This window comes from Andrographis paniculata, unplaced genomic scaffold, assembly GCF_009805555.1.
Source record: "Andrographis paniculata isolate CXL003 unplaced genomic scaffold, ASM980555v1 Contig60END, whole genome shotgun sequence".
NCBI classification, from domain to species: Eukaryota; Viridiplantae; Streptophyta; class Magnoliopsida; order Lamiales; family Acanthaceae; genus Andrographis; species Andrographis paniculata.
The window spans coordinates 7081414-7153502 of record NW_026137596.1 but is presented as its reverse complement, the minus strand read 5'-3'; the positions used below and the strand labels follow the sequence as shown (position 1 = coordinate 7153502).

The 72089-nt window shown below is 35.2% G+C and overlaps 3 protein-coding genes, 2 long non-coding RNA genes and 1 other non-coding gene across 8 annotated transcripts; 3 read left to right on the top strand and 3 right to left on the bottom strand.

Moving 5' to 3' along the window:
- The first annotated feature begins 10434 nt into the window (after window positions 1-10434).
- LOC127259497 (uncharacterized) lies at window positions 10435-19112 on the top strand. 2 transcript variants are annotated; one of them, XM_051286864.1, is made up of 4 exons: window positions 10435-10538; window positions 12127-13319; window positions 17665-17721; window positions 18841-19112. In XM_051286864.1, exons 2-3 carry the CDS (start codon window positions 12524-12526, stop codon window positions 17688-17690), a joined length of 822 nt encoding a protein of 273 aa, XP_051142821.1. In that variant the 5' UTR covers window positions 10435-10538; window positions 12127-12523; the 3' UTR covers window positions 17691-17721; window positions 18841-19112. The 2 variants fall into 2 exon arrangements, with proteins under 2 accessions (XP_051142821.1, XP_051142820.1); XM_051286863.1 differs by lacking the exon at window positions 17665-17721.
- A 6411-nt stretch (window positions 19113-25523) lies between these two features.
- LOC127260204 (small nucleolar RNA R71) lies at window positions 25524-25630 on the top strand. The gene has a single exon (XR_007840645.1). It is a non-coding gene; the product is annotated as a small nucleolar RNA R71 (small nucleolar RNA).
- Window positions 25631-29001: 3371 nt separating this feature from the next.
- Window positions 29002-29883, top strand: LOC127259836 (uncharacterized mitochondrial protein AtMg00860-like). The gene is made up of 2 exons (XM_051287450.1): window positions 29002-29093; window positions 29355-29883. Exons 1-2 carry the CDS (start codon window positions 29002-29004, stop codon window positions 29881-29883), a joined length of 621 nt encoding a protein of 206 aa, XP_051143407.1.
- A 7072-nt stretch (window positions 29884-36955) lies between these two features.
- Window positions 36956-38011, bottom strand: LOC127259499 (uncharacterized). The gene is made up of 2 exons (XR_007840506.1): window positions 37614-38011; window positions 36956-37270 (listed from the first exon to the last, which is right to left on the bottom strand). It is a non-coding gene; the product is annotated as an uncharacterized LOC127259499 (long non-coding RNA).
- A 2830-nt stretch (window positions 38012-40841) lies between these two features.
- Window positions 40842-41297, bottom strand: LOC127259835 (oleosin-B6-like). The gene has a single exon (XM_051287449.1). It carries the CDS (start codon window positions 41295-41297, stop codon window positions 40842-40844), a length of 456 nt encoding a protein of 151 aa, XP_051143406.1.
- Window positions 41298-60723: 19426 nt separating this feature from the next.
- On the bottom strand, window positions 60724-68152 carry LOC127260010 (uncharacterized). 2 transcript variants are annotated; one of them, XR_007840615.1, is made up of 6 exons: window positions 67928-68152; window positions 63283-63351; window positions 62291-62353; window positions 62096-62180; window positions 61099-61238; window positions 60724-61017 (listed from the first exon to the last, which is right to left on the bottom strand). It is a non-coding gene; the product is annotated as an uncharacterized LOC127260010 (long non-coding RNA). The 2 variants fall into 2 exon arrangements; XR_007840616.1 differs by having other exon boundaries at window positions 60724-61008.
- Between the last annotated feature and the right edge of the window lie 3937 nt (window positions 68153-72089).

Here is a 72089-nt window from a genome sequence, read left to right as displayed (position 1 = left end):
AAAGATGTTTGGACCATTAAAAAGAATCGATCCTATCGTAAATCTTCTCATTCTCGGGCCGGTATTCGGCCTTAGATCGAACTTCAAAGCCTCTTGTCGTCAAGTTGCACTCATCCCACAATTCAGCTCGTTGTAACATCATAGATTAAAGAAATACTTCTGAAGAGAAGAAAATTGCTTCCAACGCGTGTATTTCTATCAATGGATCAGATTCTTCTTCAATGACCTCGACGCGATCGGGTTTCCAAAACATTACGCACTGGTTCAAAGTTGACGGAACTAATTGAGAAGTATGAATCCAATCTAGTCCAAGGATCGCTGAGTAAGTAGGCATTCCTTCAATAACAAAGAAATCCATCGACGCCGGCGGCTTTGTGTGCGTTTCCGGTTAATTCGGTGGTGCGCATTCCAGTTGGTACCAAGCCGTTGTGATTCTTCCCAATCTTCTGCAATGTTGATAACGTCGTTATATTAACTGATGTCCCACCATCTACCAGTACCTTGCTGATCCAACGTCCATCAAGCATTACGGTGAGGTATAATGGTTTTAAATGGCGTGTTTTACTTTCCGTCGGTTTCCGAAAAATTATGGACTCTGAATGAGAAGCTTCGTCTGCATTTTCTTCCATTATCCACCTAACAGGGCTGTCATTTTCCAACCAAATATCTCCTTCTAAAGATTGGGGTTGATAATGAGGAGCGGCAAATTCGCCGGGTAAAAATCCGATAGCATTTATCACAAAATTTCTTTGCAATCAAAGTGCACGGTTAAAATCTTTACCTGAAACAATGACATCAAAAATTGCTTCAGAAAAGTTGTCCTCGTGAGAAATGCTGCTCCTCAACTCCTCTGAGCTGAACACAATCATTGGTGCTTTTTCTTTATCCTTATTCGTCGTCGTTTACGAGGTGTTAGCTTCGGCCTGGTGGGTTGGCCTTATGGGTCGGGCTCCACTCTTTGTGCCCGACTGGTGGTAACTTCAGATTAGTAAAAATCATCTTCTACTGGACGTCAAGTTGAGGGTCGATGTCATTTGCAGCAGCTGGCACGCTGCTGCCTTGCTGCGTCTGCCTCCACTCTTTTTGGTTATTTTGTTGTCGTAGAAAAACTTTGGGCTTAGCAGGCTGCTCGGTGGCCGTCTTGTTTGAATATTCAATTTTTTTCTTACTTAAATATTGTCCATACACTTCATGGATTACGTTTTCAGGTGCAATGGCTGTTGTTGATGTTCTAAAATTTTGGTTGAGAGTTTGGATTTTGAATTTAAATTTCAATAGTAAATTTTTAAATTTTAATAGTTATTTGAGAGTTTAATATAAATAAATATTGATGTTTTTGAATGTATGATTAATTTAGAATATAAAAAATAAAAAATTGATTTGATATTGTTAAGAGAAAAAATCGATAAATAGTAAAATTTTTGTAAAAGAATCTAACCAAATACAAAAATAATTATTTTATATTTTAAATAAATACGATAATAATTTATTACAAATAATTTAAAATTATATCTATAGTTGTAAATTTTAGTATTATTACAAATACTTACACAAATAATTTGTCTAAATACAAAATTATTAAGTTCAAATTAATTTGCATCTATTTTATCCATAAAATATTAAATAAATAATAATATACAACTCTATTACAACTATCATATCAACTAAACTCAAATCAAATCAAATAAAAAATTTTTACTTGTGTGATTTGATTTTATGTTTTACTATTCCAATATTCCACTCATATCAAATCAAACACCTATTTTTTATTTATTATATTACAATAAAATTAAATTTGATATTCAAAATATCACATCAATACATATTTATATCACACTAAAACAATTATTTCAATTCAAAATTTTAGTATTCAAAACCAAAACCAAAATTCAAATCTCACAAGTAAACATTACTAGACTTTTCCTTAATAAACATGCATAAAAAATGTGGCGTAAATCAACAGCTATGGAGGAAGTAACTAGTATTAGAAAATACAAAATATTTTAATCGTGATTTCTTTTTCTAAGAAAAATGGTTTTCTTTATCTATTTTTCTAAATTCAAATATAAATAGTTACAATATATAACTATTGATACTATTGTAGTTCCCTGATATGTAACGTTTTTAAAATATGACAATTAGAATGATAAATTATATATATATATAAAAAAACCATATGTTCTTTTATATGTATAAATATGTTGTATTATTTTTTGTAAATTTAAAAAATTAGCCCCCCTCTAGTTCTGCCACTGCCCCCAACTATTTTAACTTTTATTATTTTTTAATAAAATGTTTATTTTCCATAATTTTTGTATCGAGCCCAAATTAATTATTTTAACCGGATAGAAAGACTACTTAATTTCAATTTATTGCTCTAATCCCATCATTGTATATATATATATATAAATATATATTTATATATATTGAGAATGTATATGTAAGTGTGCAAAATATTATTCATTCAAACATCATACATGTTATTGTATTATACATACATGCAAAATATTATTCATTCAAGTTTACATTTCGAAAATGATATTATATTTAATATTTACATTTGAAATTTAAAATATTACATTAAAAAGGAAAAAAAACTATTTTCTATGCAGGGGCTCCACTATTTACCTAGTAACTGATCTTAATTGCAAGTGATTAAAGCTTTAGAACCACTACCAAAAATACCCTAGGAATTGCATCACATATAACCTCCAAGTATATTGTAAACAAAATTGTTTATACTACAATTTTTGACACTTTGGTACTCTTCAACTTTTCAAAACAATCACATCAGCAAAATTCTAAAATTTTGAAACTCCAAAATTCTCTTTAAACAGGCGGAAAACTATTTGTTCCAAGTCTTCCGACTAAATTGGGTCTGGTTTAGAGTAACTTCCCTAGACTGGTCCAATTGGATCCTTCACACACCACAATTTTGTGTCTCCTTGAACTCTTTTTCTATGACATATTTATTCCTGCATAAACAATGTAATCCTCAAATTTTGAAAATATTACTTTAAAATAAAAGTTACAAATATAAACTTACAGACATTTTACGTTTACAAATACAAATTTCTAATTAAAAAAGAAGTACAATTGTTTTAAAATAGTGTCATTGTTAAAACACAACATTACTTATACTTTAAGGTATCTATATCAAGTGTATAGTAATACTACCCAAAAATAAATCACTTTTTAAACAATTGATTAAATAATTTTTCTCAATTAAAATAAAAAATATCTGTTTGTATTCAATTGACATATAAACTCATAAAAGATAGTATTAAGTAAGGAAAGTAAGTGCAAAATTAACCTGTAAATGACAAATTTGTATGATTGTCTTTGCAACATTCTTGATAGGATTGCACCTTTGTATATAACAATTTCTATTACACTCCAATACTAGCATTTTTTTTCCTTATGTAATATTTTCTTTTGTTTTCACAACTTTTTGAATCTTCTTCTTTATTTATAGACAATCATAACTAATTTATTTAGTTTTTCAAGAAAAATATTTAATTCATCTAATACTTCCGATATATTACCTACCAAACATACTTTAATTCACCAATTTACTTGCCAACTGTACTCATTAATTGATTTCCTACCAACTACACACATTAATTTACCAACCATATAATGTCTTTAATTTTTAAAATACTTAGTAATTATTAGAAATATAATAATCACAAAAATAAATTTCATTTAAAAAACAACAAATATGAAATTTCTTTCATACTATACATAGATAAACAAATAAATTGCAATCATGCATAAAATGACACATCCCTTTAAATGATCTAAGGAATAACTTTAACAATACATGTGACGACTTATGTTCAAGAGAAAAATAACAAAAACATTAAATAATGAAATTAGATACAAAACCTACAAATGACATGTATATAGACCGGATGCTAATCCCCTGCCATTTGAGTCTGATTTGACATATGCTTCTACATACTAAGATATATGTTATGTATAACTATACTACATTGACTATAATATATGTTGTTTACCTTTATTATATATCTTAATTGAGTCAAATGAGCAATGGATGTGCGTGTAGAACATACTCAAAAACATCATATTGGTATAATAGCACACCTGTTTCACATTTCTATATATAGGATGATTAATGTCAAGAGTTGTTTGAGAATCAGTTCCGCACACATCATCGGCATTAGAAATTTAAGATGTTTTGAACGTTTTGTGTGTTTCTAAAGAAGATTTAATATTTTTTAAAAAATGACATGGAGATAAATGTATGTATAGAATATCTCATGTTCGTGCGAAAAAACGAGATAAAAGCAAAGAGAAATAAAAGAAACATTGAGCTTTAGAAGAATAACAGTTAAACCAATAGGTCAATAATACAATTACTACTAATTGTGATGTCATACCACCTACAACTATTTAGTTATGTGGCAAACATGCGGAAACATGAGGCATTGAAATCTTTGATCAACCAAGGACTAGGTTTTTCACAAATAGAAGATATATTAGTGCAAAGATACACTATATATAAAATATTAAGTATATAATTAAACCACATAGAACCATAACTCTCTTTTTATAGAAGCTATAAATCTATAATACTTCAAAATTTCTGTGATTAAGGCTTGAAACAATGTAAAGCAATGGACAATTGGCCTCAAAACTTAAATCTCAATCCTAGAATCACATAACTCATAAACCAAACTAACACAAAATTTATTCTACTAATAACAAGCGCAAAAGCCCTTACAAATAGTATCCCGGGAACATTGGAAAAATATAAAGAAAATCAACACAGAGGGATGAATATAGGCGGAGTAGGATGGGATAGAAAAAATGATTTAGAGAGAAAATCGGCGTATCGGGGAGAAGACTAGGGTTAGGTTTAAAAGACAAGGTTGGAAAGTAGAGCATTTATACCTATGGTAGGTCATTATTTAATGTCTAGATCCAACAACGGACATCAAATCCGAATCTAGTGGGTTTTGATGAATTGGGCCGGCTTTAGCATAAAAGACTTATCTTAGCCTAAAAGTAATTCATGTGACAAATTCCTAAACAATATACAATAGAAATAAAAGGTTTGTTTGGCAATAAAAAAAAATACTTGCATTATTAGTAGGGAACTAAAACCAACACGATTGTTAAATAGTGCATATATAACCTATTCACACATGAAAGATTGTTAAGACCAAAATATAATTTGCTACAAGAAATACTAACAGTTGGTAATTCGAATATTTAACATGTCTCCTAACTACAAAATATGTATGCCATTTGTGATTTTGTAAAAAAAAAAAAATCAATACTAAATCAAGACATCTATTATTATAATAGAGAAAATGGTTATGGTTTTAAATGAAGCTAATCAACACAACACATTAAAATACACCAGAAAACATATGTTTTATTGATTTCTAGCATGTATTATTCATTGTAGTTTATATGTGTGCTATGTTAATATACGTTGTGTGCTGAAATCATTTATATTATGTATGTGGTGATCATTGTTATGTGTTGACTTATAACGTACTAACATATATCTTATGTTGTCAATTTATATCTCACGTGTTGTCTATATATATTTTGTGTTCTATCAACACTGTACTGAGTAATTAGAGTCAGCATATTAACAACAACCTATTATAGTGTTGGTTTCTTTGTCTGTGAAAATTATGTAATTATTCATTTTTAGTGGTTCTCTAAACTTATGCACATTCCATTTGTAGTAACCACTTTTATCTCGCCACAATTTTATTACCCTTACTTTAAAAAAGAATAACTAACTTATCATTATGTTTTCTACTTATCTTACCACTTCTCTGTCAATCCCTTAATAATTTTTCAATAATACCGCTAGTTTACTTTTTATCTATTCTACTTTAACATTAAAATAATGCCCAACCAAACTTACAGGTAATTTTATCGCATGGATGCAGTATTATTTAAGATGACCTTAAACACAAAGATAAAAATGCAACAAAAAATACAGTTTTCAAGCAAAGTCTCGTTTGTTTTCCTGACACCGAAAGTAGTCTATCAAGCAACCAAACACTCTTTGCTACAGATATCAAAATGCTTAGATGTTTACGTAGGTAGTTAAAATGGTGTAATTAAGGGATAAATTGGTGCCTGGTATGTGTTGGTATTTTTAAAGAAAATAAAATGGTATGTTGCTTTAAAAAAAAAAAAAGGGTTATAGATTCCCAAAAATTGGTACCATATTTCATCCCTTAGATTGCATGGATAAGAAGAAAAGTTAGTATGATGATAAGAAGTGATGTGCAAGTATAATGTAAGTCCAGAAGCACAAGTCATTGTGAACAATTGTATAGAGCCAAGGTCCATATTTTGTAGTACTTTTCTTATATATATATATAGTTTTTTTCTGTATATATGTATATATATTTCCCTTAATTTTTTTTTTTTTTTTTTTTTTACTACGATACTGCTGTTTCAAATAATAAAATATTTATATTTGGATACAAATCACTAAGATCATAGCACTGTAGAGGTGAATTTCATTAATAAGAGGAGGATTCCTTAATTTCATTGCAGTTATTGTTTGATCTTGTTATTTTGTGCTTTTCTTTTGGTTTTTTTTTTTTAATTATTATTCCTCCATATTTGCAATACTTTCAGATATTTCATTTAGTAATAATTTTTTCATAAAAAGTATCATTACATTCAATAAATATTTTACTTTAAAAAATATTAAAAGACAAAATACAAAATTTAAAACAACACACACAAAAATAAAATTAATGAACATTCAAAAATAAAAATTATATGAGTTCATACATTCGCTAAACTAATAAAAAATTAAAATTAAAACTATTTCTTGAAAAAATTAAATTTTTGCATGCACATATTAATCATAGAAGTACCCCTTAAATATATATTTCGAGATATGAAGTTAATAAGGGAATAATAAAAAACAAATTAAAAATGTGAAATTTGATTATTAGCCCGTGCAGGAGCAAGAATTGTCTAAAGGTTTTATTGACGTTCAAAAATAAGATATTTTTATTATTTTGAGCAAATTTAATGGTTAAAATTATATGTATTTCAACGTATTCAATTAATATAAAAATATTAATTTGATAAAATATGATCGAATCTGAATAGACAATTGGTCTATATAATCAACAATATAGTCGATGTAACGGTGGGGGCCATCGGTCGGGGGGCTCGGGATCTCCCGGGCCCCTATGTGGATCTGCCACTGGACCTCTTTGAAAAAAAAAAAAAAAAAAAGAGAGAAAAAGGATTAAGCTTTTTATTTCATAAACAATTACCTTTTTTATAGTTACCTTTCTTATTTGTTCGATTAGATTTGTATACAATTAAGTAATCAGATTTTAATAAGCCTAAGTTTATAATTTTAAATACATGCAATATATGATGTTTGTAATTACTAAGCAAATAATGACAATTGTGTTGTTTGTGTATTGAAAGTACTAATTGAAATAAGTGTTGTCAGTCAAAATATTTTTCGACGGCTTAACGGAGCGAGCCTGCCGAAAATTGGGTAGATTATCCGGCTTTCTCCAAAAAGGATCTGGAATTGTGTTTGACGAAAGTAATAAATCAACATAAGAGAAAAAGCGACAAAGATAGAAGGATAAGAAAGTAACAAAGTTAAAGGAAGGTGGACAAAAATTAAAGAAGTCAAAGAAAAAAGAAAAAAAAAAAGAAGAAAAGAACCCAGAAGCAAGACGATCAAGAAAGAACAGAAAAAAGAAAGCAAGGAAAGAAGCAAGGCAGGAAAGGAAAAAATAAAACTTGCATGAAAATTGAAAGTAAAATTATAATGTATGTGTACGTGTTTTTTGACTACATAATACATATATATATATATGCTAAATCTCACCAAATCTAACATAATTAGGATTCTATGTTATCCAAATCTTATCATTATCCAAAGATTATTTCACTACATATATTATTTCGCCCGGGCTCGCCAACTTGGATTTGGGCCTTCGTTTGAGTTGAACAATTGAGTTATCTTCTCTTCCATTAAACGCATAATTAGCCCAAATAATATATGTTTCTTTTGGGATAATAAATTGCCCCCCACAAAATTGTCGATCTTATAAAAATGAAAATATATCTTCTATGAACTTATATCTGATCGATACTTTTGTACAATATTTGATTATTTGTCTTCATCGTCATTTAACTCTATGGGTGGTGACGTCCTCCATTCATCGTCTCATATTGATGGATAATATATTTTTAAAATATTTGCCATTAATAGCCACTTTCAGCTCGTCACCTTGAGGGTTCATTAGCCTATATGCTCCTCGAGATGATTTAGCTATGACGATAGAGGGACCTTCCCAATTAGCCGACCATTTTCTCCATTCTTAGTGCTACAGTGCTTCGGGAAAATTGCTTTCCAAACAAGATCACCTTCCTGTTAAGTAATTGGTCGAGCCAATTTATTGTATGCTCTCTCAGCTTTCCTTTTCTTTATACGAATATGATCCAATGCGCACAAACGTTCTTCAGGGGCTGTTTCTAATTGCTGTAGTAATAATCAGTCATTTTCAATCATGGGAAGCTCAGCTTGTTGTACGGTTCATAATGATGGGACTGTAATTTCTGAATGTAGTACTACGTTATGCCCATTAGTCAGTCGAAAAGGTGTACTTCCTATAACCGATGATTTTGAATTCCGATACGCCCATAACACCTCACCTCTTCAAGCGTGTGGTGCCAACCCCTTGGGTTTTCCTCCAAATATTTTTAATCAAAATAAAAGAATGTCCTTTGGTTGAAAGGAGATATATTTTACCAATAATGTCCATTGCCCATCCTCGGATGACCATGGTTTAATAATTGAATGCAACACCTCGGATGGTGCTCGTCTCATGGGGCCATGTCGCTGGCATGCCTCACATTCCCTAGCATACAAAACGCAATCACATGATATAGTAGGCAAAAGATATCCATACCTGAAAATACTCCAATGCATAGCAGCACCGGACTGATGTGCGCCTGCAATGGCTTCATGAACCTTGGCCATAACCTGTTTTTCTTCATCACTGCCCAAACAGCGAGCTAATGTTTCGTCGGGGTGCCGAGAATATAGATCTTGATTGACCATGGTATACCTCAGAAGCTTCTCTCCAATCTTCTTTGAATTAATCTGATTTGGATCCATCAATTCATCAATATAGGGCTTCCGGCAATCAGCCTGCCCATCTGTTTGGATGCAATTAATACCAACAGCCCCCTTTTTTTGTTTAAATCCTGACGCCTGCTGTGCGAGATCATTTGCCTCGTTGTTCTCGTCACAAGGGATTTCTTCCAAAGTAGCTACTTGGAACTGCTGTAGGAGTGCTCGTACTTCATGCAAGAGGCTGATAAGATGAGGTTCTCAGCATTTAAATTCGCCCAAAGTTTGTCGGATAATGAGCTGCGAGTCGCCTTGAATATGTATAGCTACGACACTTTTCGACTCCAAAAAATGCAAGGCAAGCAACAAAGCCTCATATTCAGCTTCATTGTTAGTGCATGCTTTGGGAAGTCAATGTGTGAAACGCCAAACTCCGCCGTCGGGGCTGGTGACGACAACTCCTGCACCAGTCGTGTAATGCCCCGATTTCGGAATGTATAAAATAATATTATTATAGCAAATAAATATTTGACAATAGTAATGGAATCAAGAAATTAATATTTTGGGATAAATTATATTTCAATTTTGTATATTAGTTATAATTAAATAGACTGTTAAATGGATAAATATCGATAAATATAAATATAAAATATATAATAATAATATAATAATAAAAGTAATGATGATGAAGATAATATTTATAATAATAATAATAATAATAACGCTAATAATAATAATATAATATAATATAATATAATATAATATAATGTATATAATATATATAATAATAATATAATTATATATATAAAACAAGCAAACTTACCTGCGAAGCGAAGGAAGGCAGAGGAAGAAACAAGGAGAAGAAAGGAGAAAAAGAAAAGAAGAAAGAAAAAGATTTAGCCATTCGATTTCGATTCCGACTTCGGTATTGTATTCCTTGTTATACGTAGAATTTAATTATGAATTTTAATATGAATTTCAATATTGGGAATATTAAATTAGAAATTCTTCAAAAATTCAAAATTGGCTATTTAGCTATTTAATCGATGAATTTCTTTAGCTAATAGCCTATTCGTAGCGCCGACATTATATTTTGAGAATTTTGTATCGATCCGAGCCGAATTAAAAACGGCAGTATATCGCACCTGCCTGCTTGTTCATACCTTTGCGTATTTTTATTTAATAATCGGGCAATATAAATATTGTGAGGTAGAAGGATTTTATAGCTAGAATATCATATTCTACTAAATATAAAAGTTTGGAGCCCGACGAGTTAATTATAGAAATTAGCTTTTGAATAAGCAGATAGCTCCTGAGAATAAGCATAAAGCTCATCTGATTTGAGTAAATAATGGGACAGGTGTACGTTGGAGGAGATTTGGGTGAAGTTATAAAATCCAGAAAGTATCGGTAGGAGGTAAGCAGTAGGGAATTAAATCTAATTTTAAGAAATTAGGTATTTATGTTGCATGTGATTCTGATTCTGATATTGATATGATATTATGTGGAATCATTTGGTCAGTGCATCTATATATGTATATATGTGTGTGTATATGCATGTGTGAAACTTCGTTTTACGATATTTGATATACGTATTTGATCGTGTTGGTGAATTTATGAAAAGGAGGATAGGTGGGCCGTCTCACCAGCCCTTTTCATTAAATTCACTTATTGACATGCTGCACACATCGCACGATTTATCGGATATGTTTTATGGATCTATCGTTTAGTCGCCGTGTGCGGTAGTGCTAGGCGAGGGCATCATCTGGGGTTAGGATATTCGACCCCGATGTACCGTAACACTTTGGCGATAGTGGACGATAGTAGTCGGACAACTGGGTGACTTAGTCGCACGGTCATTCAGGGATTAGACCCATTGCAGTTGAGACGTATTTGGTCTAATCATTCGTGTTCGGTGTTGTTCCACTCATTGGAGTAGCTACTAGTGAGGTCTACCGGTAGTTTAGGATCCTATGCCAAACTCCAAACGCGATCCCGTTAGGGCGTGCGAGGAGGAGTAGAGTTTCCGGGTTTCCTTCGGGTGATTCCAGGTTGCACGGATTCTACTACGTTACACGGGGTAGGGCTAGACAGGAGGGTCCTATCTTCGCTATCACAGACTATGGGGTGTCTTGTGGTTAATGGCGACAACGCTCGACTATCCATGTATTGATTGCGGGAGTCGTATGGTGGGTATATGGGAGTGACCGGGTGACCGTTATATTATTATGGGTTTACCAGGTCCTTCCTTGAGCCGAGGATTTTCCGGCTATTTATTGATGATAGTCTAGTGAGCTGTTATTATGGAGCCGAGGTTGTTCCGGCTGCTCACTTTGACATATGTATATGGGTATATGTGCATGAGTTGTCGATTTTGACATTATTGTTACATTATTTCAGTATGGGCATGGCATGGCATTTATTTTGCAAATGACGGAAATTAAACTCTATTTTCGAGCATGACATGGCATATTTTATGTTAGTTCTTAAAATGGATTTAATTCTAGACTGCTTTTAAGAAAAATATTTGATTCAGGTACGCATGGCACCTCCGGGACAGGGGACGTCTCGGGAGATAGAAAGACGGGCTGAATGAGTGAACTGCATCTGATGTATTATATGTAAATTCTAACTAGAAAAACCTCCCGTTTTGGGAGTATGTTTTTGTAAATATTTATAAACTTGTTTTTTTGGGAATAATAAAATGCTTATATAATTAATTTTAGCCTTAACACTGTGTTGTGGGGCCCGAAGTAGGAGGTGACGACCTCATGATGCAGTGTGGCGGTAGCATTTCCAGTATGAGCCAACTGGGGGTGTTACAAGTTGGTATCAGAGCCTAGGTTTGATAGATTTTGGCTCTTTGAATTAAAAAGGTTTTGAAAATAATAATGATATTGAATTGGTTTGGTGAGGTTTGGGTTTGCGGGTGCATTCATGTTAATGTGATCTATCTTTTATTGTTATGCTTGGTTTAGCTGTGTGCTGAATTGATATTGAATCAGGAAAAATTGGGGGCAGTATGTCGAATTCTCGAGGTGGTGGTGTACGTAGGGCTATTCAAGGCCCAGAGTTTGATCCTTCGTCTGATGAGTCACAGTATCCTGTGCCAGCGCATGTACCAACAGAGGCACCTAGTCAGGATTTCTTTCGGTAGTTTATGGCCGCGATGATGCCTCAACAGAGGAGTTTCATTGATGCTGTGATGCGGCATAACCCACCAACATATTCTGGTTCAGTGGAGCCAGGAGTCCTTGAGTTTTGGGTTGAAAAGATGGAAAAATATTTCGTGTTGTTCAGGTTCCGCCAGATCAACGAGTTAATATTGGAGCCTATTTCTTGGAAGGCCGAGCAAATCGGTGGTGGTTAGGTGAAGAAGCTGCAGGTGTAGACCAAGTGGATATGACTTGGGATGAATTTAAAGCAAAGTTAAAGGCTAGGTTTATACCGTCGCATATTCGAAAAGCGAAGAAGCAAGAATTGCTGGACTTAAAGCAGGGCTCGATGTCAGTTGAGGATTATTTTGTGAAGTTTAATGAGTTGGAGACGTATGTTCCTGACTACTTTTCCTGTGAGCGAGACAGAATTGACCATTTTGTAGACGGGTTGCAACACAGAATTCAAGAAGCTTTAGCGGTGTTGGATATCAGTTCATTGTATGAGGCTTACGAGCGTGCTGCCCGATTTTATCAGAAGCAGGAAGTCAGACAAAAGGAGAGTGAGAAGGAAATAGGTTATCAACATCAGGTTCGAGATAAGGGAAAAGCTAAAGTGGAGGATGAGCCCAAGGGTAAAAAGAAATGGTGGCAAATGTTCAGGTCTGGGCCATCGTATAAGGGGATTTCGATTAATGAACCGAGTCAGGAGAGGTCTCAGCAATCGGGGGCTGTTTGTCGGCGTTGTGGAACAAGCCACCCAGGTACTCGTTGTGATAAAGTTCCATTGACATGTTTTAAATGTGGTGGTAGTGGTCACATTGCCAGGTTATGTCCAAGTGTGGTAACTGCAAGGGAGTTTCCAGAACCGAGGTTTAGGCCATGGCAGCCGCCGTCTTCGCAGTCACAAGGGAAAGGATTAGGATCATCTTGGCGAGGGGGACGAAGTCAGTCACGTTCGTCATCTAGGCAGCCAGGCAGAGGACCTGACCAGCGTGGACGAATAAATGTTCTTACCCAAGCAGAAGCTGATTATCATCCAGGTGAGGTTTTAACGGGTAGATTTCTGGTTTGCGGTTTTCCTGCTCTTGTGTTATTCGATTCGGGTGCAACGTTCTCGTTCATATCTAAGCGTCTAGTTAGACGATTGGGTCTGAATTCATCAGTAGAAGTGGTAGTGGAAGTTTTACTTCCATCAGGAGAAGTGCTGGAGTGCCGAGAGCTTTATATGCAGATTCCGGTTAGTATTGAAGGGGTTGATTTTGTTACTAACTTGTTGGGCATCAAGCTATCCGAGTTCGATGTAATATTGGGGATGGATTGGTTAGTGGCATATCAAGCTCAATTTGATTGTCGAAAAAGATCAATTTCGCTGGTTGGAGCGATGGGCGAACAGGTGAATTATGCAGGATCTGCCAGACAACCTTCTATGAAGGTAATTTCACCCCTATCATTTCAATCATTTATTCGTAAGGGGTTTCCAGTATATCTGTGTGAGGTAAGAGATTTGACGCAAGGGGAGCAGCGATTGCAAGATATTCCTGTAGTCCGAAATTTTCCTGATGTATTTCCTGATGATATTCCGGGTATGCCACCAGCTCGTGAGGTGGATTTTACTATTGATATTGTGCCGGGTGCTGAGCCAGTATCAAGGGCTCCATACCGGATGGCACCTTTAGAACTAGCTGAACTTAAATTGCAACTACAGGAATTGCTAGATAAGGGTTACATTCGGCCTAGTACATCGCCTTGGGGAGCTCCAGTTTTATTTGTGAAAAAGAAAGATGGAAGTTTGAGGTTGTGTATTGACTACCGTGGACTGAACAAAGTCACGGTGAAGAACAAATATCCTCTTCCGAGGATTGATGATCTATTTGATCAACTGGGAGGTGCAACTATATTCTCAAAGATTGACTTGAGATCTGGATATCATCAGCTAAGGATTGCAGAGCATGACATTCCGAAGACAGCTTTTCGGACTAGATACGGGCATTATGAATTCACGGTTATGTCCTTTGGGTTGACTAACGCCCCGGCTGCGTTTATGGAGTTGATGAATAGAATTTTTCAACCATACCTCGATCAGTTTGTGGTGGTATTTATTGACGATATCTTGGTCTATTCCCCAGATAAAAAGACGCATGCAAAACATTTGCATGTAATATTAAACATATTGCGTGCAAGAAAGTTATATGCCAAGTTATCCAAATGCGAGTTTTGGTTGAAGGAGGTTGCTTTCTTGGGGCATGTTGTTTCTGGAAAGGGTATCTCAGTAGATCCTTCTAAAGTTGCGGCAATCTTGGATTGGCCAAGACCTACCAATCAATCAGAAGTAAGAAGCTTTTTGGGTTTGGCAGGATATTATCGGCGATTCGTTCTTGATTTTTCGAAGATTGCAAAACCATTAACTAATTTGCTGAAAAAGGATGCAAAGATTAACTGGGATCACGAGTGTGAGTCATCCTTTTTAGAATTGAAACATCGATTAACTTCAGCGCCAATTTTGGCTTTACCAGTGGAAGGTGAGGAGTTTGAAGTGTATAGTGATGCTTCGAAGCAGGGATTGGGATGTGTCTTAATGCAGAATCAAAGAGTTATTGCTTATGCATCACGACAACTAAAACCTCACGAAGAGAATTATCCGACACACGACTTGGAAATGGCAGCAGTGGTGTTTGCTTTGAAGATTTGGAGACACTATCTTTATGGAGCCCATTGCAGAATATTTACTGACCATCAAAGTTTGAAATATATCTTCACCCAAAAAGAATTGAATTTAAGACAAAGAAGATGGTTAGAATTGGTGAAGGATTATGATCTTGAAATTGTGTATCATGAAGGCAAAGCAAATGTTGTAGCCGATGCCTTAAGTCGAAAACCAAGGCATAACTTGGGCTTCATGTCGGTTGCTGATGAACTGTGCCAAGATTTAGCGCGGATGGAAATTGAGGTACTTGGACGGGGTATGACTCGGGGATATTTGCAAATGATACAAGTTGAGCCTGAAATTTATGATCGCATTAGAGCGGCTCAAATGGAAGATAATAAAATGGTTGAGCTTGCAGTGAAAGTTCAGTACGGTCAGACTCAAAATTTTAATATTGCTCCAGATGGGAGTCTTCGATTTCACGGGAGGTGGTGTATCCCAAAGGATCGAAATGATTTGAAAGAGCAGATTATGAGTGAGGCTCATAATACACCATACTCAGTGCATCCGGGGGGAAATAAAATGTATCATGACCTACGTCAACATTTTTGGTGGAAGGGCATGAAGAAGGATGTAGCCAAATTTGTTGCACAATGTTTAAATTGTCAAAAGGTAAAAGCAGAACATCATAGACCAATGGGGTTGCTACAACCTTTAGAAGTTCCACTCTGGAAATGGGATTCTATCGCAATGGATTTTGTAACAGGACTTCCAAGGTCAAAGTCGGGAACAGATGCAATTTGGGTGATTATAGACAGATTGACCAAGTCAGCAGTGTTCATTCCAGTACGTATGACTTGGAGTATGCAGAAATTAGCCAAATTATATGTTCATTATGTGGTTAAACGACACGGTATTCCTGAGGTGATCATATCAGATCGTGATCCACGTTTTCAATCTCGATTTTGGCAAAAATTGCAGGAAGCCTTTGGTACTCAGTTGCATATGAGTACTGCATTCCATCCTATGACTGATGGTCAGTCAGAAAGAACTATCCGTATTCTGGAAGATATGCTAAGAGCTTGTGCTATGGAATTTCAAGGGAGTTGGGAAGACCACTTGGATTTAGTGGAATTTTCATATAATAATAGCCATCAAGCAAGTATCGGAATGGCTCCTTTTGAAGCTCTTTATGGTCGAAAATGCAGAACTCCTTTGAGTTGGGACGATATGAGTGATCGACTGATACTGGGTCCGGAAATGATTGAGGAATCGAAAAATAAGATTCGAATTATCAGAGAAAAGATGAAGGCAGCTCAAGATCGTCAAAAGAGTTATGCCGATAGAGCCCGACGTGAGGGTCAATTTCAAAGTGGAGATTTTGTCTTATTGAAAGTATCCCCAATGAAAGGTATTAGAAGGTTTGGGATTAAAGGAAAATTGAGTCCGCGTTATGTTGGACCTTATGAAATTGTCGATCGAGTTGGTGATTGGGCTTATCGGTTGGCACTTCCAAATTCTATGGAGCGTATCCATAATGTGTTTCATATATCTCAGCTTCGTAGGTATGTTGCAGATCCTTCTCATATTTTATCTCCAGATGAGATAGAGCTGAATGAAGATCTTTCGTATGAAGAAAAGCCTCTGTGGATCATGGACACAAAGGTCCGAACCATGAGGAATCGAGATATTCGTATGGTGAAAGTAATGTGGTCCAGACATGGAGTGGAAGAGGCCACGTGGGAAGTAGAACAAGAAATGTTCAAAGCATACCCACAATTGTTTAATTAAGTTGCCTTGTTATGTGTTTGAGTTTAGATTTCGGGGACGAAATCTTTTTAAGGGGGAGTGGATTGTAATGCCCCGATTTCGGAATGTATAAAATAATATTATTATAGCAAATAAATATTTGACAATAGTAATGGAATCAAGAAATTAATATTTTGGGATAAATTATATTTCAATTTTGTATATTAGTTATAATTAAATAGACTGTTAAATGGATAAATATCGATAAATATAAATATAAAATATATAATAATAATATAATAATAAAAGTAATGATGATGAAGATAATATTTATAATAATAATAATAATAATAACGCTAATAATAATAATATAATATAATATAATATAATATAATATAATGTATATAATATATATAATAATAATATAATTATATATATAAAACAAGCAAACTTACCTGCGAAGCGAAGGAAGGCAGAGGAAGAAACAAGGAGAAGAAAGGAGAAAAAGAAAAGAAGAAAGAAAAAGATTTAGCCATTCGATTTCGATTCCGACTTCGGTATTGTATTCCTTGTTATACGTAGAATTTAATTATGAATTTTAATATGAATTTCAATATTGGGAATATTAAATTAGAAATTCTTCAAAAATTCAAAATTGGCTATTTAGCTATTTAATCGATGAATTTCTTTAGCTAATAGCCTATTCGTAGCGCCGACATTATATTTTGAGAATTTTGTATCGATCCGAGCCGAATTAAAAACGGCAGTATATCGCACCTGCCTGCTTGTTCATACCTTTGCGTATTTTTATTTAATAATCGGGCAATATAAATATTGTGAGGTAGAAGGATTTTATAGCTAGAATATCATATTCTACTAAATATAAAAGTTTGGAGCCCGACGAGTTAATTATAGAAATTAGCTTTTGAATAAGCAGATAGCTCCTGAGAATAAGCATAAAGCTCATCTGATTTGAGTAAATAATGGGACAGGTGTACGTTGGAGGAGATTTGGGTGAAGTTATAAAATCCAGAAAGTATCGGTAGGAGGTAAGCAGTAGGGAATTAAATCTAATTTTAAGAAATTAGGTATTTATGTTGCATGTGATTCTGATTCTGATATTGATATGATATTATGTGGAATCATTTGGTCAGTGCATCTATATATGTATATATGTGTGTGTATATGCATGTGTGAAACTTCGTTTTACGATATTTGATATACGTATTTGATCGTGTTGGTGAATTTATGAAAAGGAGGATAGGTGGGCCGTCTCACCAGCCCTTTTCATTAAATTCACTTATTGACATGCTGCACACATCGCACGATTTATCGGATATGTTTTATGGATCTATCGTTTAGTCGCCGTGTGCGGTAGTGCTAGGCGAGGGCATCATCTGGGGTTAGGATATTCGACCCCGATGTACCGTAACACTTTGGCGATAGTGGACGATAGTAGTCGGACAACTGGGTGACTTAGTCGCACGGTCATTCAGGGATTAGACCCATTGCAGTTGAGACGTATTTGGTCTAATCATTCGTGTTCGGTGTTGTTCCACTCATTGGAGTAGCTACTAGTGAGGTCTACCGGTAGTTTAGGATCCTATGCCAAACTCCAAACGCGATCCCGTTAGGGCGTGCGAGGAGGAGTAGAGTTTCCGGGTTTCCTTCGGGTGATTCCAGGTTGCACGGATTCTACTACGTTACACGGGGTAGGGCTAGACAGGAGGGTCCTATCTTCGCTATCACAGACTATGGGGTGTCTTGTGGTTAATGGCGACAACGCTCGACTATCCATGTATTGATTGCGGGAGTCGTATGGTGGGTATATGGGAGTGACCGGGTGACCGTTATATTATTATGGGTTTACCAGGTCCTTCCTTGAGCCGAGGATTTTCCGGCTATTTATTGATGATAGTCTAGTGAGCTGTTATTATGGAGCCGAGGTTGTTCCGGCTGCTCACTTTGACATATGTATATGGGTATATGTGCATGAGTTGTCGATTTTGACATTATTGTTACATTATTTCAGTATGGGCATGGCATGGCATTTATTTTGCAAATGACGGAAATTAAACTCTATTTTCGAGCATGACATGGCATATTTTATGTTAGTTCTTAAAATGGATTTAATTCTAGACTGCTTTTAAGAAAAATATTTGATTCAGGTACGCATGGCACCTCCGGGACAGGGGACGTCTCGGGAGATAGAAAGACGGGCTGAATGAGTGAACTGCATCTGATGTATTATATGTAAATTCTAACTAGAAAAACCTCCCGTTTTGGGAGTATGTTTTTGTAAATATTTATAAACTTGTTTTTTTTGGGAATAATAAAATGCTTATATAATTAATTTTAGCCTTAACACTGTGTTGTGGGGCCCGAAGTAGGAGGTGACGACCTCATGATGCAGTGTGGCGGTAGCATTTCCAGTATGAGCCAACTGGGGGTGTTACAAGTCGCATCAGACGTACTTGAACCGTCGAAAGTAACTTGCCATGGTCCCAATCCAGCATATTCGGCTGAAATATCCGAGGTTTAGACCATTCATGGATGTTCGTCTAAAAAATTAGCAATAGCTTGCCCTTTCACAGCTTTTAGCAGTTCATAGGTGAGTACCAAGGAAGAAAGTTTCAAAGCCCGTTTGACTAATTGACCATGCAAAGCAGGGCTACTCAAGAGGTAGCGTAGAAGATCAAACTTGCATAGAACTTTCATCTCAAATGGCACGATATAATATTCTAGCTTCGTGCACAGGCATAATAGAACGATAAGCATAATTTTTCAATTGACAAATACCTGGTCTCTGCATCATTCAACGATTTACTGAGATAATATATAGCATGCTCCTACCCCCCAGCGTCGTCTTGCCCTAATAAACATCCAATCGTATCTCCGGTAGCCGCAATATATAAACTTAATAGCCGTCCATGGATGGATGGAGTTAAAACCAGTGGCGAGGTCAATCATTCTTAATTTGTTGGGAGGCCTCTTGTTGCTCTCCTCCCCATTTGAAGGGCTATTTATTCCCTTGTAACAATACCGAAAACGCTTTCAGTTTCCCCACTGCATTGGCAATAAAATGTCGCAGGAAATTAACTTTTCCCATCAAACTTTGAAATTCCTTGATGTTCCGGGGAGGTCCAAGTTTCTGGACTACTTTTTCTTTATCTATATCGACTTCAACTCCTTGATGATGAATGAGAAAGCCAAGGAATTGTCAAGCTTGGACACCGAACGCACAGATTCATTTTGAGATCATGTTGCCTCATGTGAACAGAGAATTGACGAAGCTGTTCCAAATGATCATCAAAACTTTGAGATTTAACTACTACTACATCATCAATGTAGACTTCCATGTCTGTACCAATTAAATCATGAAAAATGGCGTTCATAGCGTGTTGATATGTTGCTTCTGCGTTCTTTAAACCAAATGACATTACGATCCATTGGAAAATTCCAATCACACCTGGACATCTAAAAGCCGTCTTGTGTGCATCCTCTTCGGCCAAATAAATTTGATTGTAACCGGAGTAGCCATCCATAAATGATAAAAATTCATATCCTGATGTGGCATCGATAAGCATGTTGGCTATCGGCATTACATATTTATCTTTAGGGGTTGCGAGGTTAAGATTTCTGAAATCATTATACATTCGCAGCTTCCCATTACTTTTCATTACCGGAACAACATTAGAAATCCATTCGGGATAGAGGCAAATTCCTATGGAATTATGTCACAAAAGCCTCTCTATTTCCTCTTTGATGTTTGGGAGGACATCTGGATGAAACCTCCTCGGAGGCTGTTTATGAGGCCTGAAATTAGGTTTTGTCGGTAATCGATGTTCGACAAGATTCTGAGCTAAACCGGGAATTTCGTCGTAGTCCAATGCGAAACAATCCTCAAATACCTCAATTAATTCGAGAAGTCGGTCTTTATAATTCATATCCAATAAGGCACTGACTCAAGTGATCCTGTGTGACACCCCGTCCCGCAAGCCACGCTAAGCCGGGTGTGTCTGGATTGTAGACTGGCCCCGCAAGTCAACACGAGTCCTTCCAGTGCGCTTCTGTCCTCACTCACGCGCACCTTGGGAATAGGGCTCCTGAAAAGGAATGTGCACATATGAGTAGTCTATCAAATCCATTTAACCTATATTCAACTTCGGATGGCCTAATACCAGCTCATCCACAAACGAGAGTTGGCCAACCAACGGCCCAACTCCGGGAATATAACATCCTAGGTCCCGCCTCATTCCCTTAATAAATCTCATTTAGTGGATCATGCGCTTCAGGGGTTTGCCACACGCTGCAAAATTTAAAATAAAATAAACCTACATATGGAATAAAAATAACGTAATATAGAAAAAGTAGGGTCGTCTCCTCAGGGAATTAAAAATGTTTTATTTTCGATTGTTTGATTTATAAATATAATAAAATGGAGGATTTTGGAAGTAGGAAATAAAAATTAAATAACAAACTAAAAACTCTACGACTAAAAGATAAATTCAATAAAAACAAGCTTCCAGTTTAGGAATGAAATTGACAACTTGGGTAGTAGATTTGATCATTGATAAATATTTAATTTTATTGGTTTCTAAATAAATTAGTTATAGTTACCGACACACGCCTAATAACCAATTCTTCCTTAATTTCTTGACAGTCTAGGTATGCCCGTCAACTCCTTCCCTAGTTAGAGTAGAACCCTAGTGACGCCACAAATAATTTACTAGCCTAACCGTCTTGCGAACTAGAAGAGCCTAGTTCAATTTAACAATTAACTATGCGAAATTGTTTAAAATTGATTCCGTGATTTCCCAATGGTGTTTGCCACTAGTTGCTACTTGAACCAAATTAAAATGCAATTACGGATGCCTAATTTAGTTTAGTAATTAATCCTTAATCCAATTGAAATACCTGGCCATAATACCCAACCAAATAAAAGATTATAACTCAAAAAAATTAGAAACCACAGAAATACTTAGGAACCAAAGAAATATCATAAATCAAAACATGTCTAATCTCCCAAATCAATACCAAGTTGTTTTCCACTCCTAGACTAGAAAAGTAAACTACTCTCTAATCAATAGGAGGAAGAACAAAGGAAAAGGAAGCAAATACAGACATCATCTGAGATTGATGTTGGTAGGGGTAGGACTCGAAATCTTCTTGGAAGAATCTTTCTCCTTCTTGCCCTTGCACGGTTTCTCCCTGAGACTTTTCTGCACGGTGTTCTCCTCGCAAGTGGAATAAAATGGCGCCTCCCCCTTCTTTCTTTCCTTTATATTTGCCCTAATTTTGTAAAAATTGGCCTTTGGACCTTTTTGTTCTCTTTTCCCACTAATTCTATCAATTTTATTATTTTTCTCCTGCAAATCATAAATAAATAATATATACCCAAATCAGGTAGCATCTAATCAAAATCAACTAAATATCGTAAATATATAAATATTTAACGCATGCGATTTATGGCTATGAAATCTCCCCACACCTAGATCATGCTTGCCCTCAAGCATAAATTCTAAACAAGCCAAAAGAAATCGCAGGCGATTCAATATGACAAGAAAATCTAACTCAACCAAATCAATCGGAAGTTCAACATATCAAGCTAAGTCAACCTCATAGGATAAAGTGTATGCGCACATGTTCCCTGAAAGAAATAAATTTGTATAATCAGCTAACGCTCAAGTAGTGCGACAAAAGATTATCCCATAGGCTTGAATGAAAATCAAATCTCCCTTGCTTAAGATACTCGAATCTAACATCAAGAATCAAATGGACTTTTTTTTTATAAAGGTTGTAGCGGGGCTGATGGTTAGGGGTAGAAAAAAGGATATGCGAAGGCTAAAATATGTTAGAAAAGAACACAATAAGAACACGATGCTAGCATATGAAAAACAGTTTGGCATAAACAATGAAACCCTTACTTTATTCACTATCCAAACTTTAGTAACATAATTATATCAATAATACTTAATCAAGATTTAATTATTTTTATTTTTATTTTTTTGGCGCCTTTTATTTTGGCCTATTTTTTTAAAATATATATATATACGCTTTTCACTACCCGTTCTCATTGAAGCAAACACTTCTGAATGCACTATTTATTTATACTCAAACTTTGTTTCTAATTAGTGTCGAACAAATAAGGTGCATCACAACGTGAAATTAAGGTAATTTTTTCTAATATAGGATTCAAATCGGAGAAGGCTTAATATCAAAAGAAGGGTATGAAGCTAAAAGACGGTTTAATATAGAAGAAAAATAGGCTAAAAAGTCTCAAATTGGCTAACTAGGGGAAATATATTTTGCTGGGTGATAAAGAAAGGCTCAATGGGTTACCTAATGCCCTTATCATTTTCAAAATGCAAGACTCGATAGTTGCAAGTTCAACATGCATAATCACTCAAGTTCTAGGTCATCTAATTGAGCACTACAAATCACATAAGAAAGAATTTCCAAAAGCTTGATAATATATTGTTTATTTTCTAATGTAAGCTTTTTGAATATATACTCGAATTCTCACAGGGTTCAAATGTCAACCTGGCCCAACATATTTCAAATCCAAAGTCCTCAATTATGTCAGACTAACCTATCACTCAAACTACCTTTGACTCACTTCAGACAAATCTTAAAAACTTGTGAAAGAACAGCAAATCAGGCATGAAAAGTAGCACAAAATGAAGAATTTGCCCAAAAAATTTGCATTACTCTCTCCTCACACCTAAAGTAAACATTACCCTCAATGTAAAAAAAAGTAAAATAAGAGAGAAACTCCCCTATAGTCCGTAGGATTGGTGTGGCTGCATGTTTTTGCTTTGGATTCCAAACTTCTTCAAGTTGATTGTGTGTCTCTTTTAGCCAACACCAAAATTGATAGCTCAGGGAGGAAGAGGAAGAAAGATGACGGCTTTTTTTTTTTCAAAATTCTCCAAGAAGTTCCCTACAAAAAAATAAAGAATCCAAATCAAATAGGCGATGTTTAAAAAAAAAAAAAGAAAATAAAAAAAATAAAGCTAGAAAACTTGGGTTGTCTCCCTAGAAGCGCCTTTCTTTAACGTCTTTGGCTAGACGCAGTTACCATATTAGCCATTAGGTAAAACTACTTCAGACCGTTTTACCCACTTCAATATTTGTCTTTTACTTCCATGTTTAAAACGATGAATACTCACAAAAAATTTCTTTGTAAGATTCACATTATCATTTAAGTGAGCAGGCTCCAACTGATTTGGATCCAGCGCCAATTTTATGTCTAGGATAGATTTCTCTTGCAATCTCAAGACTCCCTGCATACTTTTGTCAATAACATTCACACTGCACAACACACTAGATTTTTCAAGGTATTTTATAGAATCAGAAATATTAAATTGCAATTTCTCACCATCAAATTCCATAGAAAGTATACCTTGTTTCACATCAATTTTAGTTTGTGCAGTGCACATAAATGGTCTACCTAGTAAAATCGGTGCAGGATTTGGAGAATTATCATCATGCATGTCAAGCACATAAAAATCAACCGGAAAAATTAATTCGTTAACTTGCACTAGGACATCTTCAATCATTCCTTCATGGTAAGCATTTGTCCTATCGGCTAATTGTATAATAGTTTCAGTTTCTTTTAAAGGCCCAATGTTCAAAGACTAATAAATAGACTTAGGCATTACATTAATTACAACTCCTAAATCTAACATTGCTCGTTTAATCTCCAACTTACCTATCTTACAAGGAACCGAGAACATACGTGGATCTCCACATTTAGGAGGAAACTTACGTTGTAAAATGGCAGATATGCTCTCGCCAGCAATAATTCATTGGTCTCTACGTAGTCTTTTCTTGTTCGCACGAAGATCCTTCAGAAATTTTGCATACTTCGGCACTTGCTTGATCGTATCCAGTAAGGGTATGTTCAATTCCACCTTTCGAAACATCTCCACCACCTCCTTATTTTTGTCATCCTTCTTTGGTTTCGCCAACCTGCAAGGAAACGGTGCAACATTAGTTTTAGTATTAGTAGATGTATCGAAAGTTACCTTGTTCGATGTTTCAGTGGTGGCTTGCTCTATTTCTTTCTCAATATCTTTCTCATTCTTGCCTTTTGGAACTCCAGCTTTTGATACTTCTAAATCTTTGCCATTTTGTATAACAATCAAGCTCACATTCCTCGGGTTAGAGTCGGGTTGTGAAGGCAATCTGCCTTTTTCTTTTGACTTCATCTCGCATATTTCATCGATATTTGACTTACTTGTTCTTCCAAGTTCCTTATGCTATTCCGAGTTTCCTGTTGAAATTGCAACATATTAGACGCCATAGTTTTCATCATATTCTCTAAGGAACTACTCGAAATCGTTTGAGCTGGTTGTGGAGGGTGGTTAGGTGCTGGAAATCCTCCCGAATGATCTCCAAAGTTAGCTTGTTGATTCCCATACTTTAAGTTCGGTTGATCTTTCTATCATATATTGTAGGTATTCGAGTAGTGGTTGTATGCTCTTGGGATGAATCCTGCAGCACTAACATCTACTTCTCGACTCAAGGTGGGACAAATATCCGTAGGATGTTCCGAACTTGTGCAGATTCCGCAAGTCTTAACTTGTGCCTTTCCTTCATAAATTGTCGAACAAATGAAGTCAATTCAGTCAATTGTTGTTGAATAGAACTCAACTCGCTTGCTTCTTTAACTGCTACTGCTTCTCTTGGTCCAAACTATTGTGAGTTCATCATCATACTGTTCAGTAAGTCCCACACCTCTCTAGGAGTTTTGTTCATCAAGGCCCCTCCACTTGCTGCGTCTATGAGTCTCCTGTTGATGAAAGTCAATCCTTCATAGAAATATTGAATCAGTAATTGCACGGGGATTTGATGATGGGGACATCGAATAAGTAAAGCATTAAAGCGGTCCCAATATTCAAATAAAAACTCACATGTATGTTGTGTCATTCCGCATATCTCTTTCCTCATGATCGCAGCTCGTGAAGCGGGAAAGTACTTTCCGAGAAACTTTCTTTTCATGTCAATCCATGTAGTGACGCTTCCGGCAAGTAGATTGAATAGCCAATCTTTTGCCGCGTCTTTCAGAGAGAAGAGAAAAGCGCGAAGCTTGATTTGATCTTTTGTTACTCCTTGTGGCTTCATACTTGTGCAGACGACTTCAAATTCTTGAAGATGCTTATGTGGCTCTTCTCCTGAAAATCCATGAAAAGAAGGCAACAAGTGTATTAGTCCAGATTTTAATTCAAAAGCATTGTTACCGTCTACCATCGGGTATGTGATGCAAAGATGCTGCTGGGTCAAGTTAGGGGCTGCCAGCTCCGTTACTGTCCTTTGATCCATCTCTTCTTCTAGCTCCAACTCGTCAGAACTCAAATCGATAGATAATTTCAAAGCTAAAATCTTTTAGGCAATGCTCCCTAGTTTCTTTTCTTAATCGACGTGCAGTCTTCTCAATCTCGGGGTCAAAAATCAAGTTTCATGTGCGATTAGATCTCGACATAAACTAGAAAAAGTCATATTTTTAAAAATAATATAAAACAACCAAAGATAAATTGAACCAATTAGAATTCCCCGGCAACGGCGCTAAAATTTGACAAGCGTTTGTCATACGCTGCAAAATTTAAAATAAAATAAACCTATTTCTGCAATAAAAATAACGTAGTATAGATGAAGTAGGGTCGTCTCATCAGGGAATTAAAAAGGTTTTATTTACGATTTTTTTATTTATAAATATAATAAAAGCGAGGATTTTTGAAGTAGGAAATAAAAAGAAAATAACAAACTAAAAACTCTACGACTAAAAGATAAATTCAATAAAAACAAGCTTCCAGTCTAGGAATGAAATTGACAACTTGGGTAGTGGATTTGATCATCGATAAATATTTAAATTTATTGGTTTCTAAATGAATTAGTTATAGTTACCGACACGCGCCTAATAACCAACTTTTCCTTAATTGCTTGACAATCTAGGTACGCCCGTCAACTCCTTCCCTAGTTAGACTAGAACCCTAGTGATGCCACGAGGAATTTACTAGCCTAACCGTCTTGTGAACTAGAAGAGTCTAATTCAATTTAACAATTAACTATGCGAAATTGTTTAAATTGATTCCATGATTTCCCAATGGTGTCTGCCACTAGTTGCTAGTTGAACCAAATTAAAATGCAATTACGGACGCCTAATTTAGTTTAGCAATTAATCCTTAATCCAATTGAAATACCTGGCCACAATACCCAACCAAATAAAAGATTATAACTCAAAGAAATAAGAAACCACAGAAATACTTAGGAACCAAAGAAATATCATAAATCAAAACAAGTCTAATTTTTCAAATCAATACCAAGTTGTTTTCCATTGCTAGACTAGAAAAAGTAAACTAAAGAACAAAGGAAAAGGAAGCAAAGAGAAACTGGAAATCTTCTTGGAAGAATCTTTCTCCTTCTTGCCCTTGCATGTTTTCTCCCTGAGACTTTTTTGCACGGTGTTCTCCTCGGCAAGTGGCATAAAATGGCGTCTCCCCGTTCTTTCTTTCCTTTATATTTTCCCTAATTTTGTAACAATTGGGCTTTGGACCTTTTTGTTCTCTTTTCCCACTAATTCTATCAATTTTATTATTTTTCTCCTGCAAATCATAAATAAATAATATATATCCAAATCAGGTAGAACCTAATCAAAATCAACCAAATATCGCAAATAATATAAATATTTAACGCATGCGATTTATGGCTATCACGGGCTACGGTACTGTTCGTCGTCTTCCGCTTCATCAAAGTCTGGGTAATAGAAACTGATCATCCTCTATATCATATATTTCTGCCTTATCACAAGGGAAAGATGTTTGGACCATTTGAAAGAATCGATCCTATCATAAATCTTCTCATTCTTGGGCCGTTATTTGGCCTTAGATTGAACTTCAAACCTTCTTGTCGTGAAGTTGTACTCGTCCCACAATTCAGCTCCTTGGAACATCATAGATAAAGGATATACTTCTGAGCAGTCGAAAATTGCTTCTAACGCGTGTATTTCCGTCAATGGATCAGATTTTGCTTCAATGACCTCGATGCAATCTCCTTTCCAAAACATTATGCACTGGTGCAAAGTTGACGGAACGGATTGAGAAGTATGAATCCAATCTAGTCCAAGGATCACTGAGTAAGTAGGCTTTCCTTCAACGAAAAAGAAAGCCATTGCATCTTTTCTAGATCCTACAGCCACTTCTGTCACCACGACGCCGGCGGCTTTGTGCGCGTTGCTGGTTAAATCGGTGGTGCGCATTCCAATTGGTACCAAGTCGTTTCGATTCTTCCCAATCTGCAATGTTGATAATGTCTTTAAATTAACTGATGTCCCACCATCTACCAGTACCTTGCTGATTCAACGCCCGTCTAGCATTACGGTGAGGAATAATGGTTTTAAATGGCGCGATTCACTTTCCGTCGGTTTCCGAAAAATTATGGACTCTGAATGAGAATCTTCGTCTGCATTTTCCTCAATTATCCACATAACAGGGCTGTCATTTTCCAACCAAATATCTCCTTCTAACAATTGGGGTTGATCATGAGGAGCGGCAAATTCGCCGAGTAAAAAACCGATAGCATTTATCGCAAAATTTCTTTGCAATCAAAGTGCACGGTTAAAATCTTTACCTGAAACAATGACATCAAAACTCACTTCAGAAAAGTTGTCCTCCTGAGAAATGCTGCTCCTCAACTCCTCTGGGCCGAACACAAAAGTTGTCCTCCTGAGAAAAGTTGACGTCAAGCTGAGGGTCGATGTCATTTGCAGCAGCTCGCACGCTGCTACCTTGCTACTTTGGTCTCCACTCTTATTGGTTATTTTGTCGTTGTCCAAAAACTTTGGGCTGACCATGCTGCTCGGTGGCCGTCTTGTCTGAATATTCAATTTTCGTCTTACATAAATATTGTCCATACACTTCTTCGTGGATTACCTTTTCAGGTGCAATGGCTGTTGTTGATGTTCTAAAGTTTTGGTTCGGTCCTAGCTCGTTTGCTAACCTTGCTGCTTGATATCGACATTGTCAATGCCTCTTTTGAGATTGAGATAATTGCTGATATTTTTTCGGAGCTTGATTAACAGCCCAGCTGCCATCTACTGGAATTTTTTGAGGTTTCTGAGTTGAAGGTAGAGTGATCACAACTTGTCATACCGATGAAATTCGCCAAATTTTTCCATCCTTCTTGAAGCTTACTTTAGCGAAAATATTTGATGATGATAATCTGTCCCATGTAGGATTTCGATATGGGGGATGATGCGCCCTCCCTACATACTCGATAAACGGCCTGCGCAATGCTGAATTTTTCTGATATTTTCCTCCTTGTGACGCATGCGATTGCTGCCTCCTCCTGGGATAAAATCCTACTGCATTTATGAAAGAAGGATCGATGTCTATTTTCATGTCCGCCCGATCAGAAAGAGGTAACCACCCTTCTTTTTCGCCTTTTGTACTGCATTAGGAAACGCTAAACAATTTCCAACCGTGTGGCCAAAAATTCCATGTGACTTGCAATTCGATGAGATATTTGGAGAACTTGAGGGCCTACCGCCTCGGCGCCATACAGACCATTATCAAATTGACATCCAGAACAAGCCCTGTGTCGGTCCGCCCTTCAGGCTTACAAACTCCCCAGCGACTTTTCAGTCTACTATGAACGACTTATTTTGGCCCTTCCTACGCAGGTTTGTTCTTGTGTTCTTTGATGATATCTTAATCTATAACCGAAACTTAACAGAACATCAGGGGCACCTGGAACAAGTCCTAAGGGTACTGCAACAAAATCAGTTCAAGGCTAACAAAAAGAAGTGTTCCTTTGGCTGCCTCCAGGACGAATATCTGGGTCACGTCATATCAGCAGCAGGCGTGAAGATGGATCCAACAAAAGTTAATGCAGTGGTGGACTGGCCTCGGCCACGGTCTGTGCGGGAGGTGCGCGGGTTCTTGGGCTTGACAGGCTATTACCGGGGATTCATCAAGAATTATTGTATAATTGCGAAACCACTCACCAGTTTGCTGAAGAAGGAAGCAGCCACGGTATTTGAATGGACGAACGAGGCGGAGGCCGCCTTTTCCTCCCTCAAGAGGGCACTCACAGAAGCGCCGGTGTTGGGCATGCCAAATTGGCGGAGCCACTTTGTTATCGAATGTGATGCATCGGGTACGAGAGTGAGTGCAGTCTTAATGCAAGAAGATCGTCCTATTGCTTATTAAAGTAAATCCTTGGCTGATCGAACCCTTACCAAGTCTGCTTACGAGCGTGAATTGATGGGATTAGTTCTTGCAGTACAACATTGGAGACCTTATCTGATGGGCTGTCGCTTTACAGTTCGCACCGATAACAACAACCACAAACATCTTTTGTCACAGAAGATTGTAACCCCTTCACTACAGATTTGTGTAGCAAAGTTGATGGGGTACGACTTCACAATCGAATATAAGCCTGGACGCACCAATTAGGTTGTCGATGCCTTAACGAGACGTGGGAGCGATGGTATGTTGGCGGCTATTAGCGGACCAGTGTGGGCTGAAATACATGATGTTTTGGAAGAGCAGCACGACGACGAATACATTCAGAACATTGTGAAAGAGTTACATGAGGACCCAAACAGTCGCAAGGGATTTGAACTACGAGAAGGACGACTATTTTTTAAAGGCAGGTTAGTATTAGCATCTAATTCAGAGTTGATTACAAAGCTACTGCATGAGTTTCACGACACACCTGAAGGCGGCCACTCGGGAGCCCTTCGAACCTATCGCCGTCTAACCCACAATGTGTATTGGAAAGGGATGATCCAACGAGTGCAAGAATATGTGGCTAAATGCTTAGTCTGCCAAAAATCGAAATATGAAGCCATGTCATATGCGGGGCTGTTGCAGCCCCTACCCATTCCCAACCTAGCGTGGGAAGATGTCGCAGTGGATTTTATTACTTGTTTGCGCAAGTCGCGAGGACATACATTTACCTCGGTGGTGGTAGATAGGTTATCAAAATATGGGCATTTTGTGGCATTGAAACCACCGATTACCGCACATGGAGTGGCTGAAGCATTTGTTCGCAAGATTGTCCGACTTCATTGTATCCCGAGGTCCATCATTAATGATCGGGATCCAACATTTGTTAGTTTCTTTTGGAGAGAATTGTTCAAGTTGTCCGGCACTCAGCTGAAATATAGCTCCGTTTATCATCCTGAAACCGATGGGCGAATGGAGGTGCTGAACAGGGTGTTAGAGACATACCTGCATTCTTTTACATGCGAGCAACCAAAAAAGTGGCTGCCTTGGGGTAGAGTACTGGTATAACACTTCTTATCAGACAACGGCTAGGTGTCAACTTTTGAGGTAGTGTATGGACGCCCTCCACCTTCCATACAACGAACATTACCAGGGAAGTGCCAGGTGGCAGAAGTGTCAGAAACTTTGCAAAGTCGCAATGAATTATTATGCCGGTTGAAGGAGAATCTAAGGGAGACACAGGCACAAATGGTAAAGTATGCTAATCGTTCTCGACGCAATGTGAGTTTTGAGATAGGGGATCGGGTGTTCCTTAAAATGTGCCCATATAAGCAGACTTCCTTGGAAAAGCAATCTCATTGTAAACTCTCCGCAAAGTTCTACAGCCCTTTTATTATAGAAGCACGTGTTGGACCAACTGCGTATCAGCTTGCCCTACCAAATTCGAGCCGCATACATCTGTCTTTCATGTATCGTAACTAAAGAAGGTTGTGGGAGATCACCCTATCTTATCACTTCATTTATCCGTTAAACTTATTTTTACTTTTTTTTTTTTTTCATCTCTTAAATTTAGCTTACTACTAAATTTGGAAAAATTAAAATTTCAATGTTTAATTATTATCATTCATTCAATACTTATTTAATTAGTATTACATTAACTACATTCTCTCATCATCCAAATAAATTACTATTTTACATTTTTTAAAATACCTCGAAGTAGAGGCCGATCAAGAGAAGGGGCATTAGGAGACCCCTCGTTTTATTTTATTATATTATTTTTAGTTATTTTTTAAGATATATGTATATATACTATAAAAATAATAATCTCCCGTCCCACCAAATTATGTCTAACTTTCCCTTTTTAGAGGTCTCACCCAATTATATCACTTTCTATAAAAGACAACCTTAAAAAAACACTACAAAAAAATAATATATTTGTAACGGAATTCCGTCCCTGAAGTTCACGTAGCTAACGTAATTCTATTACTAATTCCGTCTCTAATGTCATTAGTAACGGAAAAAGTAGATTTAGAGACAAAAATGTTTTGTTACAAAAATAATTTTTTCTTGTAGTGAAATCTAATAACAATTAATTTTTAACTAATTAAAATTATCTATTTAAGGTGTATTTGTTTATTTTTTTAGTTTGAAGCATTTTTATGTTAGGTAGAAAGTGTGTCTATAAAATAAATAATAATATTTCATGTTGAATTATTAATTTGTTTATAAGTGTGTAGAATATATACTCTTTCCATTGGGTTATATTTATTTTTTTTATCATTGTATTCAATATTAAAAATATTTTTATATTTATATAATTTATTATACAAGTATTATTATATTAGTATTATAATAATTAATATTGAAATATCAACACGCAAAATGTAAATATATCGGTTAGAGCCGAACAGTCGGAGTATTATATATTATGTCAACGCATGTTATATTATATTTTTTATAATATTAATTGTGAAACGTGTGAGAAGTTTTATTGTGGGATGAACACATAATGATTTTTTACTCATAATTGTTTCAATAATTTATTTTAATTGAAGGTAAAAAAGAATATCAAATTTCCGAAATATGATGCATATGATACTAACAAAATATTAAAAAATTCAAACTTTCGGTATACTTAAAATCTTAATACGGTATGATATTGTATAAAAAAATTTCGATGCCGTATCAATTGACATTATCGATGTATCTCAAAATACCAGAAATTCGGTATACAACGAAATTACCATATATTATGTTGATATTTTGGTATTCGATATATCAATATGTAAGTAAATAAATTTGGTATATTGATACAAAAGTTATTATTTTTTATTTTTTCTAAATTATAAAATTATTTTTAATTTTGATATTTCGAAACAATATATAGTGATATTTTCGGTATACTGAATTATTATTACGGTACGATATACATATTTGTTACCAAATTTTTAGCATACTGACTTTTCGGTATGATGTCGGTATATTTTTTCATATAACGAAAGTTTCAAAACGGTATACGATATAACTCGGTGTTTTCATTATGTCATACCAAGTAATCCTTTTTTTAAGTTACATTTAATTAGAATAGACAAAAGTGAGTATGATCCATAAAAGGCTAATCAAACAACAAACAAAATACAAAAATAAGAGTCAAGTGGGGTTGGGCTAAGCAAATTTTTTGTAAAAAATTAAAAAAAAAATTAATTATTTTAACTATATATTTCATAATTAATAAACATACAATAACATCTTAATCTTTATTAGTCTTGGAAATTCCAAATCTTTATTAGTCTTCGAACTTCCAAACCTATTTTAATTAGTTTCGGAATTTTTCAAACCTATCAAACAATTTTAATTCACCCGCCTAAATTTTTCTCAATTTTTTTTTTCAAAACTTAAAAAAAAATAAAATCAAATCAAATCAATTACTCCCTCCGTCCCTTAACAATCTATCCATTTTTCCATTTTAGTCCGTCCTATAACAAAGTATCTGTTTCCTTTTTTTAGTAATTGTACTATCTACCTAACATTACAAATACCCTTAAATTTACAATATATTAGACAAATGCCATTACATTTATATCATACAATACTAATAGGGTTAATTTAGTCTTTTTACCTTTATTTCTACTTTATCTCAATATAATAATAATATTTCTAAAACTCCGTGCAAAAAGCAAATGGATAGATAGATTGGGGATGGAGGGAGTATAAAATTTCCAGCCTAAATTACCCTACCCTAATTTTTAAACTTTTCAATATTAAAATTCTTTCTTTAAAATATATTTAAAACTTAAAAACCCTAAAGAAATTCAAATATAATTTTTTTCCGCCTAAACTGTCCTATACTAATTTTAAAAAATTTCAATATTAAAATTTTTTCTTTAAAATAAAATTCAAAACTTAAAAACCTTAAAAAAATTCAAATATAAAATTGGCAGCCTAAACTACCTTACCGTAATTTTATAAAATTTCAATATTAAAATCATTTCTTTAAAATAAAATTCAAAAACTTAAAAAACCCTAAAAAAAATTCAAATATAAAATATTTCGCCTAAACTTTCCTATACTGATTTTAAAAAATTTCAATATTAAATTCTTTCTTTAAAATAAAATTCAAAACTTAAATACCCTAAAAAAATTCCAATATAAAATTACCCGCCTAAACTACCTTACCAAATTTTATAAAATTTCAATATTAAAATGATTTCTTTAAAATAAAATTCAAAACTTAAAAAACCTAAAAAAAATTAAAATACGAAATTTTCGGCTTAAACTACCCTACGATAATTTTTAAAAAAATTCAATATTAAAATTTTCCTTTAAAACAAATTCAAAACTTAAAAAATTACAGAAAAATTCAAATATTAATTTTTTTTTTAAATATATATAAAAACATAATAAAATCTGTAAAAAAAACTCTACAAATACCACTGCCTACTCCCAAATTAATTATTCACCACAGTTATTTTTCTTCATTAATTCGTCCTCCCCTTTTTTTCTCCATTTACTCTCTCAATCTTCTCCTCCCCTCCGCCTACCACTCGGTGGCAAAGGCGGCGGCGGCAAAAGTGGCTGAGGCGGAGACTTCCTCTTTTTTTTTTTTTTTTCTCCGTGATACGTGCTATATATGATAATATTTTGCTATATTTTGGACAATTTTTCGATGAAAAATTTTGTTTATGTGCTCCGTGTTTTTATTGTGTAATAAGTTTTAGGGAGTTTGACAAATTTTGGGCATATTTGAGTGACAAAACAGAACGCACGAAGACTTTAGGCGTGATCATGCAGCACAATGTGGGAAATATGGAAATTACCAAGAAGTCCTCCGGGGTTAATCGGCAATTGAGAGAATGTTAGGCGATTTAATTTCAAAGGGGATGTAATTACGAAGATGAGAATTAAGAAACATGATTTGCAATTGAAGAAGAGAAAGAGGAAGCACACTACCACGTTCTACCACGACACCAATTTCTTAAAAAGAGAAGGGAGAAACAAGAACACGGCATAGCAGAGAACTTCGAGAAGCAGTGCAGACGACTTTTCGGGGCATTATTCTTCTATTCTAGTCTTGTTCTTCCTTTTCTATTTCTAAATAAATGAAGGCAGGATGAACTTTTTGAATTGTTTCATGTTTTCAATTTCTATGAATTGCGAGTATTTTCATTTATAACCTAGGTGTGAATTGATGTTTGTGATTGAATTTGCGAGACTTGGTTTTGGTTGAATTTGGTGTTTATTGATGTTGGGTATTTCTAATTCTTCTAATTTACGAGTGTAGGAATTTTAAATTGATTATTGCGGATTTATTGATTTAATATTTCATAGCTGTATTGGAGATTGATACCCGTAATTGTGCAATCTTCCAATTGATGTAGCGACCTAAGGAAGAATACTCCAGGGAAGAATCAGAATCAGTTTTGAACAAATCTTGCGTAGGAATTTTGTTAAATTGAATTGGGTCTTTCTAGTCCTTAATGCTGTCGAATCTCATACCTAGGATTCTCAATCGATTAGAAAATAGCTAACAGTCGTACCTTAGCTATCGACAAAGTAAGGAAAAGTTGGTTGTGAACGCATGTAGGTCAACTATAATCAATTTATCCAATTGGTTAATGAACATGATTTTTAGTTGATGAACAAATTTTATATTCCGAATAGAAAATTCATGCCTATGCTAGTGTTTAATCATATTTGATAAACCAATCGTCTTGTATTTTAGTTTTTTTTTTTTTAATTGAGAAATTTCTTTATTTAGTGTGATAATAAAATCCCCATTTATAAATATATAGTATAATTAAAAATAATTGAGGTGGAGCCATTTCTTTTTCTTCTTCTCTGGCAGCGGTGACGGTGACGGGCGCAAAAATGATAGCGGAAGCAGCGGCTGACACGGAGCCCTCCTTTTTCTTTTTCTTCTTCTCCGGCAGGCGGCGGCACCGGGGACTGGTGGCGGCACCGGAGGCTTCTTCTCCGGCACGGCGGCGGTAGCCTGTGCTCCTTTTTTTTTTCTTTCTTCTCCGGCAGGGTGGCAGCGGCAGCGGAAGCTGCAGCACCGGGGGCAGTTTCGGAATTTTCTCCGGTGACGGTGACGGAGGCGCTCCGGCGGCAGGTGGCGGAGGAAGCTGCAGAGACGGGTGCGGTTTCGGAATCTTCTCTGGCGATGGTGGCGGCGGCGGCGCAAGCTGCATTGGCGGGGCGGTTTCGGAATCTTCACCAGCGATGGTGGCGGCGGCGCTCTGGCTGGGCAGGCGGCGGCCATGGAATATTATATATATATATATTTCTTTCAAAAAAAATTAAAATTTTCTTTGGAATTATTCAATGCTATTGGCATAATATATTTTTTTTGAATAGAAAATTTTTAAATTTGCTTCGGAATTTCCGTATCGATTTTCATTAGTCTCAGAATTTTCGAAACTATCTAGCCTCGGAATTTCTGAAGCATCTTGCTTCAGAAATTTTGATACTATCCGAATTAGCCTCGGAAATTCCGAGACAACACAAATTGCCGCAAAAAATTAGTCATGGGACCTTTTCCGAGACTATGTCCGAGGCTAATGGGAAATAGGTTCGGAAGCAGTTAATTTTCTGAACCAATTTTCCGAGACAAAACATAAATTTTTTGGTAGTATTTTTACTTTTATTATTTTTTAATAAAATATTTATTTTCCATAATGTTTGTGTCGAACCAAAATAAATTGTTTTAACTGGATGTTTGTATATATATATTGACAAAGTATACGTTAGTATAAATATAATATGCATATTTATTAGGGTAGGGTGTTTTCATTCGCACTTTGATGGTTGGGGTTCATTATTATTCTATTTTAATAGTAAGCGTGCTTAGCACAAATGTGGATTTGACACATCAAAGATGTAATTCTATTATACAAGTAAAATATTATTCATTCAAGTTTACATTTTGAAAATGATATTATATTTAATATTTACCTTTGAATTTAAAATATTACATTAAAAAAAAAAAATTATTTTCTATATAGGGACTCTACTATTTACCTCGTAACTGATCTTAATTACAAGTGATCGAAGCTTTAGAACCTCTACCCAAAATACCCTGATAATTACATCACATATAACCTCCAAGCATATTGTAAACAAAATTGTTTACACTACAATTTTGGAGACTTTGGTACTATTCAACTTTTCAAAACAATCACACCAACTATTTTTTTTTTTTCTCTTACAAAATATCAAATCAAATATTAAACGGGCGGAAAACTATTTTGTTCTGAGCCTCCCCGTTAAACCGGTTTGGTTTAGATCCGCCTAGGCTGGTCCGGCTAGACCCTTCACAGACCACAATTTTGTGTCTTTGAACTCTTTTTTGATGACATATTTATTCCTGCATAAAATAATGTAATTCTCAAATTTTGAAAATGTTAACTTAAAATAAAAGTTACAAATAAAAACTTATTGACATTTTATGTTTAGAAATACAAATTTTTAATTTAAAAAGAAGTAGAAATTGTTTTAAAATAGTGTCATTCTCAATACACAATATTATTAGATACTTTAGGGTTGGGTATCTATATCAAGTGTATAGCAATACTACTACGTAAATATCCATAACTTTTTAACAAATTGGTTAAATAATTTTTCTCAATTAAAAAAAATATTTGTTTGTATATAATTGACATATAAACTCATAAAAGATATTAAGTAAGTAAAGTAGATGCAAAATTAACCTGTAAATGACAAATTTGTATGAGTCGGTCTTCAGAACATTATTGATAGGATTGCACCTCCGTATATAACAACTTCTCTTACACTCCAATACTAGAAATATTTTCCTCATATGTAATATTTTCATTTGTTTTCACAACTTTTCGAATCTTCTTCTTTATTTATAGACAAACATAACTTATTTATTTAGGTTTTCAAGAAAAATATTTAATTCATCCAATACTTCCTATCTGTTACCTACCAAACATACTTTAATTCACCAATCTACTTGCCAACTATACTCATTAATTAATTACCTACCAACTAAACACATTAATTTACCAACCATATAATGTCTTCAATTTTAAAAATACTTAGTAATTATTAGAAATATAATAATCATAAGCATAAATTTCATTTAGCAAATAAATAATCCCTTTAAGTTGATATAAGGAATAATTTATTAACAATACATGTGACGACTTATGTTCAAGAGAAAAATAAACTAAAAAAAAAAAAAAGCATTAAATAATCAAATAATATACAAAATCTACAATTGACATGTACATAGACCAGATGCTAATCCCCCGCTGTTTGAGTCTAATTTGACTCAATCAGCCTATATAATAAAAATAAATGGCACATTCTTCTATATAGTAAGACATATGTTATGCATAACTATACATTGAATATAATTTCAGTTATTTACCTTTATTATATATCCTAATCGAGTCAAATCAGCAATGGATTCACCTCCATGTAAGCCATACTCACAAACATCGCATTGGTATAATAGCACACTTGTTTCACATCTTCTATATATAGGATGATTAATGCCAGAGTTGTTTGAACATCAGTTCCACACACATCATCGGCATTAAAAATTTAAGACGTTTTGAGATATTTTTATGCTTCTAAAGAATATTTAATATTTTAAAAAATGACATGGAGATAAATGTATGAATAGAATATATACTCTCATGTTCGTGCAAAAAAACCAGATGAAAGCAAAGAGAAATAAAAGAAACATTGAGCTTTAGAAGAATAATACTTAAACCAATAAGTCAATAATACAATTACTATAAATTTTGATGTCTTACAACCTAAAACTATTTAGTTATGTGGCAAACATACGGAAACATGAGGCATTGAAGTCTTTGATCAACCAAGGACTAGGTTTTTCACAAATAGAAGATATATTAGTGCAAAGATACACTATATATATAAAATATTAAGTATATAATTAAACCAGATAGATCCATAACTCTCTAGAAGCTATAAATCTTTAATAGTTCAAAATTTTGGTGATTAAGGCTAGAAACAATGTAAAGCACATAGACAATTGGCCTCAAAACTTAAATCTCAATCCTAGAATCACAAAACTCATAAACCAAGGTAACAAAAAATTTATTCTACTAATAACAAGCGCAAAAGCCCTTACAAATAATATCCCAGGAACATGAGAAAAATATAAAGAAAATCAACCCAGACGGATGAATATAGGCGGAGTAGGATGGGATGGAAAAAACGATACATGGAGAAAATCGGCGTGTCGGGGAGAAGACTAGGGTTAGGTTTAAAAAACAAGGTTGGGAAGTAGGAAATTTATACCTAAGATGGTAGGTCATTATTTAATGTCTCGATCCAACAACGGACATCAAATCCGAATCTAGTTGGCTTTAATGAATTGGGCCGGCTTAAGCATAAAAGGTTTATCTTAGCCTAAAAGTAATTCATGTGACAAATTCTTAAACAATATACAATAGAAATAAAAGGTTTATTTGGCAATAAAAAAAATGCTTGCATCATTAGTAGGGAACTAAAACCAGCACTATTCTTTAATAGCGCATATAAAATCTATTCACACATGAAAGATTGTTAAGACCAAATAGAATTTGCTACAAGAAATAATAATAATAATAATAATAATAATAGTTGGTAATTCAAATATTTAGCATGTCTCCTCATTAAAAAATATGTATGCCATTTGTGATTTTGTAAAAAAACTAAAAATTTAATACTAAATCAAGACATGTATTATTGTATATATTTTGTGTGCTATAAACACTGATTGACTAATTAGAGTCAGCATATGGACAAAAACCTATTATAGTGTTAGTTTCTCTGTCTATGAAAATTATGTAATTATTCATTTTTTAGTTGTTCTCTAAACTTATGCATATTCCAATTGTAGTAAACACTTTTATCCTGCCACAATTTTATTACCTTTACTTTAAAATGGAATAACTAACTTACCATTATGTTTCCTACTTATCTTACTATTTTTTTATCAATCCGTTAATAATTATTCAATAATACCGGTAGTTTACGTTTTATCTATTCTACTCTAACATTAAAATTGTTGGATAATCAGTTATTTAGCAATCGATTATTTTGTGAGTGAAAATGCGACGGACCGGTGTACCAAGTTAATTAGATTAATTTGGAAGAAATAAATAAATATTATTTATTTTTTGTATATGGGGTTTGGTTAATATTTTGGTTATTTTGTTTGTCTCGAGACAAACCAAATTGTGCAACCTCAAATTAAACCCGGGTATATGGCCTAAGTCGCAATATTATTTGGATAAAATATTATCCGTTGGATAGATTTATTATAATCTCAAACGGAAAGTTTGAAATTAGAATAAATTACAATCGTTTTAAACGGAAGGTTTGAAACTAGAATAAATTACGATCGTCACAAACGGAAAGTTTGTAATTAGAATCAATTATGACTGCTCCAAACGGAAGATTTAAATTTAGATTAAATTACATCGCGAATTAAGGTCGTAATTATGATCGTAATTGATCCCCTGCCATTTCGGCCAAGTGGAGACGCTTATATAAAGGGCCTCACCCCTTTATTCCACACACCAACACCAACAACTCTCTCCTCCTTCTCTCTTCTCTTCTAACTTTCTGGCAACTTTTCCAGCTTAGTTTCTCTCTCGCTTTGTTCGCCGGAGCTCCAACGATCAGAGGTGCCACTCTCATTGGAGACGGAAATCATTTTATCTTTGGGTTAGAACGCCAGCCATCGGAGGCACTACCGAAGCGTATCTAATTTTCGAAAAGAGGATCCATCTTCGACTCGGTTTTAGGTATATTGTATTCTCGCAACACCCATTTATTCCAACAGTCGAAAATTAGATACTACTTTGCGAGAATGTCAACCCCTTCCAAGTCGCTGCCGGAGCCACCGGAACCACTGCCGGAAAAGTCACCGGAGGAATCGCCGGAGAAGTCGCCTAAGGAATTGCCGGAACCACCGCCGGAACTGTAACCGGAGGAGTCACCGTAGCCGGAACCGGAGATGTCGCCGGAATCACCGGAGCCTTTGCCGAAGGAGTTGCCAGAATCTCCGGAGCCGCTTCTGAAGCCGTTGTCGGGGGAGTCGCCGGAGCTGCTGTCGGAGGAGTCGCCGGAACTGCTGCCAGAGCCGAAGTCAAGGTAGTCGCTCCTCCAATTGGGCTAGTTCCCTTTATGTGTAGCCCTATGTTTTCTGAATTTGCCCCAGGGGGATATGGGGGCTTTTCTGGGTTTGTGGCCGCACCCTCTGCTTCATTCCCGGCTGAAATTGTTGGTCCTGGGCTTGGCCTACGGATGATGCCCCTTGTACAAGTTTCACAACCATTCACGGGATTGGACTTTAAGAGGTGGCAGAAAAAGATGCTCTTTTGCCAGACTGTAATTGGGTTTGCCATGTTCGTGTTGCACGATGGCCCAATCACCCCAGAGCCCGGTGCGGACCAGAAGACGCATGGAGACTACATGACAAGAAATACTAAATTAGATATTCTCTCTAACTCTCTTTATAATATATATTGCAAAATAAAGAGTGCGAAAGGGTTGTGAGATGCCCTTGAGAAAAAACTATAAGTCCGAGAATGTCAGGTCTAAAATGTTTGTTGTGACCCGGTTTATGGACAATAAGATGGTAGATGGCAAGTCTGTTGTCAAACAAGTGGAAGAATTTCAGCACATTGTTCACTCTGTTATCGACGAAGAGATGCCACTACCAGAAAAGTTCATCACGAGTGTGATGATCGAAAAATTGCCCCCGAGTTGGAGCAACTTCAAGCACGGGCTGAAGCATGAGCTAAAGCAAGTGGGGCTTGAAGATCTAATTGTCCAAATCTAGATAGAGAAAGACAATAGAAAACAACAACGGCTAAAAGTGGAGATATTGCTAAAGCCAACTTGGTCGGAGATCCCTCCGAAAAACATGCACGCCCAACTTAAATGGACAAGGGCAAAGCTAAACAGTCCAAGTTTATAGGTAACTGTTTTAACTGTGGTAAAACAGGACACCAGGTTAAGGACTGCAAGGCACCGAAAAAGAAGAAGCCGAGTTCCCAACTGGTCGAGAAAAGCCACTGGACTGATAGTGATCTCAATAGTGACGACCTTGTCACTGTTGTGTACGAAACAAATAATGTGGAAAGTCTAAGAGCTTGGTATATTGACACCGGAGCAACCTGCCATGTTTGCTCTGACCAAACAAACTTCTCGACCTACGAGGAGACCAAATGAAGGAAGCTACACATGGGAAATCACGCAACTTCTGATGTCCAAGGCGTAGGGAACGCGGTGCTGAAGATGACCTCTGGCAAAGAACTAACCCTGAAAGATGTCCTGCATGTGCCAGGCATTCGGAAAAATATCGTCTCACGATCGCTACTAGTTAGGCTTGGTTTTAAACTTGTCTTTGTAGCAGATAAATTTATATTATCGAAAAATGAGATGTTCCTAGCTAGCTTACAAATGGGCTGTTCAAATTAAATGTAACGGTCGTGTGCCAAGCACCACCTACTGATAATAAAAATGTTGCTTCTTCTTCGTACTTGATCGAGTGTTCTAATTTAAGATATTGTAGATTAGGTCATGTGAACCTAAATGCCATAAAAAGATTAGTAAATATGAATTTACTAAATTTAAAAGAGGTGAACACTCAAAACAAATGTGAAGTTTGCGTGGAGGCCAAAATGGCAAAATTACTCTTCCCGTCCGTCGAAAGGAAAACTAAGCCATTAGATTTAATTCATACCGATGTATGTGCTATAAAATTTGTGCAAACTAGAGGTGGAAAGAAATATTTCATCACCTTTATCGATGACTGCACAAAGTATTGCTATCTTTACCTATTAAGGGAAAAGAGCGAAGCAATCGAGGTCTTCAAGAACTTCAAAACCGAGGCAGAAAATCAACTTGACTGTAAAATCAAGACAATTTGAAGTGATAGAGGTAGAGAATATGTGGCCCCATTGGAAGAATTATGTAATTAAAGTGGCATAATTCATCAGACAATGGCTCCATATTCACCTCAATCGAACGGCGTTGTAGAATGCAAAAATCGAACACTTAACGAAATGATGAATGCCTTGTTGATAAGTCATGACTTCCCCAAAACCTGTGGGGGGAAGCGGTACTGACTGCAAATTATATCCTGAACAAGATTTTACTTAAGGGTAAGGATGAAACCCCTTAAAATATGGAAAGACAAGAAACCCATATATAAATACTTTAAAGTGTGGGGGTGCCTACCAAAAATGGAAGTTCCGTGGCCAAAAAAATTCGCTATCGGCCCAAAAACGGTAGATTGCATATTTATCGGATACACACTGAAGAGTAGTGCTTATCATTTCAAAGTTCACAAATCGGAAATCCCTGGGATGATCGAGGGAACTACGATAGATTCGATGAATGCCACATTCTTTGAAAATACCTACCCTTGTAAGGAAAGGATGCAGTCCAACCCGAAATTCGTAGATGAAGAATTACGGGGTGTAAAAAGACAAATGACCAATAGCCCTTATCAAGAGGCTTCAGAGCCTAGACGTACGTAGCAAAAGGATAAAGGTCGAGAAAACCTTTGGTCCGAATTTTATTACGTATATGTTAGACAATGATCCAACAACGATCAAAGAAGCATTATCTAGTCTTGATGCTCCTTTTTGGAAGGAAGAAATATATAGTGAAATAGACTCAATAATGCATAATAACACTTGGGTGTTATCTGACCTACCCGAAGGTTGCAAAAAGCTAGGTTGTAAATGGGTTTTGAAAAAGAAACACAAGGCTGATAGGTCTGTTGACAAATACAAAGCCCATCTCGTAGTAAAAGGCTACAGACAAACTGAAGGGTTTGACTTCTTCGACACATATTCACTGGTAACAGTATAACATCCATTTGAATGCTTCTTTCGATTTCATCTTTGAACAATCTCGAGATTCACCAAATGGATGTGAAGACTACTTTTCTAAATGGTGAATTAGAAGAAGAGGTTTATATGGAACAACCAGAAGCATATGTCATTCCTGGCCAAAAGAAAAAGGTGTGCAAACTGCTAAAGTCTTTGTACGGGCTGAAACAAGCATCTTTACAATGGCACTTGAGATTTGATAATGTTATGTTATCAAATGGTTTTAAAATAAATGAGTGTGACAAATGTGTCTACATCAAAGAAACACCTTCCGGTTTTATCATAATATGTCTATATGTAGACGACCTACTGATCATGGCTAAAGAGGTCAGTCTGATTAATAAGGTCAAATGCATGTTGAGTCATAACTTCTGCATGAAAGAGTTGGGGCTAGCCGACTTCATCCTTCGAATGAAGATTCTAAGACAAGACGAAAGTATTGTTCTGACTCAGTCTCACTATGTGGAAAAAATACTGAGAAAGTTCAATGTCTACGAAAACACTCCAGTGAAAACCTCAATGGACCTTAGCGTACACTTGAGCAAGAATAGGGGAGACCCCGTAGCTCAAAAAGACTATGCCAAAATTATTGGAAGCCTAATGTACTTAAAAAATTGTACAAGGCCTGACCTTGCTTGCCCTGTAAACAAGCTGAGTCGACACACTAGCAACACCAGTCATGAACACTGGAAAGCGCTAGTAAGAGTATTAAGTTATCTTAAATTTACCCTGAATTTTGGCATACACTATGCGAAATATCCAACGGTACTCGAAGGGTACTACGATGCCAATTGGATATTTGATGCAAAAGACTCATTGTCTACAAGTGGATATGTATTTACAATTGGAGGATGAGCTGTTTCGTGGAAATTCACAAAATAGACATGCATTGCACGGTCCACAATGGAATTGGAGTTCATCGCCTTGGACAAAGCTAGTGAAGAAGCCAAATGACTGAGGAACTTGATGGATGATATTCCATACTGGACTAAACCAGTACCTCCCGTAATGATTCACTGTGATAGCCAAACTGCAATAGCAAGGGCTAAGAATGGAATTTACAACGGTAAATCCCGACATATTTTACGTAGACATAACACTGTAAGACATTTGATCACCAATGAGGTTTTGACTACTGAATATGTAAAATCAATAGAAAACTTAGCGGATCTGCTAACCAAAGGGTTGCAGAGAGATCAAATGTACAAACTGCTAAAGGGAATGGGTTTGAAATCCACAAGATAGAGACAATTACAGTGGTAACCCAACCAAATCACTTGGAAATCCCAAACCTTGGTTCAATGGAAAAATTAACCTGTGAGAGTCCGGCACAAACACTCAATTACAATTCCCTGAAAATTTATGAGTGTTATAATGTGCAAAAGTGGTGAGGTTGAGTCAATGACTTTTAATGATCCTGAGTTAGATACCTTGATATAGGATTACCAATATAAGTGTGAAATGTGGGTCGCTTCAAACGAAACACTTATGAATCCAAAAACAAGATCCATGGCCGAAATGGATCAAAATCTGAGAACAAAGTTGAGATTAAGATAGCGATACGTCAATATTATTGACTAAGTGCATGCGGAGGTGGAACAGTTCAATGCATCATGTCAACTGGGCCACCAGAACACTCTGTAATGTTAACTAGGGAAGGTTCAAAGCCAAAAACTACCTGTCCTGATGTGTCAATGTCTCACATAGATTGAGCTGGGCTTCTGTCTTTTATAGGCATTTCCACTCATGTAGGAGATTGTTGGATAATCTGTTATTTTGCAATCGATTATTTTGTGAGTAAAAATGCGACGGGCCGGTGTACCAAATTAATTAGATTAATTTGGAACAAATAAACAAATATTATTTATTTATTGTATATGGGGTTTGGTTAATATTTTGGCTATTTTTCCTGTCTCGAGACAAACAAAATTGTGCAACCCCAAATTAAACCCGAGTATATGGCCTAAGTCGCAGTATTATTTGAATAAAATATTGTCCATTGGATAGATTTATTATAATCTCAAACGGAAGGTTTGAAATTAGAATAAATTACAATAGTTTCAAACGGAAGGTTTGAAATTATAATAAATTACGATCATCACAAACGGAAAGTTTGTAATTAGAATCAAATAATACTGCTTCAAACGGAAGCTTTGAATTTATAATAAATTACATCGATAATTAAGGTCGTAATTATGATCGTAATTGATCCCCTGCCATTTTGGCCGAGTGGAGACGCCTATATAAAGGGCCTCCCCCTTCATTCTAAACAACAACACCAAAAACTCTCTCCTCCTTCTCTTTTCTCTTCTAGCTTTCCGGGAACCTCCCCAGCTCAGTTCCTCTCTCGCTTTGTTCGCCACAGCTCCAACGATTACAGGTGTCACTCTTATTAGAGACGGAAACCGTTTTATCTTTGGGTTAGAACGCCAACCACCGGAGGCAGTATTGGGGCGTATCTAATTTTCGGAAAAAGGATCTATCCTCGACTCGGTTTCACGGTGTATTGTATCCTCGCAACACCCATTTATTCCAACAAAAATAATGCCCAACCAAACTTACAAGTAATTTTATCGTATGGATGGAGTATTATTTAAGATGATGTTAAATACAATGATAAAAATGCAACAAAAAAATGGAGGTTTCAAGCAAAGACTGGTCTGTTTTCCTGATACCAAAAAGTAGTCTATCAAACAACCAAAGACTCTTCGCTACATATATTAAAATGCTTAGATATTTAGGTAGGTAGTTAAAATGGTGTAATTAAGGGATAAATTAGTTGTAAGTAAAAGATAATATACTATAAGCAAATTTGTTGGATTAAGGAAACGACGTCAAAGAACAAACTACTAGACTTGGGATGAGTGCGTCTGCAAATGTTGCACTTGCTAAGAAGCTTGAAATGCAGAAAAAAATGTTTTGAAGTTGAAATTCTTGATTTTTTTTAATTCTTGTTTGAGAAAAATCCAAGAAGGAAATACTTTATTTATTTTAAGAACTCAAGTACTTTTCTTTTATATATATATATATATATTGACTTGATTTTTTTTTTTTTTTTTAACTACGATGCTACTGTTTTAAATAATAAAATATTTATATTTGGATACAAATCACTAATATCATAGCACTATAGAAGTGAATTTCATTAATAAGATTGCAATTATTGTTTGATCTTGCTATTTTGTCCTTTTTTTTCGTTTTTTTTAATTATTATTTCTGCATATTGGCAATACTTTCAAATATTTTATTTAGTGATAATTTTTTCATACAAAATATCATTACATTTAATAAATGTTTTACTTTAAAAAATACTAAAAAACAAAATACAAAATTTAAAACAACACACACAATAATAAAAGTAATAAACATTCATAAATAAAAATTATATGAGTTCTTACATTCGTTAAACTAATAAAGAATCAAAATTAAAACTATTTTTTGGAAAAAATTATATTTTGGCATGCACAAATTAATCAGACAAGTAACCTTTCAATATATATTTGGAGATATGAAGTTAATAAATCAATATGAAAAAAAAATACTAAAATGGGAAATTGGATTATTATTGTTTGAATATTGTCCTATAATATGTATTAAAATATATATATTTTTTCGGAATTATGACATTCCACATAAGAAGATGGCCCAACCCCCGTGACAGAGTCAGAATCGTGCCGCTGAGGGGGCCAAAGGTTTTATTGAGATCGAAAAATAAGATTTTTTTTTTATTAATTTGTATTTTAACATATTCAATTAATATAAAAATATTAATTTGATAAAAATTGATCGAATCTAAATAGATAATTGATCTATATAATCAACAATATAGTCGACGTAACGGCAGAGACAACGGCTCAGAGGGCTTGGGAGCCCCGGGGCCCCAATGTGGCTCCGCCACAACCCCTCTTCGAAAAAAAAAATAAAAAATTAAGTATTTCATATTATTAACAATTACTTTTTTTATAGTTACATTTCTTTGTTGTTCATTTAGATTTGTATACAGTTGAATAACAAAGTTTTGATATGCTAAGTTAATAATTTTAAATGCATGCAATATATGTTTGTAATTACAAAGCAAATAGTAGTGACAATTGTGTTGTCTGTGTATTGAAAGTACTAATTGACATAATATAACAGAATTTAGAACAATAATAAAATAATTTATATAGGGTGTGTTGTTTTTAAATTAATTATGTGTTACTTAATTATATAAACTGTGTTGACATAATATAACAGAATTTAGAACAATAATAAAATAATTTATATAGGGTGTGTTGTTTTTAAATTAATTATGTGTTACTTAATTATATAAACTGTGTTGTAGATATAATCAACAGTGCTTTTTAAATGTAGAATATAGGCTTATCCTATGTATATACATATATGCTAATTACTTCATTTGTCCAGTAAATTTATTTTTATTTCTTTTTTGTTCGTGCCTTTAAATTTAATTTATTATTAATTTTGATAAAATTAAAATTTCAATATATAATTATTATTATTTATTCTATACATATTTAATTAATATTACATTTACTACATTCTCTCGTAATCCTCATTAATTACTAATTAAATTTTTAAAAATATATCCATCTGGAGGCCGGATCCAGAGAAGAGGCATAAGGGCTTTGAGACCTCTCCTGTCCTTTTTATTTTATTTTATTATATAATTTTTAATTATATTTTTACAATATATGTATATATAGTATAAAAATAATACTCTCCCGTCTCACCAAATTATGGCAACATTCATTTTTTAATTATTCCACCCAATGATGTCACTTTTTATAAAAGACAAATTTAACAAATCTAATAACAATTATTTTTAACTAATTAAAATTATCAATTTAAGGTGTATTTGGTTTTTTTTTTTTTTTAGTTTAAAGCATTTTTATGTTAGGATGAATGTGTGTCCGTAAAATAAATAATAATATTTCATGTTGGATAATTGATTTTTTTTTTTTTTTTTCTGATTGTGCAAAATATATATTCTCTAGGTCCATCTCTAGGGTTACGTTTACTTTTGGTATTTTATTTAATATTAAAAATATTTTTATATTTATATAATGTTTTGTACTAATATTATTATATTAATATTATAAGATACTAGTAGAAATATTTTTGTCATTTTTTCTTACTTTGTAATACCTTTTAATATAATAATTAATATTCAAATATCAACACGAAACAAGTAAATATGGTCATTAGAACTAGACGGAGGGAGTGTTATATATTATGTGAACGCATGTTATATTATTATTATTTATAATACTAATTGTGAAACGTACGAGAGGTTTTGTTGTCGGGTGAACAGAACAAAATTTTTTACTCATAATCATTTCAATAATTTATTTTAATTGGAGGTAAGAAAATATCAAATTTCCGAAATATCATGCATATCATTCCGAAAAAACATAAAAATTTTGAACTTTTTGTATACTTGAAATTTCAATACTGTATGATATTGTACCAAAATGTTTTAATACCGTATCAGTATTTAGTTTGACATTATCGATGTATATCAAAAATACAAAATTATTCCGATATACAACAAAATTACCATATATTATGTTGATATTTTTGTATTCGATATATCGGCATATATGTATGTCGATAATTCGGTATAGTGATACAAAAGTTATTACTTTTTATTTTCTTTCTAAATTATAAAATTATTTTTAATTTTGATATTTCAAAATAGTATATACCGATATTTCGAATTATTACTACGGTACGGTATATATATATTTTACCAAATTTTTAACATACTGATTTTTCGGTATGATGGCGGTATATTTTTTCATATAAAAAAAGTTTCAAAACGGTATATGATATAACTTGGCGTTTTCATTACGTCATACCAAATCATCCCAAATTAATTATTCCCCTCATTTATTTTTCTTCATTAATTCCTCCTCCCATTCTTCTTCTTCTTCCACTTTACTCTCTCAATCTTCTCCTCCCCTCCACCTAACACTCGGCGGCGGCGACGTCGACGGGAGCGACAACAAAGGCGGCAGAAGTGGCTGAGGCGGAGCCTTCCTCTTTCTTTTTCTTCTTCTCGGTGATGTGTTATATATGATAATATTTTGTTATATTTTGGGCAATTTTTGGATGAGAAATTTTGTATATGTGCTTCTCATGGTGTATTTTTATTGTGTAATAGGTTTCATGAAGTTTGAAAAATTTTGGGCATATGTGAGAAACAAAACAGAACACACGAAGACCTTAGGCGTGATCACGCAACATAATGTGGGAAATGTGGAAATTACAAAGAAGTCCTCCGGGGTTAATTAGCCATTGAGAGAATGTCAGGGGATTTAATTCCAGAGGGGATCTAATTACAAAGGGAATTATGGGATGAGAATTAAGAAACACCATTTTGCAATTGAAGAAGAGAAAGAGGAAGCTCAGTACCACATTCTACCACGACACCAATTTCTTAAAGAGGATAAGGGAGAAACAAGAACACAGCGGAGCAGAGAACTTCGAGAAGCAGTGCGGACGACTTTTCGGGGCATTATTTTCTATTCTAGTATTGTTCTTCCTTTTCTATTTATAAATAATTGAAGGCATGATAAACTTTTTGAATTGTTTCATGTTTTCAATCTCTATGAATTGCGAGTAATTTCATTTATAGCCTAGGTGTAAATTGATGTTTGGGATTGAATTTGCGAGATTTCGCTTTGGTTAAATTTGGTGTTTATTGATGTTGGGTATTTCTAATTCTGCTAATTTATGAGTGTAAAATTTTAAATTGATTATTGCGGACGTATTGATTTGAGATTTCATAGCTATATTGGATATTGGTACCCGTAATTGTGTAATCTTCCAATTGGTGTAGCAACCTAGAGGAAGAATACTCTAAAGAAGAATTAGAATCAATTTTGAACAACTCCGCATAGAATTTTGTTAAATTGAATTGAGTCTTTCTAGTCCTTAATGATGTCGAGTCAGTAAAACTACGGTCGTACCTAGGATTCTCACTCGATTAGGGAAATAGCTAAAGTTCGTACCTTAGCTATCGACAAAGTAAGGAAAGGTTGGTTGTGAAGGTCAACTATAACCAATTTATCCAATTAGTTAATAAACTTGATTTTTAGTCGGTGAACAACTTTTCGGGGGCTGGTGGCGGCACCGGAGGCTTCTTCTCCGGTGCGGCGGCGGAAGGCGCCGGCTGTGGCCTGTGCTCCTTTTTTTTCTTTCTTCTCCGACGATATGGCAGCGGCAGCGGAAGATGCAGTGGCGGGGGCGGTTTTGGAATTTTCTCCGGCGATGGTGGCGGAGGCGCTCCGGCGGCAGGTGGCGGAGGAAGATGCAGAGGCGGGTGCGGTTTCGGAATCTTCTCTGGCGATGGTGGCGCCGGCGGCGCAACCTGCATCGGCGGGGTGGTTTCGGAATCTTCACCAGTGATGGTGGCGGCAGCGCTATGGCAGGGCAGGCGGTGGCCCTGGAATATTATATATATATTTCTTTTTTAAAAAATTAAAATTTTCTTTGGAATTTTGCAATGCTATTGGTATAATATATATTTTTTTAAATAGAAAATTTCTAAATTTGCTTTGGAATTTACCAGTCCATTTTCATTAGTTTCGGAATTTCCGAATCTATCTAGTCTCGGAATTTCTGAAGCATCTTGCTTCAAAAATTTCGAGACTATCCGAATTAGCCTTGGAAATTCCGAGACAACACAAACAGCCGCAAAAAATTAGTCACGGGACCTTTTCCGATACTATGTCCAAGGCTAATGGGAAATAGGTTCGGAAACAGTTCATTTTCCGAACCAATGTTCCGAGGCAAAACATACATTTTTTGGTAGTATTTTTACTTTTATTATTTTTTAATAAAATGTTTATTTTCCATAATATTTGTGTCGGACCCAAATAAATTGTTTTAATCGGATGTTTGTATATATGTATTTATATATATTGAGAATGTATATGTTAGTATAAATATAATATGCATATTTATTAGGGTACGTAGGGTGTACTCATTCGCACTTTGATGTCCGGTTGGGGTTTATTCTATTTTAATAGTAAGCGTGCTTGGCACAAATGTGGAATTGACACATCAAAAATGTAATTGTATTATACATACATATAAAATATTATTCATTCAAGTTTAAATTTTCAAAATGATATTATATTTAATATTTACCTTTGAATTTAAAATATTACATTGAAAAAAAAATCTATTTTCTATATAGGACTCTACTATTTACCTCGTAACTCATCTTAATTGCAAGTGATCGAAGCTTTAGAACCTCTACCCAAAATACCCCGAGAATTGCATCACATATAACCTCCAAGCATATTGTAAACAAAATTGTTTACACTACAATTTTGGAGACTTTGGTACTATTCAACTTTTCAAAACAATCACATCAACTATTTTTTTCTCTTACAAAATATCAAATAAAATAATCCCCCCTCTCCCCAAAAAAATACTAACTAATTATTTTTTCAGAAATTCCAAAATTTTGAAACTCCAAAATTCTCTATTTCAAAGGGCGGAAAACAATTTTGTTCTGAGCCTCCCCATTAAACCGGTCTGGTTTAGATCCACCTAGGCTGGTCCGACTGGACCCTTCACAAACTACAATTTTGTGTCTTTGAACTCTTTTTTGATGACATGTTTATTCCTGCATAAAATAATGTAATCCTCAAATTTTGAAAATGTTACCTTAAAATAAAAGTTACAAATAAAAACTTACTGACATTTTACGTTTACGAATACAAATTTGTAATTATAAAAGAAGTACAATTGTTTTAAAATGGTGTCATTGTCAATACACAACATTATTAGATACTTTAGGGTTGGGTATCTATATCAAGTGTATAGCAATACTACCTAAAGATATATCACTTTTTAACAAATTGATTAAATAATTTTTCTCAATTTAAAAAATATCTGTTCATATCCAATTGACATATAAACTCATAAATGATACTAAATAAGGAAAGTAGATGCAAAATTAATCTGTAAATGACAAATTTGTATGAGTCGTCTTCAGAACATTATTGATAGGATTGCACCTCAATATATAACAATTCCTCTTACACTCCAATACTAGCAATATTTTCCTTATATGTAATATTTTCATTTGTTTTCACAACTTTTCAAATCTTCTTCTTTATTTATAGACAAACATAAATAATTTATTTAGGTTTTCAAGAAAAATATTTAATTCATCCAATACTTCCTATCTATTTTACCTACCAAACATATTTTAATTCACCAATCTATTTGCCAACTGTACTCATTAATTAATTACCTACCAACTAAATACATTAATTTACCAACCATATAATGTCTTTAATTTTAAAAATACTTAGTAATTATTAGAAATATAATAATCACAAGCATAAATTTCATTTAGCACACAACGAATATGAAATTTCTTTCACACTATACATGGATAAACAAATAAATTGCAATCACGCATAAATGACACATCCCTTTAAATGATCTAAGGAATAATTTATTAACAATACATGTGACGACTTATGTTTAAGAGAAAAATAAACTTAAAAAAGCATTAAATAATGAAATTAGATACAAAACCTACAATTGACATGTACATAGACCGAATGCTAATCCCCCGTTGTTTGAGTCTGATTTGAAATGGCACATGCTTCTACATAGTAAGACATATGTTATGTATAACTATACTACATTGAATATAATAAAAGTTATTTACCTTTATTATATATCCTAATCGAGTCAAATCAGCAATGGATTCACCTCCATGTAGGCCATACTCACAAATATCACATTGGTACAATAGCACACCTGTTTCACATCTTCTATATATTGGATGATTAATGCCAGAGTTGTTTGAGCATCAGTTCCGCACACATCATTGACATTAACAATTTAAGACATTTCGAGATATTTGTGTGCTTCTAAAGAATGTTTAATATTTTTAAAAAATAACATGGAGATAAATGTATGTATAGAATATATACTCTCATGTTCATGCAAAAAAACCAGATAGAAGCAAAGAAAAATAAAAGAAACCCTGAGCTTTAGAAAATAATACTTAAACCAATAAGTCAGTAATACAATTACTACTAATTGTGATGTCTTACCACCTAAAACTATTTAGTTATGTGGCAAACATGCGGACACATGAGGCATTTAAATCTTTGATCAACCAAGGACTAGGTTTTTCACAAATAAAAGATATGTTAGTGCAAGATATACTATATATAAAATATTAAGTATATAATCAAACCAAATAGAACCATAACTCTCTTTTTATAGACTGTATAAATCTATAATACTTCAAAATTTTGGTGATTAAGGCTAGAAACAATATAAAGCACATAGACAATTGGCCTCAAAACTTAAATCTCAATCCTAGAATCACAAAACTCATAAATCAAACTAACAGAAAATTTATTCTACTAATAACAAGCGCAAAAGCCCTTACAAATGATATCCCAGGAACATGAGAAAAATATAAAGAAAATCAACCCAGAGGGATGAATATAGGCGGGGTAGGATGGGATGGAAAAAACAATGTAGGGAGAAAATCGGCGTGTCGGGGAGAAGACTGGAGTTAGGTTTAAAAGAAAAGGTTGGAAAGTACGGCATTTATAACTAAGATGATAGGTCATTATTTAATGTCTCGATCTTACAACGGACATCAAATCCGAATCTAGTTGGCTTTAATGAATTGGGCCGACTTAAGAATAAAAGACTTATCTTAACCTAAAAGTAATTAATGTGACAAATTCCTAAACAATATACAATAGAAATAAAAGGTTTATTTGGCAATAAAAAAAAATACTTGCATCAGTAGTAGGGAACTAAAACCAACACTATTCTTAAATAGCGCATATATACCCTATTCACACATTAAAGATTGTTAAGACACTACAAAAAAATAGTATATTTGTAACGAAATTCCGTCAGTAAAGATCACGTAGCTAACGTCATTCCATCATTAATTCCGTCTCTAATATCATTAGTAACGGAAAAAGTGAATTTAAAGACGAAAAAATCTCGTTAAAAAAATAATATTTTCTTGTAGTGGGACCAAATATAATTTGCTACAAGAAATAATAATAATAATAATAGTTGATAATTCGAATATTTTGCATGTCTCCTCGTTAAAAAATATGTATGCCATTTGTGATTTTGTAAAAAAAAAAAGAAGTAAAAATTCAATACTAAATCAAGAAATTTATTATTATAATAGAGAATAGTTAAGGTGTTAAATGGAGCTAATCAACACAACACATTAAAATACATCAGAAAATATATGTTGTTTTGATTTCTAGCATTATTATTCATTGTAGATTATATGTATGCTATGTTAATATACAATGTGTGCTGAAATCATTTATATTATGTGTGTGGTGATCATTGTTATGTGTTTTATTATATTGTATTAACAATGTTAGAATACGGGGGGGGGGGGGGGGAATTATTAAAGTGTATTATTAATCATCAAAATAAGACCTATATATAGATAATACAAAATAGACTTGAATGACTAAAATTTAAAATATCTAAATCTATCATAATATCAAAAATATTGAGATTTAACATCCTCTCTCATTCTCAAAATGGACCAGTAGAGACCAACTTGATTTTGTCCAAGAGCAATCGGAAGCGGCCAGAGAGAAGAGACTTGGTGAAGATATATGTTGTCTGATATGCACAGGATACCAGAACAAGATGTACTCTTCTATTAACAACATGTTGTCGAATAAAATGATAGTCAATCTCAATATGCTTGGTGTCCTCGTGGTAGGTATCATTACGGGTTATCTTCATAGCACTCTGACTATCGCAATGAAAAGGCGTAGAAGATGGCTGAAAGGCACCAAGGTCAGTGAGTAGTCGACGAAGTCATAGAAGTTCTGATGTAGAGTCAGCAAGATCATGATTTTTTGACTCAGCACTCGATCGAGAAGCCAAAGTCTGCTTCTTGCTGCTCCAAGAGATGAAAGAATCGCCCAAGAAAAAACAGAAACCAACGGTCGAACGACGATCGGTAGGGTCCTCAGCCAAATTAACATCAGAGTAACCACTGAGTGTCAAAGAGGAGTGAGATGAAAAATGTAAACCATGCAGAAGAGTACCTTTCACTTAGAGAAGAATATGTAAAACAACAAAGTGGTGAGAGATCCTCGGACCAGCCATGAACTGACTCACAATATGGACTACATGAGCAATATCAGGTCTAGTAACTGTAAAATAGATCAAAATCCCAACAAGCTGACAATATAAGGTAGGATCATCAAGGAGAGAGGCATCATGAGGTGTAATTCGAATGTCATAGGCTAGTGGTGTAGAGGCTACCTGATAGTCTGTAAGACCAGCTCGAGAAATAAAATCGGAGGCATACTTAGCCTGAGACAAATAGAAACCATTGGGAGAATCAGAGACCTCAAAGTCCCAAAAAATAACAAAGGGGACCCAAGATCTTCATCTCAAACTGCTGACTACGATAAGCATGTAGATCAGAAATACAAACACATCATCTCCAGTGATGATCATATCATCAACATAAAGCAAGAGGATAACTATCCGTAAGGAAAAACGATGAAGAAATAATTTGGAATCGTACGCTGATGTGGTAAAAACAAACTCCAAGAGCGCAAAGCTAAATATGGCATACCAGGCCCAAGCGGCCTGCTTTAACACATATAAAGCGCGGCGTAAGCGACAAACCATTCCAGAATACGGGAAATTTAGAGGATGAGTCATATAAACTTCTTCAGAAAGAGTGCCATGTAAGAATGCATTCTTGACATCTAATTGAAAAAGGGACCAACGACGAACAATAGCAACGGCAAGAAGGCAATGAACAGTAGTGAGACGGGCAACAGGGGCAAAAGTCTCATTATAGACAACTCCATATTCCTGAGAATAACCCTTAGCCATCAGACACGCCTTGTAGCGCTCAACGAAACCATCATTATTCGTCTTGACTTTGAAAACCCACTTGCTTCCAATAGGTGTCTTGCCAAAAGGCAAATCCAATAAATCTCAAGTGTGAGTCTTTGCCATAGCCTATAATTCCTCAGTCATAGCTTGCTTTCATAATGGATCGGCACTCGTCTCATGAAATGACCTAGGCTCATGATTAGATAATATGGTAGAGTAACAATGATAATCACGCAAATGAGCAAGAGAGTGACTTACTTGATGTGATCGATGAGGTATGACAGGTCCAGGGACCACAAACGGATCAACATCTGGAGACAAGGTTGGATGTGGATCAGAAGCCTCAACTTGACGTTAATCAGAAGCCTCAACTAGAGGTGGATTAGAGGTCTCAACTGGAACATGATCCAAAGGTGGAGATGCATCCGAAGGATCAGTATCAGGAAACAGGGAAGGACATGTTGACATGAAAGAAAGTGGACCAGAAATATATGAGACATGAAATTTAGACATGATGGAAAACATGACACTCTCTCACAAGGTAACATGACAAGATATACGCAACCATTTGAAGATCAGATCCCAAAGCCTATAGCCTTTATGTACCCCATAACCAAGAAGACAATATAAACGCGCACGAGGTTCCAATTTGAAACGTTCATGGGGAGGGATAAGGACAAAACCGACACAACCGAAGAGACGAAGGGTATTATAATCGGGTGGCTGACCATATAGACTCTCGAAAGGGGTGTTATTATGGAGGACATATGATGGAATATGATTTATGGTATAGACAACAATGAGAGCAACTTCCTCCCAAAACCTATCAGGACAAGAGGCAGACAAAAGGGATGCACAAACATTATCTAGAATGTGACGATGTTTGCGCTCAGCGTGAACAGTTTGCGGGGAGGTGTATGGACAGGAACACTGAATCATTGTACCTTGAGCAGAAAGAAACTTTAATAAAGTAGAATCTTTACACTTAAGACCATTATCAGTAAGGAGGTGTAATACTTCTGAAGTTGGGCCGGTGCCCTAGAGTAATTTGAAGATGGGTGACCCCCTTAAAAGTCTCCCAGAGTACACGTAAGTAAGACAAAAGTGCATTGGAAGAACTCGTGTTGACCTGTGGAGCCAGTCTACGATCCCGACACGCCCGGCTTTGGGTGGCTTGCGGGCCGGGGTGTCACATGATAGTCTGTATTGGATAGGAAAATTAAGTTTCTATCATTGAGCACCTTGAATGTATGTTTGAGGTAATTATAAGTTGTGTTTCAAAAAATATATCCATGTAAAACGGGAGTAATCATCTATGCAAATGACATAATAACAACACCAACTCATAGAGGTAACAAGGGAAGGACCTCAAATATCAGAATGAACCAATGAAAATTGTTTACTTGCGACTGACATATTTTCTGAAAAGGATAAGGCTGGTTGGTTTTCAAATGACAGTGTAAGCAATCAAATAACTGAAAACGAGTAGAACCCAAATGACCCTTACAAAGGAGAGACTGAATTTTAGAGAAGGACGACCAAGATGAAGATGCCATTGAAGACTAGGGGAAGGAAGGGTAGTAAAAGGGGTATGAGTAGTAGCAGCAGAAGAAATTACTTTGAGGAATTTTCAAAGATTGTACCTTAAATAGTTCACCCACTTTTTGACCTATCCCAAGAATTTGACCTGTACGTGGATCCTAAACCTGAACACCAAAAGAAAAAAAAAAGTAACAGTAAGTCCTTGCTCAACTAGTTGGCCAACTGAAACAAGATAAAGTCAATTGAGGAATGCAGTAAGTATTATGAAATGATCTAAATGGTAGAGGTATAGATCCTGAATGAGTGATATCCATGCGACCCCCATTACCAATATGTATAGGCAATGAAGAAAACCCAAGATGTGCATCGGTCAAGAGGCCAAGTGTAGGTGTCATATGATGGCAACAACCGAAATCAGAATACCACAAATTGTCCATGACAGAAGAGAAGTTGGAAGCAATAACTTGATGCAAGAGAGTTACAATATTCTAGACCGAGGGAGCCATCTTGGCAACAGCAAAAATTAAAATTACAAAATCAAGAAAGTAAATTGAGAAATTCAACCGATAGCACACGCAAAACGAGGTGGTCCCAACAATGGTGGTGGTGAAGGAAAAGCTTTTCCGCCGTGATTCACATTGGCGGTGAGTGAGGGTTGCGTGCGCGGCCGTTGGCAGCAATATTTGGGTGGCAGGCACGGCGGATGGCGGCGAATAGCGGCGGCGGCTAAGGTTTCGTATTTTAATATTTGGCTTTGATACTATGTTAGATTTTGGGGAAAAATTATTAACATGTACTATTAATCATCAAAATAAGAGGCTTATTTATAACAACACAAGACGGACTCGATATACTCAAATATAAGTAATATAATCTACGAAATCTAAAATTGAATATCAAAATTATATAAGTAATATAATCTACTAAATCTAAAACTGAATATCAAAATTATCTAAATCTAACATAATATCAAAAACATATAAATCTAACAAACATATTTCTGATATTGTCAGTTTAAGTGTTGCCTATATATATTTTGTGGGCTATCAACACTGTACTGACTAATTAGAGTCAACATATTAACAACCTATTATAGTATTAGTTTATCTGTCCATCAAAATTATGTAATTATTCATTTTTTTACCGGTTCTCTAAACTTATGCACATTTCATTTGTAGTAACAACTTTTATCCAGCCACAATTTTATTACCATTACTTTAACAAAGAATGACTAACTTATAATTACGTTGTCTATTTACCTTACTACTTTTTTATCAATCCTTTAATATTCTTTCAATAATACTGCTAGTTTACTTTTTATCTACTCTACTTTAACATTAAAATATTACCCAACGAAACTTACAAGTATTTTATTGGATGGATAGGGTATTATTTAAATGATCTTAAACACGAGATAAAAATGCAACAAAAAATTCAGGTTTCAAGCAAAGTCTCGTATGTTTTCCTGATACCAAACAGAAGTCTATCAAGCAACCCAATACTCTTTGCTACAGATCTAAAAAATTCTTACATATTTAGTACTTGCAGGGCACAAGTAGAACAAAGACTAGCTGGTTAATGGTTATTGTACAATTTGTTAATATTTCCGGTATGTGGCTGATGGAGTAGGGGCGTGCGGATTTTTCTTATGAGCAGCAGTTTGTTAGATGTTTGTTGATGTCCGAGAGCAGGGACTTTTCTAGCTTGTTATTCTGCAATTGATTTTTAAGCATTACAAAACAGGTTATGGATGATGTATCTTGCGGAGTCTTCTGGCCTTACTAAAAAAACTGTTTTCGACTACAGCCGGAAAATCGTAACAAAAAGCTATTTTTCGTACAATTTGCGTATTTGCTACCCCTTCGTTACGACTTTTTTCCGTAATGTGTACTCACGTAACGAATATTTTTTGCCACGCCATTTTTCGTAACTATTATTGTCGGTCAACGCCCCCTAATGCAGGGTTTTTGTTACGCTGTTTGTTATGAATTTTCTCTCGTAACCAAATGTCGATCCATCTGCGTGTGTCAGAGCTTTTAGTTACGATATTTGTTACGAAAGGTCGTCGCGTTACAAAAATGTTCCTGTGATCGCTTGTCTTATTTGGTTTTTGTTACGAATATTTGTAACGACATTGAACCCGTAATAAAAAATATACTTTCTTATAGTCACGGAACAACCTGAAACAAAAAATATCCAAGGACCACTTTTTGTCACGGTATTTCATCCTTTTGTTACGCAGAAATAGCATGCTATGAAAAATAGTAGTTACACTGCAATTGAAATTGTGCGTAACAAAATGACCTGTTGTGATCTCCCCAATACCGAAAGAAATTCTGTATACACATAATGCTATAAACATCATCATTGGCAATACTTGAAAACATTAATTCATAGTAAAATCTAAATCCCAACATTAAGGCACATGGACACCACAGTTTTTACTGGACAATCTCCATACCTAACAACGAAGTAAAGCAACCTATAAACCAAGCCTAGCAAGCACTACACAGCAACATCTTGTTCCGCAAAACGGGCTTAACAGTTCAAACACCAAACCTAACAATAAGCAAGTACGGATATCCATCAATCCATAACCACATCTTTCACCACACGAATTAAAACTCCAATGGTCTATGCATCCATTCCACATATCGTTCACACAGCCTCAATCCATCCAAAAACAGGTATGACATACAATCTATAAGACAAACGGGGCAACTAACATGGGTGAATCGGTAGATACGCTTCAGGGGCGGCGTATGAGCTGCAATGGCTAACACAAAGATTAGTTTAAGTCATATTTCTTATAAATTTTGGAAGGCAATACAAGAAAGGTATGAAAGTAGATCCGTACGTCCTTATAGTTCCACTCAATAGGATTTTAACCAACGACATCGCGAAGGATAGTCGCCCCAGCAATGGTCGGCAAAATAAAGGATGCGTCCGGGACTGAGGCGGATGTCACGAAGACCTTGACCAGGGAAAGTGTGTCACCTACAGCATCCACAAGTGCAATTTTTGACTATATTGAGCCATAGATATCAATAGACGTTCAAACTGTATGTATAACATGCCATAACACAGACATTAGAAGTGTAAAGCTTTGCAACTAGAACAATACGAGTATGTATATTCAGACATGTGTACAATACATGGTATTATATCCATGAATTAGGTACCAAAGCACATTATATCCTAATTTCCTATGTGATTGCAGCTCGATCTATAAACCAATCATCCTCCAATAAACAAATGTAAACCAGCAACATCATGTACACTATCAAATAAAAAAAAAAATTCAAAATTCTATATCCATATGACAACCCGCAAATGGGAGGGCTCCATTTATGTGTCGTAGTACTATGTCTCAATGAGATTAACTACCATTTATGCACTAAATACGAGCAGACATCCGCAGATGCAGTTACAAGTTCAGAGTACCGATCACTGATATATCAAATTATATGTACCAAACTCATCACTAACAAGAGATACGCCTTGGCAGCAAGGGACTACATAGGATTTCAATAATAAAGTCAACTTTCAACATTTTTGGGGAAAGTCATAGTGTACCCAAATAGTGTAATAGCACCGTAGCCATAAACAATGTGATGTAAAAGATAAAAAATACCTGACCAGCACAGGAGTCGGCATAATACCACAGAGTTTACTGCCGCTATAAAAACAGTGTACATAACACAAGAAAATCCATATATCGTAACATTGTATATGTCTAGACTCAAGAAAACCATGATCATTTGCAGTATGAGGCCCGAACGGTCACAAAACCTACGATCCCTCGCCGAGGCATATTAAAAGTTCAAAAAAAACCTTAAGACAATGGCACAAACCTGGCGCAGGGGGGCAGAGCAGAAGTCCCTTCGCAACAACTTTTTTCTCACCGGTGCGGGATAATAGAAGCACACGCGTGCCGACCTACAACAAAACATTACAGATGAGTTGGAAACGTAGTAGGCTATCAAGAGTAGCCTAAATTAGGCACTGCATTGATTACTAAGAAACTTCATGGTTTGACGGAATCATACCGTCAGACCTGGCTCGGACACAGGCCTGGGAAGCTCAGAGATTGAATCAATACGAGATGTGCCCTATCATTTATGCGCATATCATGGTAAATTCCCATACACCCCAAATTTAAAAGAATAAATTTATCTCATCGGTTTCCATAAAATGCATTTTATGTCTTTAGAAGTCCATGTTCTCTACATATGAACATAACATAACCTTCACCAATATAATAGGAAACATGGATGCTATATATGACACTGGCATTATACTTTATCATAGCATTAAGCTACATGGTTTAAGATAAGCAGTCCTCCCCACTTTAAAACCTTATATGGATGCCCCCTAAATAGTATTAAATGGATTTCTACTCCCCGTCACAAATTCTGATCGGCCATTTGTAGACACAAGGCAAATTTCTCACTATTCTAAATTTATTACAGTAAAACTAAGAAGAAAATACAACGATGTGGATGCTAGAGATGAAGGATATGTAATGCTATTACATCAAATTTAATATAATTAAGTAAATAATTACTTAATTACTAAAATATTACATTACATGCAGTTCTTGCCTTATGTCCACACAAATATTAGAAGTGGCAAACATATGTTTTACCATTGTAATTGTGAAAGGTAAATCTGATGGAAATTCATTAAGCATGTACTTTGAGTTAATTTTCAATGCATAGATGTGTTTTGAAATGATGAAATTGAATATGTTATTCAGTTGGTGCAGATCGATGAAGAGAGTTTCCCGTGCTGAAGGATAGAATTCATGGTGATGATGATTTTCAATCATGCCGACAAGGAACATTGGTCCTCTCTATGTTGATTACGCCCCAAGTAGAAACCCTTTAAAACAAATATGAAGTAATTCTGAAATCTGATGGAAAAACAATATTTCAGATTCATGGTAATGCACTTAACACTTCATTGCACCACCCACCCAATAAACAAACATCACAGAAAAGTTTCTACACAGTGGCATAGCATCAAAAACAAAGCAGACCTTTTGTTAAACTCAAAGCTGGGTATCCTGAATGAGCACAGCACGCCTGCGTTGACACACGGTCACTTCCTATAAAAAAACATAAGTTAAACATGCACTAATTTTCAATGAAAACAGCGCAAAGTACTACATTAATTAAACATGCACTAATTCACAATATGAATTCTCTCTTGTAGGACTGAATTAGAACCATATATACCAGTTTTAGGACTCCATAGAAGATTTCATGGAACCAGTAACTAGCAGTGATGCAAGATATGACAATTTAACAGATCAAATCGGTGATATCAAAATTTCTTATAAGTCAATCATTCACATAGTACCTACTTATGACTATTCTACAGGTTTCAACACAACCCTACTGTTGTTTATGCAACTCCAGATTGAATAAAATAGGGGAGATGGGATCTCCTCGTCTGAGGCCTCGGGAGGATTTAAAGAACCCACAGACAGTGCCATTAATAAGTACAGAGAACCAACAATTATCCACACAAGCTCGGATGCAGTTGATGGATGAATCCCTAAACCTCAACTTGGAAAACACATCACATAGGAAACTCCAATTAACTCTGTCATAAGCTTTTTCCATGTCAAGTTTCGTGATGAGGTTATGTGCTTTGTGACGGCTGTTGAGATCATGAACCATTTCAGTCGCAAGTAAGATATTATCAGCAATACTCCGCCCTTTGATAAATCCGCTCTGAGTCTTGGATATCATGGGAGGAATGATGGAGGCTAATCTTGTACACAAGATTTTGGATATGATCTTGTTAACCACGTTGCACGGCCTGAAGTTGTTCCAGTAAATAGGGTTATCGACTTTAGGCAAAAGGTTGAGGGTGGAGGCAGTAAAACTTCTCGGGAGGGGAGAGCCAGCGAAGAATTCTCGGATCGCAGCAATAAGATCTTCATGGATAATGTCCCAACAATGTTGATAGAAGAGGCTAGTAAAGCCATCAGGTCCAGCAACACTATCCTTGTTAATTGCAAAGACTGCACTTTTGATTTTCTGAAGGTCCGGAGTACTGCAGATTCTGTCATTATCATCAGAGGAAGCTTCATGCTGGAAAAGATCAGGTGGAGCGTGTCCCGAACAGACCTTTTCATCTGTTAAGAGGTTCTGAAAATATTGTCATGCGGAGGTTTTGATTTTTTCCTGAGACGTAATGTGCCGGGAGCCTTCTGTAATGAGATGCATAAGGCTTCGCTGTCTTCTTCTTTTAACTAATGCATGGAAGAACTTAGTATTTCTTTCTCCTTCAACAATCCATCGACATGTAGCTTTTTGCTTTCACAACTCTTCTTCAAATGCTAGAGCACGAGTAAGCATAGCATTGCATCTGTTAAGCTCAATGAGATTGGCCTCTGATTGTTGCTGCTCAAAAGTTCTTTCACTGTTGAGAACATCCTGTTAAGCTTTGATCAACAAGTGGAAAACATTCCCAAAGATGTTCTTATTCCACCATTTTAGATGCTGCTTCAATCTGATAAGTTTATGTTGGAACTTGATAAGGCCGTGAGTTCCAGTTGGGGTATTCCAGTTGATTTCCGCAGTTTCAAGGAAATTATGATGTCTGACCCACATATTTTGGAATCTGAAGGTGGAAGGTACCTTTAGATATTGCCATGAGATACAAATGAGCAATGGGGCATGATCAGAAGAAGTTCTTGGTAGATGAGTGACACGGGTTGAAGATACAAAATTCAGCCAAACGGTATTAAAGAAAAACCTGTCCAATGTGAACAAACTTCCTTTCACATTCATGAGTAGACCTCAATTTTGGCGAAACGGTATTGTTAGTCCATGTGAACAAACCTCCTTCCAATGTGAACAAACTTCCTTTCACAAAATTCAGCCAAACGGTATTGTTAGTCCATGTGAACAAACCTCCTTCCAATGTGAACAAACTTCCTTTCACAAAATTCAGCCAAACGGTATTGTTAGTCCATGTGAACAAACTTCATTCGAAACCAGCATCAAAGATGTTGCAATTGGAGATCATCACTGCAAATTCATGAATAGACCTCAATTTTGGTCTTCCAGGACCCTTCCTTTCAGAGAGATTTGAAATGGCATTGAAATCCCCACCCATAATCCAAGGTTCTGTTGGTAAAGAGCCAGCCATAATCTGAAGTTTGGACCAGAGATCTCTTCGGAGGTTAATACTGCATTTAGCATATACAGCGGTAAGCCAGTATGGACTATAAAGCCAGGGGTCCAGGATCTTTAAATGAAGGCACTGGTCATGATCAATGATGACCTGAAAATCAATTTGTTGTTGGAACAGGATCCAAATCTTGTTAGACTGGTTATAACAGATTTTGTCAAAACCAAAACATCTACAGAAGAAGGATTCTTGACAGCTCACCATTGGTTCCAAAATGATCAGAACCTGAATGCGTTCTCTTTTACAAAGTCTATGAAGATTTTTCCAGAGAAACCATTTGACTTTCTTCTTGTAAGAGGAGTTGAACAATTCAGCACATCAACCTCAATAAGGTCAGGGGGTTGGGAAGTTGTGTTGTAATCTTCATCTGACTTGTAAAGACGGGAGGGAGGGAATATCTGAGGATTAAGGATATGTTTGTGGGGATTGGCAGGGGTTGTGGAGTTTTTAGAGTATGGAGAGCTTGAGGGGAAAAAAGAAGGATAGTTATGTTGAGGTTGGGGGCAAGGCTGTTGTTTGGGATCAGGAGTTTGCTCAGAAGGTTTTTGCAGGCTACCTTGTAAAGTAATATGTTCAGGCGGGGAGTGGTTTACAGGGAGGAAACCATTATCAAGATCATCCAAAAAATTGGAATTTTCATCTGAAAATTCACTAGATGAGGTGTTATCTGAGCTTTGAGATGAAGGAGAGTTTCCATTAGCATTTGGGGTTGGATTTGGCTGCAACTGATTATCCCATAAAGCTGAAAATTGATTAGCACATTGGATTTGGCCATGGAAAGTAGGTTTAAAAGGGGACTCCTTATTATGATTAGGCCTCAGAGAGTCTTCCAGAGTTGCCTTCATATCAACTTCAATTCTTTTCCCTTTCTTTTTTGTATGTAAGAGGTGCCGAAGATCCCCACTGTTTAAACCCATTGGAGCAGTTTGAGTCTTCATTAGTATCAACATTGTCCTGAACCCAAGTAGTGTTCACCTTATCCATTCCAGTAAGGTCCTCCTTAGTGAAGCCTTCTTTATGTTGGGATTTATCTCCTGGAATCTGATTTTCTTTTTTCTTTGCAAGAAGCTTCTTAGATCCTTTTGTTTATGTCCAAAATTCTCCTTATTACTTGGATTCGAGACAAAATTAGTCGATGAAGCAAGATATCCTTCCAAATCATGTCCCAGATGCTTACAAGAGTCACAATATTTCGGCACTTTCTCATATTCCACTTGTTGTTCCTATTCAACTCCATTAATGAGCAAATAGATTTTTTCGATCAGAGGGCGAGACACATCAATTTCAATACAGGCTCAGGCAGCTGAAATTCTAGCCTTGGAAGCTGTTGGCGTATCCACTTTCAGGGGGTACCAATCAGTGAGGCAATGGAAAAAAGAGCACCCCTCTGGAATAATTGGGCAGGAATAACAGGGAACTGAACTCAAATTGGAACAATTGGAGATTCGATTCTAGGTTTAAAAGAAGGATTCCATTTCAAAACTCTCATAGGGAAGCCTCTCGAGTCCAAATCCGAGTGTAATCCTCCTCATTGGCAAGGCGAATCAAAATATGTTTAAAATTGATTCGTAATAACTTGAATTCCCCGTTGAACTTGAGATCATTGAATGTATCCTGTAAATCTTTCCATGAGGAATATCCTTGAGAGAATTTTCCAACCATCGAGAACTTGAAATCAATTGACAGAAGAGCAGTCTCCTCATTTGAAAATTCCAGCGCAAGGCAATTGTGGAGTTGAGTAGTAGAACCAATAGTTTTTGGGTAGGAAATGGAAAGAAAATAATTGGTTGAAAAGGGATGTTGTTTGTCTAGAGGGTTCGGAGGATGGTTGGCAACGACTCTAGCAAAGGAGTGACGAGCAGGAGGCTCATCACCCATCTTAAACAACAAGACAGAAACACAAACACCTTAACCCATACTGATCCCAGGTTAGAGTCGAACAGGTGCAGGTTGAGATTCTTCCCTTTCAAACCAGCAGACCAAAAACCAAAATTCCAGAACCAAAATAATCATGTGATAAAATTACACCATTAATAAATCAAACTTCACACCATCCGATAAACCAGGACATATTAGTTTGTTTCTATTTTCCTAAATGTTTGCCCAATATGCTGGGTGACAATTTAAGCTTGTATTTAATATAAATTTCAGGTAGAAAACATATGAGAAAGCTAAGAACAGTCATTTACAAACCCAGAAGGAAAAAGGTAAGAACTTGCTTCAAAAAGACATTTTCAATGCACACGCAACATCACAGGGCACTTAAACAATCTGCCTGCTAGTTCTTTAACACAAGAATACGTTATCCTACCAACTAATCAAGTTCTGTTTATCACACATAAGCCACACAATTCCCAATACCACGTAAGAAAGAAGAAGAATATTACGACGCCCTATTTCGATTTCTCCTTACAGAGGACGCGACGAAGAACCGTGGATCGATCCTCATACTACTCGAGATAACTTAAAAACATTACCTGGACGCCGGTGCCGATTAACCTCCTCGATCCCACCTTCGCCCAGTACGTCGCGTCTGCTGAGTGAGAAATCGCGTCGATAAGGAGAAGAACGAGTTATGCCCTAACTTTCTGAAATTCGCTAAGTGTGAAATCTATTCGCCACCAAGGAGGGGAAGAAGAAAGCCCGCGCGTGTGGCCCTGAAATCGTTCTTAGTTTTCCAAAAGCGCTATAGCGTTTTTACATTTTTTAAAATCCAAAATATCTTTTAGATTTAAAAAATAAATTTAAAAACCATTTGTTACGAAGCACAATCGTAACTAATGTTATTTTGAACAAAGTCTACCAACTTCGTTTTTGTTACGGATTATTTTGCGTAATTAAAGAACCTGAAACGTTGACCAAGAAAATATTTTTTGGTCACGGAAGTTGTCGTAATAAAAACCATTATTTGTTACGATGTTATTGTAACGAACCGTCGAACCGTGGTGAAAGACAATTTTTTTGGTAGCGTGGTATTTGGTTTAATCAGACTTTGAGTTTTAGTTGTCATGTAATTGATGAGTAGGTAGTTAAAATGGTGTAATCAAGGGATAAAATGGTGCCTGGGTGGCGGGTGGCCTATCACTTAGGCAGTGTGATTTAATCTCTCTATGTGTTGGTATTTTTAAATGAAATAAAATGGTATGTTGCTTTCAAAAAAAAAAAAAAAAATTATAGATTCAAAAATTGGTACTGGCATTTCATCCCTTGTATTGCATGTATATAAAGAAAAGTTAGGATTATGATAAGAAGAGATGTGCAAGTCTAATGTAAATCTAGAAGCACAAGTCATTGCGAACAAATTGTACAGACCACTTTTATGCAAGCACTTTCTTTGAAGGACTTAGAGACATGGATGGACAAACAAGGTCCGTTAAAATTGTTCGCATACCCACCTAAAGTAGTAAATAAATAAATCATTAAAGTATCTACGTATATTCTATTTTTGTTCAAGGAGGGTATGTTGATGTTAGCCCCAAGGTCAAATCCACAAGTTACTGGTAAACCTATAGTTGACGACAAAAACTTGGGGGGTGCATGTATTTATTTGGGATTTTATTGGATTTCTTTTTTTATTTTAAAAAGTTTATGAATTTATGTGGATTTAAAAAATCCGCTTAGTGAATGCAGTGTTTGATGCATTTTATTAATTGATTTAAATGAATTCTTATATATTTGATTGAATTTTTTATGAATTTATTTAGATTTTGTAGAATTGTAAAATAATTTTTTTTATTGATTTATATAATTATATAAATTTATGTAAATACAAATTTTACAAATATAATATATTTATTATATAGTATTATATTTTTATAAAATATAGGTAATATTAATGATATGGAAATATTGTAACATATATAATACTACTATTTTGTATATTAATATTTTTAATTTTATAATTTTTATTATATTTTCATTCAATATACCAATTTATTTTCATATTTTTTATTAGTTATTATTATTATTATTATTATTATTATTATTATGTATATAAATTTTGTAAAAACTAAATATATAGATTAAAAAGTTAAAGGTAGAAAAATAAGATATTTTCCATTCCATATGAGAAGATCCCCCAAACCGGCGGCGGAGCTAGAATTGTGCCTCCCAGGGGTTTAAAGGTTTTATTGAGGTAGAAAAATAAGATATTTTTATTATTTTGAGCAAAATTAATTGTTAAAATGTGTATTTTAACGTGTTCAATTAATATAAAAATATTAATCTGATAAAAAAATGATCGAATCTGAATAAACAATTGGTTTATATAACTAAAATATAGTCGACGTAACGGCGGAGACGACAGCTGGGGAGCTCGTGACCCCCCGGGCCCTATGTGGCTCTACCACTGCCCCGCTCTTTGAAAAAAAAGAAAAAAATTAATTTTTTATTTTATAAACAATTACTTGTTTCTAGTTACCTTTCTTAGTTGCTCGATTAGAATCGTATACAGTTGAATAATAAAGTTTTAATAAGCTAAGTTCATAATTTTAAATACATGCAATATGATGTTTGTAATTACTAAGCAAATAATGACAATTGTTTTGTTTGTGCATTGAAAGTACTGATTGAATTGTTGTCGCTCAAAATATTTTTCAACAGCTTATCGGAGCGAGCTGCCAAAAATTGGGTAGGTCCTTCGGATTCTTTAAAAAAGGATCCAGAACCGATCAAAGAAAGTTAAAGGAAGGTGGATAAAAATTAAAGAAATCAAAGAAAGAAAATAAAGTAAAGAACAAAGAAGCAGACAATCATAAATCAAAGAAAAGAAAGAAGCAAAGCAAGGCAGGAGAGGAAAAAGTAAAACTTTGCGTGAATATTGAGAGTAAAATTATGATGTATGTGTATGTCCTCTTTTACTACATAATACATATATATATACTAAATCTCACAAAATCTAATCCAATTAGGATTCTATCTTATCCAAATCTTATCATTATCCAAAGATTATTTCACTCCATATATTATTTCGCCTTGACTCGTCAACTTGGGTTTGGGCCTTCGTTTGGGCTGAAAAATTGGGTTGCCTTCTGTTTCATTACACACATAATTTCTTAAGCCCAAATAATATATATATTATTTGGGATAACAAATTGCTCCCCACAGAAGTGTCGTTCTGATCAAAATGATAATATCACTTCTATGAACTTTTATCAGATTGATACTTCTATAGAGTATTTGATTATTTGTCTTCATCGTCATTTAACTCTATGGGTGGTGATGTCCTCCATTCATTGTCCCATATTGATGGAGAAAATTACAAAAAATATCCCACATGTATACCCCATTGTCATTTTTATCATGTATTTATCTCGCTGGCAAAATATATCGTACATGTTTGAAAAAATCGTTATTTATGTCCTTTTGTCGCGCGTGACGTTCACATCACATGCGGCCACGCGCGGCCAAATGATGAAATAATGACTTTTGCAAACATGTAGGATGTATTTTGTCAATGAGATAAATAAAGAAAAAAAATGATAATGAGATATACATGTGGATATTTTTTGCAATTTTCCCCATATTGATGGATAATATCTTTTCAAATATTTTCCATTAATAGCCATTTTCAGCTTGTCACCTTCAGGGTACATCTGCCCATTTGCTCCTCGAGATGATTTAGCTGCGACGATAAAGGGGCATTCTCAATTAGCCAACCATTTTCCCCAATCTCAGTCCTTCGGTGCTTCGTGCAAAATCACTTTCCAAACAAGATCACCTTTGTGGTAAGTAATTGGTCGGCCAATTTATTGTATGCTCTCTCAACTTTCCTTTTCTTTATACGAATATGATCGAATGTGTGCAACGTTCTCCGGGGGCTATTTTTAACTCCTATAGTAATAATCGGTCATCTTCGCTCATGGGAAGCTCAGCTTGTTGTACGGTTCGTAATGATGGGACTGTAATATCTAAAGATAGTACCGCATCATGTAAGTTAGTCGAAAAGATTTACTTCCTATAACCGACGATTTTGCATTCCGATACGCCATAACATCTCTTCAAGTGTGTCATGCCAACCCCTTGGGTTTTCCTCCAAAGATTTTTTAATCATCGAAATCAGCATCTTGTTAGTCGCCTCGGCCTGTCCATTAGCTTGGAGATAGTATGGTGATGAGTGGATTAATCGTATGCTATATTGAGCTACGAAGGATTGTACTTTAACACTTGTAAATACAGTCCCTTGATCCGTCATGATGGTCTGAGGTATCCCAAAATGATGAATAATATATGATTTTTAATAAATGGAATTACTTGCGCTTGCTTAACTTGCATCAAAGAGATTGCCTCGACCCATTTAGTAAAATAGTCGGTCGCCAAGAAAATAAAAAAAATGTCATTTGGATAAAGGGGGATATATTTTACCAATAATATCCATAGCTCATCCTTGGAATTACCATAGTTTAATAATTGAATGCAACTCTTCGGCGGGTGCTCGTCACATGGGGCCATGTCGTTGGCATGCCTCGCATCCCCTAGCATACACAACACAATCACATTACATAGTAGCATAGCAGCACCGGACCGATGTGCGCCTGCAATGGTTCATGATACTCGGCCATAACCTTTTTTGATTCATCACTGGCCAAACAGCGAGCTAATGTTCCGTCGGGGCATCAATGATATAGAGCTTGATAGAAC

Excerpts from the sequence above, each read along its gene's own strand:
- LOC127259835 (XM_051287449.1), bottom strand. The coding sequence starts at position 41,297 with ATGGCAAACCCAATTACAGTCTGGCAAAAGAGCATCTTTTTCTGCCAC.
- LOC127259836 (XM_051287450.1), top strand. The coding sequence starts at position 29,002 with ATGCGATTGCTGCCTCCTCCTGGGATAAAATCCTACTGCATTTATGAA. Across the intron at positions 29,094-29,354 it reads GTCCGCCCGATCAGAAAGAG|GTTTGTTCTTGTGTTCTTTG; the intron begins GTAACCACCCTT and ends CTTCCTACGCAG.
- LOC127259497 (XM_051286863.1), top strand. The coding sequence starts at position 12,524 with ATGACTTGGGATGAATTTAAAGCAAAGTTAAAGGCTAGGTTTATACCG. Across the intron at positions 13,320-18,840 it reads AGAAGCTGATTATCATCCAG|GTACGCATGGCACCTCCGGG; the intron begins GTGAGGTTTTAA and ends TATTTGATTCAG.